Source organism: Lynx rufus, unplaced genomic scaffold, assembly GCF_022079265.1.
Source record: "Lynx rufus isolate CCGP_SWC_20201006 ecotype Redwood Valley unplaced genomic scaffold, mLynRuf1.p SCAF_2, whole genome shotgun sequence".
In the NCBI taxonomy this organism is placed as follows: Eukaryota; Metazoa; Chordata; class Mammalia; order Carnivora; family Felidae; genus Lynx; species Lynx rufus.
The window spans coordinates 221,504,988-221,572,347 of NW_025814834.1; the positions used below are offsets into that span (position 1 = coordinate 221,504,988).

At 67.3% G+C, this 67,360-nt stretch overlaps 3 protein-coding genes across 3 annotated transcripts; 2 read left to right on the forward strand and 1 right to left on the reverse strand.

Moving 5' to 3' along the window:
- The first annotated feature begins 8,548 nt into the window (after window positions 1–8,548).
- Window positions 8,549–9,346, forward strand: HES5 (hes family bHLH transcription factor 5). The gene is made up of 3 exons (XM_047083058.1): window positions 8,549–8,602; window positions 8,690–8,855; window positions 9,066–9,346. Exons 1-3 carry the CDS (start codon window positions 8,549–8,551, stop codon window positions 9,344–9,346), a joined length of 501 nt encoding a protein of 166 aa, XP_046939014.1.
- A 2,707-nt stretch (window positions 9,347–12,053) lies between these two features.
- On the forward strand, window positions 12,054–28,068 carry PANK4 (pantothenate kinase 4 (inactive)). The gene is given in 20 exon segments (XM_047084706.1): window positions 12,054–12,080; window positions 12,082–12,178; window positions 16,085–16,167; window positions 17,741–17,955; window positions 18,441–18,624; window positions 18,826–18,918; window positions 19,281–19,434; window positions 19,536–19,717; window positions 20,241–20,322; window positions 20,919–21,019; window positions 23,054–23,209; window positions 23,791–23,903; window positions 24,152–24,239; window positions 24,872–25,023; window positions 25,904–25,959; window positions 26,034–26,083; window positions 26,450–26,554; window positions 26,860–26,960; window positions 27,055–27,123; window positions 27,620–28,068. Coding segments are annotated over 20 exon segments (2,322 nt in total). The 3' UTR covers window positions 27,834–28,068.
- A 2,211-nt stretch (window positions 28,069–30,279) lies between these two features.
- PLCH2 (phospholipase C eta 2) lies at window positions 30,280–57,235 on the reverse strand. Its single transcript, XM_047084210.1, has 21 exons — window positions 57,104–57,235; window positions 54,918–55,160; window positions 54,654–54,784; window positions 50,790–50,960; window positions 48,486–48,579; window positions 48,086–48,289; window positions 47,735–47,855; window positions 45,802–45,973; window positions 45,302–45,409; window positions 43,950–44,108; window positions 39,702–39,788; window positions 39,320–39,402; window positions 38,877–38,974; window positions 38,599–38,781; window positions 38,128–38,235; window positions 37,423–37,547; window positions 37,259–37,343; window positions 36,942–37,088; window positions 35,648–35,727; window positions 33,198–33,495; window positions 30,280–31,692 (listed from the first exon to the last, which is right to left on the reverse strand). Exons 1-21 carry the CDS (start codon window positions 57,228–57,230, stop codon window positions 30,470–30,472), a joined length of 4,047 nt encoding a protein of 1,348 aa, XP_046940166.1. The 5' UTR covers window positions 57,231–57,235; the 3' UTR covers window positions 30,280–30,469.
- Between the last annotated feature and the right edge of the window lie 10,125 nt (window positions 57,236–67,360).

The window sequence follows — 67,360 nt, forward strand, 5'->3', positions numbered from 1 at the left end:
CCCCGATCTGTGACCCGTTGGGTCTCCACGATGCCTGGGAAGCAGGGGCTCCCAGCTAGGATAGCGGTGGCCAAACTGGGGTTCTTGGCCCCTTCGGCTATCACAGGATGAGGGGCATCTGAGTCGCTATGTCACTTTGTGGGGCAAAGAGAAGGGACTTCCAAATCCCAGGGCTGCCCAGGCCCCCTCTGCCCCCACCTCAGCATCGCGGGTCACTGATCCACCAGTGGGTGGCCCCCAACCCTGCCCGGGTCACTGTCCTCTCTGTTCCAACAGTCACGTGCAAATTAGTTGCCGTCCCTCCAAGCCCTGCGCCTCGGGGTTGCCGCTGTCCTGCAGCTCCCACCCACCCGGCACTCCCACCCCCTGCTTGTGTCGGGAGCCCCGGGGACTTGGCCAGGCAGCAGGGGAGTTCTTTAAAGACCAGCGAGGCCAAGCCTTCAGCAATCGGATGGGGGGCACAAGGCCGGGGACGGCCAGCCGGGTCTCCTGCAGGCCCCCCACCCCAGGAGCATGGAGCAAGGGGGCGGGTGCAGCCAGCCCCCGACCCCAGTGAGCAGGACCCCAATGAGCAAACAGGGTCAGATTGTGCGGGAAGAGAACTTAGCTAGGGAGAGGGAGCTGGGGCGCTTTTAGAGCAAAACGGGTCTTCGTCGGGCGTAGAGTGCGCTGAGAGCACGGAACCGCCGGGAGGGCGTGAGGGGAAGGTTCCCCCCAGATTCCGGAAGGCGCGCAAGTGGTCGAGGTAGGGGCTGAGTGGCCAAAGTAGAAACCGAGCCAGGAAGCCACTCTGGTCCTTTCCGTGAGGAGAAGGGGACCCCTACCGCCCTCACCCAGGGTCCAGTCCGGACTCAACTACCAACCGGCAGCTTGGCCTTGGGGTCAAACCGGTCCTCAGTTTGCCTGCCTGTGCAAATGGGCGTGATGACGCTCGGCCCTGGCAAGGTGGCCGCTCCTCAGCGGGGTCCCACACGGGCCCCCAGATGCCAAGGGCGGGTGGGGCCGCCCCCCGGGGCGGGAGCCAGGACGGAAGTTCACAGACCGAGGGTGGAGCGTCCATCCCGCGCAGGTGCAACACAGGGTGTGGGGCGGTGTGTGCCCCCCTGCTCACCTCTGCCTTGTGTCAGGGAGGCAGCTCCCCGCCCCCCCCCCCCCGCCCCGGCGCAGGAGTGTGCCTGGCCAGCTCCCAGAACATTGTGCTCATAAGCCCTCAGATTGAAGTTCCATCTCATTTTCATGCGTCACGAGATATTTTTCTCCCTTGGATGTTTTTGTCACCCTTGGGAGGGCACGGGCACGGACGAGGCTCTATCTCCCCAAACCTCAGGCCGCCCCGTCGGCACCCCCGTTCTACAGCCGAGGAGACTGAGGCTCCGGAGGGTGAAGAGCCCTACTTCCGGTCGCCCAGCGGGGAGACACCTGGGAGGGTCCTCCGGGAGCGTGGCTTCCGAGAGCCGGGGCTGGGGGCTGGGGGCCGGGGCCGGGCTCCCCCCGCCCCCGGGTCCTGGATGCGCGGGGCTATGGGTTCGCGCTGGCCCGCGGTTCCCACACTGCGGCGGCGGCCACGGAAGCGTGCCTGGGCCCCCCGCGGCATTAGTGCTGGGCTCTGCCTCTGAATGAATGGGGGCGGCCACGGGGGGCGGCGGAGGGGGGGGCAGCTCCCAAAAGGCCATCTGGCTCCGCGTTATAATAGAGCAATAAAGGCTTGTCTGCCTTTCAGAGGTTGGGAGCGAGCTGCTCTCTGACACCGCAGGGTTTTAACCAGCTTGGGACTGCGACCTGGGCCTGCCCCCGGCGGTGGGGGTGGGGGGGGCACGTGGGCCGGAGAGGCCCCTAATCCAGAGGGGGCCCCCATGAGACTCAAGGGCTCCGCACTTTCCCACACCACCCGCCCCTGCACGTCCACCCTAGCCCCTCTTTACACTGGGGAAACTGAGGCCCCGAAGGCCGGGGCCGGTCGGGCCCGGGGTCCGTGCCCTCCCTCAATGGTGACTAGAGCACATCCCGTCTGGGAACGGGGGGTCTGGTTTGGCCTGCAAAAGCTGGGGTCCCCAAATCTGACCTGGGAACTTAACGGGGCCACTGTCCACGTGTGATCCCCCTCGACGAAGGGCAGGAGCCCCTAAGAGCGTGAACCCCCCGGCCCACCCCACAGTCAGGTTGCTGGGTGGCACCTACCCTCGATCATTGGCGAGACGGGGCGGGTACAGAGGCTGCAGTCAGCACCCCTACTCTCCAGGTGGGGAACCAGCCCGCCCCAGGCCCCCTGGAGAAAGAGGTGAACCCCTGACTCGGTGACCCTGACTCAGTGTACTGGCCTCTGTTCAGGTGAGAATCACAGGCAGTCCCAAGCAGTCAGCCCCAGCAAGGGGGTCTCCTTCCGGGTCAGGGGCCAAGGGGGCCGGGTGGGGTGGGCACTACTCTCTTCTCAGCAATGCCCCACCCCCCCTTGGCCACCCTTGGTCATCTCCAGGAACCTAGAACCAGCCCTCCATCAGCTGGTCCGGCAGGGGAAGCCCATTGTACACAGGTAAACTGAGGCATAGAAAGGACCAGCATGAGTTCAACAGAACACAGACCCGCAGCCTGGACTTGCCCCTGCACCCCCCGACCCAGTGCCCGCGGTGCTCAGAGAGCAATCTCCAGGGTCTGGTTGCACCCTAGTCTGGGGGCTACTGGAATGCACAGCACGGCCATCTTTGGGGAGGACCCCAGACACCGTGGGAGCTGGGCCGGAGCCACCATGGGCATGTCACAGAGGGCAGGGCACTAACCCCCCAGACGGTGCAGGAGAGGAGCTGCTGATGCGGCCTGTCCCCCACGCTCCCCCCCCAGGCCCCGCGAGGTGGCACAGAGCAGTGCTCAGCCCAACCGGGACAATCTTCCATCTGGGGGCCTCTGACAGCCGGGCAGCGGGACAGGACCAGGAAGGGGCGACGCCCGAGCTGCGTCCACACACTGACCCGCCAGGGGAGGGGGCCAGGCCGAGGGGCTAGGGAGCCAGTGCCAGGCTCTTTATTCCCGGAGCCCAGGGCACACGCACAGGCACACAGGCACAGGTGCCCTCACATGGGGAGCACACATAGGTGAGCACACACACACAGGGGAGCACACACACGGGTGAGCACACACGGGGAGCACACACGTGGGAGCACGCACAGGCACACATGCAGGGGTACCTCCTCCGGCCAGACTTGCAGACTCTGGTCCCCACTTCAACCGCCCCCCGAGCCCGGTTCCCACCCTCCCTTGGCCTGGAGCACACCGACCATCCCTCCAAACACTCCTCAGCCATCTCCTCCTCTAGGAAGCCCTCCCTTGGCGTCCTTGTCTTCCCCTCCATCCCCCCAAGTCCACGGCTCTTCGGAAAAGCATCAGTGTCTCAGCACCCCCAAAGACGGCAAGCCTAAATGCCTATGTGGCCCTTCAGAAACAACAGCAACAGTGGATGCTCGCTCGAGGGAACCTGGAAAATACAGACATAATGAAAACTAACCAAACTTACGCCCCCAAACTGTTGGCATTTGGGGGGCTTCCCTCCACTTCTCTGCCAACGTCAAGCACGCATCCCGTTGGCCCGTCTTCGATGGAAGTCCATGGTGGGCCCGATCTACACCCCACTGAGTTACCCCCTACTGGTAAAGGTTTCCCCACTCCCCACCCACCCCCAGGTAGGGGCCAGGCCTCGGGACCCACCAGCCCAGCGTGCCCAGGTGTCTGTGCCCCCGTGAGGGTAGGCGGCCCCCAGTGGGGAGGGAGGAGCAAGAGGTCCCACCTCTGTATCCAATTCTCCGGTCTGGGGCAGGGGGTGCAGGGAGCTAGGGCAGAGGGGGCTGGGGTTCCCCCTGGCCTGGTGGTGGCCACTGCCCCCAGAGCGCCCCCCAACGGGATTGGGGCCACACGGCCGACAGTTCCTACTCTGCACCTTCACGGCAACAAAGGCAGAGCGTGCACCCCCCTGCGGTCCAGGCACGACCCAGGCACTGACCTGACGGCCCGAGTGGCACACGGGTCCCAGAGGGAGGGCCGGCGCCGGGGTCCGTCCTCTGCCCTCCAGCCCCTTTCTAAGCTGGCTTCCAGCTGGCCGTGCGGACAGACGGACGGACGGACGGGGCCAAAGGAGGAGGGCCACGTCCAGGAGGGGGTGGGCTCAGGCTGCAGCCACAGGGCGGCCTCAGGGCCCTCACTCGCAGCTGCCAGGACGCCTTTCGGACCGCCACAGAGTCCTCGCACAGTCTGGCGCCGGGCCTGGCCGATGAGGAAGGCGCGGGCTCCCGGGTCCAGCGCGGGCCTCTCCGGGTGTAGGGACACCTCCCGCCCGACCTCTGACCTCCGGGCATCGGGAGTCAGCCGGTAATCGGTGATCGGTAGACACGGAGCCGCCGCAGGGAGCGGGGCGCCACCCCAAGGCGCGTCTCCCGTGAGGGTGTGGGCGACCCCCTGGGCCCTCGCAGGGAAGGAGTCGGCCCTCTTGAAAACGATCTGTGTATCTCGTGAGATACCCCTGACCTGAAACGTACCGTCTTAACCACCAAGCGTGAAGTTCGGAGGTATCGAGTTCGGAGGTTCACACAGTTGCGCGGCCGTCCCCGCCGCCCATTTCCAGAACCTTCCACCTTCCCAAACGGACGCTCCGCCCCATGAAACACTGGCGCCCACCCCGCCACTCTCCCTGTGGATTTGACCCCCGCGTGTACTGCGCGTCCCCGGAGTCCCACGGGGTCTGTCCTGTGGGGACGGGCCGCTGTCACGGAGCACGGTGCCCCCGAGGGCATCTGTGTTCCTCCCTCTTTAGGGCCGGATGATCCTCCCCGGCATGGAGGGACCACGTCGTATTCGCGCCTCCGTCGGTGGGCACCGGGGCGGCTCCCACCCCTCGGCTCCCCGAGCGCCTGCTGCCGTGCGCGTGGGGGGGGTGGCGCCCAGCCCTCACAGGGCCTGCGCCCGGTTCTGCGGCCGTGGACCCACCACGCGGACCGTCCTCTGGCATTAAGAGCAGATGCCCCTGGAGCCCTACCCGCCCCCCCCCCCGTGGTGCCATGTGCTCTGCAGTCAGCCTGGGAGGGGCCGTGGGGGTGGGAGTCATTCAGGAGTTGGTTACCATCCCGGATCCCCGAATCCTAGCATCATCACGTCCAGCTAGGGGAGCCCCGCACATCCACAGGAAGACACCTCGCCTCACCCCAACCCGCCACCCCTCAGACTCGCGGGGGCTCTCCGGGGTGGGGGGCGCAGGACAAACTCTGAGCCTGGGCGGAGGGAGGACTCCCCTCCCCGCTGCTGGGGGCAGCCCAGGCGGGGGATCCCGCCATCCCCTGCATTCTGGGATGCCTCTGGGCAGAACCCGCCCGCCTGGAGCCCGGCCTCGGCCCTCCCCCACCCCGCCCCTCCACGGCCCCCTCCCCCAGGCCTGGCGGGCCAGCCCCCCTCCGATGGTGTGAGCCAGGAGCCCAAGGAGTTTCCCACACTTTGGCCCCATTCACAGTGTTAAACGGCCCACAAAGGCCGGGCGTGTGCCTCGGAGGCCACAGAACTGCCATCTGGCCCGCACGCAGGGAGGGAGCGAGCCTCTCATCCGGCCTGGCTGGGATTTAACACTGTTCATTTCATATTTCCCACCACTGAAAAATGGACCAAAGCCGCTCCAGGTCGGGGGGAGGAGGGAAGAAGGAGGCAGCCCCCTCGGGCCCGCCACGGCCCAGCCGCCACCCTCACCTCGGGCGGGCCACCCTGGCCCACTGCGGGTGGGCGGGCAGCTGGGGCGGGGGCGGGGTGGGGGTGGGGGGGAAGAAGCTGGACCACGTCTCCTGCACGTGTCTCATCTGGACCGAGAGCCGGCTTGGGGGAGGGGGAAGGGGGCCGGCAGGACGCAAGCCCCGGCCAACTGCCCCCCTCCGAAGCAGAGGAGGGGTGAGGCAGTGAGCAGGAGGGCTTGGCTGGAGCGCTGCCCTCACTTCTGGTCAGAGTCCTGCCCCCCCCCCCCCCCCCGCCTCCCGTTAGCAGCCAGGCAGTCAGGGCACACGTGGGCGTGAGTGGAGGCCGTGGCCAGGGCCAGGGTGGGCCTGGGGCTTGCTCCTGGCCCTGCGTCCCCTCAGCCCCAGCGAAGCGCTTCCTTGGTGCCGGGTCCCCGGCTGGTAGGACGTGGGCAAAGGGGACACAGGTGACGAAGGCATCCCGTCCCTCCCCACCCCGCCCCCCGGAGCCCATGAGCAGGCAAGGGGCACGACAGACTATGCCGGCTGTCCGGCACGAGCCCCATTCTGGCTCCAAAAATGGCCCCACTGAACATCACTGCCAGCCCACGTCAAAGCCACTGGCCACTGTCAGCATCCCGGGCCACGGAGCAGAGCGGTGAGCACAGGGCCTCGACATGCCCGTCCCCAGCTGGCCCCGGTGCCCCCTGCCCTTTTGCGGCAAACTGGAGCCCAATAACCGTGGCGGGGTTCTATCTGCCCAGACGGGAGCCCCCGCTCGGGGTCACCGCCTCCCACCGCCAGCCCAGGGGCCGTGTCCTCTTTAAGAGAGGTGCCGGGGGGCGCCTGGGTGGCTCGGTCGGTTAAGCGTCCGACTTCGGCTCAGGTCACGATCTCACGGTCCGTGAGTTCGAGCCCCGCGTCGGGCTCTGGGCTGACGGCTCAGAGCCTGGAGCCTGCTTCCGATTCTGTGTCTCCCTCTCTCTCTGCCCCTCCCCCGTTCATGCTCTGTCTCTCTCTGTCTCAAAAATAAATAAAAATGTTAAAAAAAAATTTTTTTTAAAAAGAGAGGTGCCGGTAGGAGGAAGGAGCAGGTGCCAGAGGGGTGAGTAGGGACTGCCTACCCTCGCCCTCCAAAGCCACCTGAAGGTCCCACCCTGGGAGCTCCCCCAGCCTAACCCACCCCGGCGGGTGACCAGCTGGCCCACGGGGCACTCCTCAGCTGGCCCCGAGCCAAGCCTGCCCTGGCCATCGTGACACTACCCTGCATGCCTCCCGGCTGAGCCCATTGCCGGGAGACCAAAGGCTCCTTGTATGCGACGGGGGGGAGGGGCGATTTCTGGAGCAGGCCCACCAAACGGGCCAGTCGTAGCCGTGGGTCACTGCTAAGACCCACGGGAGGGGGAAAGATCTGACCGGACCCTTGTGAAAGCCCCGCAATTCCCAGCCACACCTGGACGTGCTCCCGGATTCAAACTCGGGCCAACGTGCCCTGATGTCAGCTGCCGGCCCCCAGGGCAGAGGCCCTGCCTGCCTCTTGAACCTGGCTGGGTCCTGCCCTGCCCCAGGAGGAGGCCCCGGTGCCTCCGCCCCCCTCAGCGCCTGCAGGATTCCCGGTCCCGGTGAGCGGCGCCAAAGCAGCTGCCGGCCCTCAGCTTGGCTGGCCAGACACCAGGATCACCAGTCTTCCCATGCCGCCCTCGGGGCCGCCGTCTGAGCTTGCGCGGCGTCCACGTGGGCCCCGGGCCTGCCCTGCTCTGACCCTCATGTCTGCCACCTGGCACCCTGCCTCCCCACCCACTGGCAAGGTGCCCAAGCAAAGCAAACCCTGCGAGTGCCCGGCAGGACGGGCAGAGGGTGGCCCGCAACAGAGCTTCCCCCCGAATCTCACAGGCGCAGCGACCGCACGTCTGTGCACCTGGAACCGGGCGCCCTCCCGTGTTCCCCAGACGGCCATGGTGGTACTTCCCGCCAGATGGGGGTCGGGGGCGGCCCCGAGAAGCACCTGCCGGTGCAGAGCACCCCGGATGCTACTGCCTGGCGTGCTGCTCCCCCGAGGATGGGCGCAGCAGCTCCTGGGGGGACTGCCCAGGTGTCGGGCTCCAAGCTGGGCATTTCACGAACTCCGGTTCCCTGGAGCTACCCGAAGCTGAGCCAGGGAAGCACCGCAGCCAATTTTTTCTAGCTCTGGAGAAGTCACGAGTCCCAGGTGACAGCCAGTAGGTCTGATCCTAAGAGCTCGGGTCGCTCCTGCACTCTCCACCTGTTCCCCGGGGAAGGCCGAGGTGCCTGTTCGGGGCAAGTGTAGGCTCCTCTGTTCCACCCGCCCTGGGGGGGCAGCAGGTCCCTGTCTAGGAGGTGCCCAAACCACTGGAAGCCCGGCACTAATTCGGTCTAAAGCTTTTCCCCCACCTAGTCTCCGCCAGCCAGCGGCAGCGGGGAGCCACCGGGGAGGGGAAGGAGAGGGGAGCGAGGGGCCGGGGAGGGGCACTACTCTTTCCTGCCCCCCCCCCATCCCCGAGGCCTGGGAAAAGGCAGCATATTGAGGCGCGGGGCTTCTAGCATCAGGCCCCGGGATGCTAATGAGGGCGAGCGCGTTCCCACAGCCCGGACATTGTGCCGGCGGCCCACCTGCTCCTCGGGGAGCACCCATTGTGCCCGCGCCAATTCACAGGCAATTTAGCGTGCGCTAATGGGCCGGCGCCTTTGTGCGGCCCGCGAGGCCATTGGCCGCCGAGTGTGGGAACGGCCGCGGCGCCCGGGCCCCAGGCGCCTGCCCGCCGCCGCGCCTATATAGGGCCCGCCGGCCCGCCGCCCGCCACTCCCCGCTCGCCAGCCGCCTCTCTGCGCCAGGCATGGCCCCCAGCACCGTGGCCGTGGAGCTGCTCAGCCCCAAAGAGAAAAACCGAGTAAGTGCGCCGCCCGCCCCGCGCCCCCGCGCCCTCCGCGGCCCCCGCGCCCTGGGCCGCCGGCTGACGCCCGTGTCCCCCCCGCAGCTCCGCAAGCCAGTGGTGGAGAAGATGCGCCGCGACCGCATCAACAGCAGCATCGAGCAGCTTAAGCTGCTGCTGGAGCAGGAGTTCGCGCGGCACCAGCCCAACTCCAAGCTGGAGAAGGCCGACATCCTGGAGATGGCCGTCAGCTACCTAAAGCACAGCAAAGGTGAGCCGCTGGCCGCGCTCCCCGCCGCCCCCGCGCCCACCCGGCCCCGGCCCTGCGCCCCCTGAGCCCCCGCGCTCCCCGCGCCCACGCGCCCGCCCGGCCCCGGCCCCGCGCCCTGCCCCCCCGGCGCTCCCCGCGCCCACGCGCCCACCCGGCCCCGGCCCCGCGCCCCCGCGCCCGCCCCAATCACCGCTGCGCCTCTCCCTGCAGCTTTCGCCGCCGCCGCCGCCGGCCCCAAAAGCCTGCACCAGGACTACAGCGAGGGCTACTCCTGGTGCCTGCAGGAGGCCGTGCAGTTCCTGACGCTGCATGCGGCCAGCGACACGCAGATGAAGCTGCTCCACCATTTCCAGCGTCCCCCAGCCGCGCCCGCCGTGCCCGCTAAGGAACCCAAGGCGACCAGCAGCGCGCCCACGCCCGTGCTCACTCCCGCCAAGGCCACTGCAGTGACCGCGCGCCAGCCCACCTGCGGCCTCTGGCGGCCCTGGTGACCCGGCAGGACGTGCGGGTGGCCGCCCCGAGGACCAGAGGCCAGCCTGCACCTCTGGCCATTCGTCTGTCCCTCCTGGGGCTTGGACAGGCCCCCTTCTCCGGAAGGCTCGCTCTCCAGGCTGGCGGGCCAGCAGGAGGGTCCTTCTGGAGAGAAGGCGGTCACAGAGCCCTGGTCACTCAGGACAGTCGGGGCCGCCTTCGCACAAGTGTCTGACTCCACGGGGTTGTTCTGTGTTTGCATTTCAGCAAGTGACTTCTGGGAAGTCCCCGCTGCCCGGGGTTCTATGATATTTGTAGGCGTCAGGGGCTCGGTCAGCCGGTGCCCCCACGTGTAGAGGACTTTCTTCAGGGCCTGCTGCTGCCGGGCCGGGGGGCCCGGCGGGCGGGCCGTGCCGTGGGCACATTTGCCTTTTGTGAAGGCGGAACTCAAGGTGTATCCTCATAGGAAAGAGCGTCAGCCTGGATGGGCACTGAAGGACCATGCAGAGCTGTGGCCGAAAGGCCCCTGCGTGCACGTGGTTGTCTAGTTGGGGCTCATAGTGGGCTTTGTGGGGAGGGTGGGCGTCTCCACCATGATCCTCAAAGGATCCCTCTGTGTGGGCGAGTGCGTGTGGTCATGACTCTGTACTCAGAATTTGAACCCTCGGTCACGTGGGAGCCCACGGGACTGCTCTGCAGACTTCCAATAAAATCTGACTAAGCAGCCCTCTGGGGTCTGTCTCTCGTGCCTGACATGTGTCCTTGGCAGCCACGCGGTGGGCGGGTCTGCGCGGGGGGAAGGGGGACAGACGCTATCGTGGTACTCCAGCATGGGTGGGAGGTGTCTTTGCCGGTGACCTTCTGCACAGGGAAAGAAGGGCTGGTCCTGGCTGAAGGAAGGAGGGAGGGAGGCCAGGAGGCGGGCGAGCGGGGGAGAGGCAGGCTGGAAGGAAGACAGGCCCAGACAACACGTACCCCCGTGCGGAGCAGGAAGTAGTGCAGTGGGAGACTGGGCTCTCTGTCCCGGGGCTTCTCAGCAGCTCCCTGCAGGTGGGAGGTGGGGGGGGGGGGAAGTGACAGCTCCAGGACCTTCCGGCTCTGTTCACCTGAGGGGGGTGAGACGACTACAGCCTGCGGGGGGGGGGGGCTCTTGCTGCAGCAAAAGGGGGTTCGCGGGGCCAAAGGCACAGGAGGCATTTGCCTCCCCTGGCCGTCTTGCGTGGCCAGCGGGCCCTGCCCCTGGGTGAGCTCCTGGATGCACCCGCTTGGCTAGCCCACACTCAGGTGGCTGCCCGGCCCTCCCTGCAGGCCGCCCGCTCGCCAGGGCCGAAACAGGTGGACCACCAGGTGTTGACTGAGTCTGCAAGGACCTAGGAGGGCCCTGGCTCCCCAAAGGACAAGTCCGCCCGTGGGCAGCGGAACCAAAAGGCCTTCCCGTTTCTTCGGAGCGAGGGGGCCCGGCCGGGCCATCCTCCCTCTGGAGCTCGCCTCTCCCCTCTGCCCTCTGGAATCCCTTTCTGTCCAGCCTGATAGGAACATCTGAGGCGCCCCCTCCAGGCCGGCCCAGCGCTACATCCCACGCACTTACTGCATGTGGGGCAGGCACGTCGATGCACGGGGAGGGGGCTGTGCCTCCTGGTCAGGCCGACAGTGCCCCCCCTCCCCCGGCCCAGAGTCCTCGGCGCTCGAGGCCTGTGTGCTCTAGGAGCAGACCCCCTGCCCTCTTCCACCCAGCACACCCACCCCTTAGACGATGCTGGCAAGTCGGCCTGTTCCCGAGGCACAGGGCCCCCCTTCCGATCACCCCGGGGGCGTGGGGTTTGTGCTGCTCTACGGGCCCGTGCTCCGGAGGCCTTGCCAGGCAGCTGGTAACACGCTCAGACAGAGGCCGAGGTCCAGAGACAAGAAGTAACTGGCCCAGGGTCACCTGGGAGTCAGCTGCCCTAGGGACCGTCTGTCCACTGCCAGCACTGGGCTCTTTCCCGAAGCGTCCGGCGCCTCTGAGGTCTCATCCCTCAAGGGTCTTCTGGCCAGCAGGAGCTTCCCAGGGACTGGCCCTGCCCACCACCATTCGTGTCCATGCTCCAGCTTCAGGAATATTTTTCAGATGGTCCCCTACAAACTCCCATAGACTCCCCATTTTACCCAAAGGCAGCCTCCTCCAGGCGGGCTGCCCCGTTTTCCCCTGCACTGTCTGGAGATCTCACCATCAGGGTGAGTGTCTTCCCCACCTGCAGGTGCATCGTCCACCCCAGGCTGGGGCGCCTGGAAGGCAGGGTCCCTGACACCCCCATTTTGCATGTGGCTTTTGGAACTGTCCTTGGTCCCTAGAGACCCGGGCTGGTGGGTCACATGCGCCCTGGGAACAGCTGCACTCACTGAAAGAGGCAGTTCTCTGGGGGTCTGCAAGCCCCAGGTGCCTTCTCTGCACTAGCTCAGAGCACTGGAGGTCAGCATCTGGCCAGCTCGGTGAGGGAGGGAACAACAAAGACAACAGTCCAGACGTTTCGTGGTTGGGCCAACGGCCGCGGGGACCCCGGCGCGCGGGCAGGCCACTGGTCCTCCAGCTGCCGGGACCACAGAGGCGGGCTGGGGGGGGGGGGGGGGGGGGGGGGGGGGGCGGGCCCGGGTGCCTCATTAGCATAATATATGCGCGGGAGGCGTTTAGCAGTCAAATATATGCGCATATATCTCCATGGCTGATGAGGCTGGCCGGGCACATTCAAAATGGCGGAGTGTGGAGCGAGCGGCAGCGGGGAGCAGCGGGGACAGCTTGGACACGAGCATCACGCTGCCCCCCGACGAGATCTTCCGCAACCTGGAGAACGCCAAGCGCTTCGCCATTGACATAGGTAGCCGCGGACGGGGCGCCGGGAGCTGAGCGGCGCGCGGCGGGCGTGGGCGCGGGCGGCGGAGCCGGCGGGCCGGGGGCGGTGGCAAGGACGAAGGGCGGGGCGCGGCCGCCGGCGCGCACAGCCTGCCGGGCTTGTAGTCCGCGGGCCGTCGGCGCCTACGCTGGCCGCGGCAGCCGGACTACAGCTCCCGGCAGGCTCCGCGCGGCCGGAGCGGGGCACGCCGGCCCTCGTAGTCCCGCGCGGAGAGGGGGCGGCCCGGGCGGCCCCTCGTTAGTCCACCCGGGTAGGGTCGGCCGCCGGGCGGGGCCCTGTCCGAGCCACGAGAACGATCTGGGGCCCGCCGTCTGGGGCGGCGCCGAGGGGCGGGCGCAGCGGCCCGGCCTGGGGCCGCGGGAACCCTCGGCGGGCTGCCCGTCTGGGCCCAGCCCGAAGCCCTCCTCCCGCTGCCGCCCTCGGCTTCTGGACCGCTGACATTTGGCGGGAGTTTGGGAGGACCTGGACGTGGACCTTGGGACCCTTGCCGGCATCTTTCAGAAGCCTCCCTGCCCCGTGCAGGCCGCAGGGGTGACCCCAGGACCTCGCCCAGGCTCTACCCGACCTTCCTGCTCTAGGCCCGTTCTAGACCCTCATCCCACGCTGGCGCCGGCCGCCTCCCAGCAACCCCCTTTCGTAGATGAGGACGCTGAGGTCAGATAGGTGAACTAAGTTGTTTGAGGTCGGCTGGTAAGCGGCCAGGTGGGGCCTGGAATCTGGTCAAGCCTCGGCACTTGGCTGCTCTGGCCCCGTCGGCAGGGGATGAAGGTTTCCTGGGGGCAGCTTCACTGGGCGAGGCGCCCGGAGTAGGCATGGTGGCCTCACACGGCTCCCTTCTCAGCTGGCTCTCGGCTGGGGCCTCGGTTTTTCTTTGGGCCTGCCACTAGCCGAGTGTAGGCGGCTAAGCAGCCGGGCAGCGGGGGCAGGCCCTGCCTGACCTGTTGAAGCTGGCCAGTGATGCTAGAAGGGACAGGCGTGCTTCTGTCCCGCCCCGGCCCTTCCTCTTGGAGCCATTTGCTTGTGATGGTCTTGCCTCTGCCCTGCTGCTGAGAGTCACTGAGGTGTCTCCGGCTTGGGTGGGGGAGGGTGTCCTCCGGGGAGAGTGGGAAAGTGGGCTGGACCCTCAGTGTCCTCAGTGCTCGCCTTGCAGGCCAGTGGGGTTGTGAGGGGCGGTGCCTTGGGGTACTGACCTGGCGGCAGGTGTGAGATGCCCGGAGGCCTGGTGGGGGGTGGGGACCCCAGCGTACAGCAGGACGTATTATGAGCGGGGGACCCGATTCAACTTGGCGCCTGACTGCACGCTGGACTGGCAGTGGGAAGCTTGGAGGCCCTGCTCTGCCCGTCTTCTGAGACCTACCCGTGCCTTGATGTGACAGGGGCCCAGGCAGGTGTGTGCCCTGACGTTTCCGACTTTGTTTGGCTGCACTTAAACCTGGGTTCTGCGCCCTGGGAACAGGTTGGGCACTTAACGTTCCTGAAAGTGCAGCTGAAAAATGGCTCGCCCGGGGTTACCCGGAGATGTTCTTTGCGGCTCCCAGGGGTCAGCTCGTAGCCACAGGGTGAAGGAAGTCGAGAGAGGAGTGCCGTGGCTCCAAGGGGCCCTGCAGTGGCCTGCCCTCCAGCGCCAAACCCCGGTGGCGTGTTCCTGGGCAGAAGGACACTCAAAGGGATATCTTCAGTGTCAGTGTTCCCTTCCCCTCTTTGAAGACTCCCCCTGGGTCTGAGTCCTGTGTTTGTTCTTAAGGACAGACCACGTGTTTGTGCGGCTGGTGGGAGATCACAGCTCGGACGTGGGTCCTCACCCCGGAAACCCACAAGTGCAAGTGCTTGTCCGCAGTTGGCTTTAAAAACAGGCTTCTCCCATTTCCTCTTCCCTCACCCAAGCCTTCTGCTTCAGGAGAGCTCAGCTGCTCCGTGTTCTTGGCAAGCTGCTTCCTCTCTCGGACACTCGTGTCAGCCAAGCAGATTCCCTGCTTCGAAAGCATCAGGGACATTTTGTCTACGAACACATGCTTAAAGCTGAGGGCAGCAGACGGGTCCCTCGGGTGAAGAGCAAGGGCGAGGGGGCAGTGACCCGGTGCCCACGGTGGAAGGACTGGCCAAGAAGGCGGAGGAGAGGGTGGCCCTGCGGGTCTGGATGAACTGGGGGTGGGGGGTCCCGGCTCAGGTGCTGGTGGAGGGACACGGGCGGGCTGATGTCAGTCCGGGTACCGTTGGCCCTGGAGTGGGGTGCGGGCTGGACTGGAGCGTCTTTGATGTCCGCCACTGTGTGCCCCCACCAGCGTGGTCACTGCACTTAGCGGGTGTGACATGCCAGGACCTGTGGCCGGCAGTCACTACATCCAAGGGATCCTGCGAGCAGACGGGCTCCCCTGCCCTCCCCGGGCACCCGCCATCCTGCTCTGTGAGCTCCTCTGGTTCAGGCTGAACGCTCCGCTCCGCACGTCTCCACTCGCTGTCCCCCTGGGGGGGACGGGGGGCACGGAGACGTGGCTTGGCTGCTGGGCATTGCCCCACTGGGGTGCGTGGGGGAACAACTTGCCCCCACCGGAGCCCCAGCAGGCCCCAACACCTCGTATTTGGCTGTGATGTAAACCTCGCGTAAAGAACTCACGATCTGAAACTGGACCTTCTGTGATCCGGGGTCTCGTTCACAGTAACTTTTGACAAGTCTCAAAATATATCTTCTTCCCTTTGCGTCGCCTGTTTAAGGTTTATCGTGTTTATTCACGGAGTGAAAGCCGCTCGGGGCCAGGCGGGGATTGAGGGCAGGGAGGAGGGATAAGGAGGCTTAGACCAAGTCCTGCTTCTTAAAGCCCACGGTCTGGGAACGAGAGGAAGCCTGTGAGCGGGCGTGCTGACCGTGGCCCGACAAGGGCAGGTCACGGGGCACCCTGGGAGGCCCTGTCCACGCTGCCTGGCAGGCTCCGGGCGGCCGCTCTCAGATTGAGATCCGTTACCTGGACGAGTCGCGGCCCTCTGATACCTGCCTTTTCCAGATGTTTCCTGACTTGTCACATGCTCCCTGGGGACGGCATCACAAAGCAACTCTCAGAGATCGCCTCCAGCCTCGTCCTCACACGGGGCGTCCCGCCGGCTGCGCTGGCCACACGAACCCGTTCTGTGGCTGTGGCGACAAGCCTTTTGCTGCCCCCCCCCCCCACCACCACCATCACGGGCCTTGCGGGAATCCACCTGACGCCTCCCCAAGGCCACCTCTGACTCCCCAGAGCTTACCCTTGAAAGTGACTGCTCGGGTGTCTCTCTAACTGGCCCTGAACGTGTTTCAGGCAAATAAAGGCCTCTTCTGCTCCCTGGTGTTGGGGCTTCCTGGTGGTATTCACGAGATCCGGTCCGAGGGGAGGAGACCCCGCTGCCCCCGTGAGGCCCCCAGCCCCGAGCTTGGAGAGGGTGGGCTGCTAGAACGTTCCCGGTGAGACAGCCCCCTCCTCTGCCGGTGCACTCTGGGAAAATACCCTTGTAGTGGTTCCGCCCCGACCCGTGTTACCACGGACAGTCAAGCGTACTTGTCGGCGAAAGCCGTGCCCTTCTTAGCTTTGTCCTTTGGGTCATTTTCAAGACCAGGGTTTGAAACAACTTTTTGAAACCACTAGTGATCTCCAGGGCCTCCCGGAAACAGGACGCTCTCCTTTCTCCTCGAGGACTTGGTGCGCAGGGGAAGCGGGCAGTCTCAGGCCCGGTTTGAAAGACGGCCGAGTGCTTGGGCCCCACGGTTCCTTCCCTTCCTCCGGTCGGTGGCCCGCAGGGTTTTCGCACCAAGTGACGGCAGGCACGGGAGCTGGTGTGGCGGGGGAGGCCGCGTGGACCGACGAGCCGGCTCCTGACTGCTGCCCCGTGTCTCCCTGCAGGGGGGGTCGCTCACCAAGCTGGCCTACTACTCCACCGTGCAGCACAAGGTTGCCAGAGTGCGCTCCTTCGAGTCCTCGGGCAGGGTGAGCCTCCGGGGGGGGCCCTGGGCGGGCGCTGTCACTGTCCGGCTGCCCTCCTTCTGCTGCTCGTGCACATCGGCCTAGCTTCCAGGGGGACTCCTTGCCCGACACCCCTCCCTGCCCCCCAGCCCGGCCCCCCCTCCATCCAGGACCCCGTCAGGAGGCACCCGACACCCCTCCCTGCCCCCCAGCCCGGCCCCCCTCCGTCCAGAACCCCGTCAGGAGGCACCCGACACCCCTCCCCGCCCCCCAGCTCAGCCCCCCTCCATCCAGGACCCCATCAGGAGGCGCCCGACACCCCTCCCTACCCCCGACACCCTTCCCTGCCCCCTAGCTCGGCCCCCCTCCGTCCAGGACCCCGTCAGGAGGCACCTGACACCCCTCCCTGACCCTCAGCTCAGCCCCCCCCCTCCATCCAGGACCCCGTCAGGAGGCACCCGACACCCCTCCCTGCCTCCGACACCCCTCCCTGCCTCCGACACCCCTCCCTGCCCCCCAGCTCAGCCCCCCCCCATCCAGGACCCCGTCAGGAGGCACCCGACACCCGCCCTGCCTCCAACACCCTTCCCTGCCCCCCAGGTCAGCCCCCCCTCCATCCAGGACCCCGTCAGGAGGCACCCGACACCCCTCCCTGCCCCCCAGCTCGGCCCCCCCTCCTTCCAGGACCCCGTCAGGAGGCACCCGACACCCCTCCCTGCCTCCGACACCCCTCCCTGCCTCCGACACCCCTCCCTGCCCCCCAGGTCAGCTCCCCCCTCCATCCAGGACCCCGTCAGGAGGCACCCGACACCCCTCCCTGCCCCCAACACCCTTCCCTGCCCCCCAGGTCAGCCCCCCCCCGTCCAGGACCCCGTCAGGAGGCACCCGACACCCCTCCCTGCCTCCGACACCCCTCCCTGCCTCCAACACCCCTCCCTGCCCCCCAGGTCAGCCCCCCCCTCCGTCCAGGACCCGTCAGGAGGCACCCGACACCCCTCCCTGCCTCCGACACCCCCTCCCTGCCCCCCAGCTCGGCCCCCCTCCGTCCAGACCCCATCAGGAGGCACCTGACACCCCTCCCTGCCTCCAACACCCCTCCCTGCCTCCAACACCCCTCCCTGCCCCCCCAGCTCGGCCCCCCTCCGTCCAGGACCCCGTCAGGAGGCACCCGACACCCCTCCCTGCCTCCAACACCCCTCCCTGCCCCCCAGCTCGGCCCCCCTCCGTCCAGGACCCCGTCAGGAGGCACCCGACACCCCTCCCTGCCTCCGACACCCCTCCCTGCCCCCCAGCTCGGCCCCCCTCCGTCCAGGACCCCGTCAGGAGGCACCCGACACCCCTCCCTGCCTCCAACACCCCTCCCTGCCCCCCAGCTCGGCCCCCCCTCCTTCCAGGACCCGTCAGGAGGCACTTCCGGCTGCTCCTGTTGCCTGGGAAGCCGGCTCCTTCCCCGCCCCCGCCCTCGCGCTGCCTCGGGCCTGAACTTAGCGTTAAGGGTTGCGTTGCTCATGGTCCCGGGGCCTCATCCCCGTGTCTTCCCCCTCCCCCTCCCGCCAAGGGCAGCACGCACACACAGACCCCCAACCTGTATCCCCAGGACACAGAGCAGGACCACGAGCCGCCCTACGAGATCTCAGTCCAGGAGGAGGTCACTGCCCGGCTGCACTTCGTCAAGTTCGAGAACACCTACATAGAAGCTTGCCTGGACTTCATCAAAGACCACCTCGTCAACACTGAGACCAAGGTCATCCAGGCCACCGGGGGCGGGGCGTACAAATTCAAGGACCTCATTGAAGAAAAACTGCGGCTGAAGTAAGTGGGGGCCGCCGGCCGGTTCTCGGGGGCGGGCTCTGAAACCACCGCACCCGCCCCACCCTGTGCTGGGACTAGACTCGGGGCCGGGCCGGTGGGAGGGTTCTGGCGGCCGGACCCTGGGGGGCGGGGGGGGCTGGGGGGGGAGCCGAGGGGGCACAAGGAAGGAAGGGGGCCGGGCTGTGCGGCACAGCTCCCTGTCGTGCTGGCGCAGAGGTCCGCGCGGGCTTAGCCGCCTGCGCACGGAGCCGGCAGAGGGCCGGCCGCTCAGGCCATGACGGTGGCCGCGGTGGCTGCGGGGCGGGGGGAGGGAGGTGCCTTCGGAGCGGCCGGGCCGGTTGCGCTTCTGAGGGCCGTGTGCGTCCGAGTGGCAAGCTGAGCGCGGCCGGGCCGGGGGCGGCGCGTCCACGAGGGACCCCGCGCTGCAGCAGAGGCGCCTTCTGTGGCCCGTGCTGTTTTCAGTGGCCGGGCTCCTTCCGTTGCAGAGTGGACAAGGAGGACGTGATGACCTGCTTGATAAAGGGCTGCAACTTCGTGCTGAGGAACATCCCACACGAGGCCTTCGCGTATCAGAAAGATTCCGACCCCGAGTTCCGATTCCAGACCAATCACCCCGACATTTTCCCGTACCTTCTGGTCAACATCGGCTCTGGAGTGTCCATTGTGAAGGTGAGGTGGGCTCCCCGGACCACGCGTGACGGCCGGGCAGGGAGCACCGGTGCAGTGTCAGTGGGGGCTGCCGTGGGGAGGTGGCCCAGGCTCGGCCTGCAGGATGGCGCTCCCCCCCCCCCCCCCCGCGTCTGGGGCGTCCCCAGGACCGGTGGGCGGTGGCCGGCCCCCCTCGGCAACTCGCCTGCCCTGCCGCCACAGGTGGAGACGGAGGACAGGTTCGAGTGGGTTGGCGGCAGCTCCATCGGAGGTGGCACCTTCTGGGGACTCGGGGCTCTGCTCACCAAAACAAAGGTATCCCGACGGCCGCGGGAAGATGCTCCCGGCTCTGCGTCGAGTCCCGCTTCCCACGCCTTCTCAGGAGAGGGTCGGCGGCCAGGGGACCCAAGGCGGCCGGTGTCGCTGCGGAAGCGGCTCCTTCCGCGGCCCGGTCCTGGCCGTGTGCCTGGTCCTTGCGGGAGGCAGCCTGTGCGCCCAGAGTCTCCCCCCCCCCCGCCCGCCGCTTCCCCCCTCCCGGGTGGGTGGCCGTGGAGCCCTGCCCGCCGCACCCCCACCCCGGCCCACCGCCGGCTCCTCGGCGCGGGGCTGGTTCCTGGGCTGTGGGGACGCCGCCAGCTCCCGCACCCCACCCCCTTCCGTCCGCCCTGTCCCCCCAGAAGTTTGACGAGCTGCTGCATCTGGCCTCCAAGGGCCAGCACACGAGTGTGGACATGCTGGTGCAGGACGTGTATGGGGGTGCCCACCAGACCCTGGGGCTGAGCGGCGACCTCATCGCCAGTAGCTTCGGGAAGTCGGCCACTGCCGACAAAGGTGCGCCGCCCCCCCCCCCGCCGCCGTCCCCCTCCCCCCGCGCCTGCGGCCCCCTCGCGGGCCCGGCCTCGCCCAGCGGCGCCCTGCCTCTGCCCTCCCAGAGTTCTCCAAGGAGGACATGGCCAAGAGCCTGCTGCACATGATCAGCAACGACATCGGGCAGCTCGCCTGCCTGTACGCAAAGCTGCACTGCTTGGACAGGGTGTACTTCGGCGGCTTCTTCATCCGGGGCCACCCCGTCACCATGCGCACCATCACCTACAGCATTAACTTCTTCTCCAAGGTGCGGGGCCCCCTCCCTCCCTCCTTCCCTCCCTGTGCCGGCACCCTGGGCTCCGCTCTTCCCGGGTACTCGGCTTGGCCCCTCGGCGTCTTCAAAACCAGCCAACCCGGGGGCCGGGGGGGCCCGGGGCAGGCAGCCAAGAAGTGGGGCGCCCCCGCCAGCTTCTCCTGGGCTCCTGCCTCCCTTCCTCTGGCCAGTTCCCGCGTCCCGCGCCTGGGGCGCCACGGCCCTCCCTGGGCTGGGCGTGATGCCAGCGGCGAGCCTCTGGGGCCGTCTCCACCGTGCGCGGGCTGCAGACGAGCTTTGAGACGCGTGTCGTTCGAGTGGGGTGACCGGGGTGGGTGTTAATTTGCGGAAGGAGTTACTCGCAAATGCCTAGCGTCTAGGTTCCACAGCGAGTGCGGTTTTGTTGACAAGTGCGTCGCAGACTGTCCAGGAAACCTCCACCGTGTACAGAGACCGCCTGTGTGGGCCGCCCAGGTGTCACTTGGAGGTCAGCTCAGGAGGGGTTTTGCCACGGCAGGGGGAAGTCCAGGCGCTGTTCTTGAGACACGAAGGCTACCTGGGAGCCATCGGAGCGTTTCTCAAAGGAGCAGAGCAAGACAGTGAGTGGAGTAGCCGTGGGGGGACCCGTGCTCGCTTCAGGGCGGGGCAGGGCCTGTGCCGCGAGGGGTGGGGGTGAGAGGCCACCGGGGCCCTGGGAGTGGGTCTCTAACCTTCGGGGAGAGGCCCCGCCCACCAGCTTCACCATCCCTGGGAGTCACGAGCCTGAGGGGCCGGCCCTCCCTCTGCTGCCGCCCTTCCGAGGGGTCGGTGGGAGGCGACACCTGTGGGTTCACGTGCCACGTGATTGACCCTGGGTTTGGGGGGGGAGGGTCTCGGTGGGTGAAAAGGGCTCCGAGCAGGGGCCAGGGGCACGTGGCCCTCCTCTGCCCGCCTCTCGCCTTGCTGTCTGCCAAGCTGCGTCTCTTCGGCCGGGCCGTGCTTTTTCAAGGACGCTTGCAGGATGTGATGGGGCAGGGCGGGGCAGGCGGCTTTAAGAGGCCGCGAAGGGTACGGGTATCATCTCACGGGGTTTCAGTGCCAGTGAGAGGGACTACGGTAGCGTAGCACGAAACCCCAGGCCACCTGTGCTGTGGAGACCTCCCATGGTGGTCGGGCCATCTGGGGTCTGAGTGACACCCGGTCCCTCCCTCCCTAGACCCTAACCAGTACAGCTGGGGAGAAAACTATGCCGGCAGCTCCGGGCTGATGAGCTCATCCCCGGAGCTCTGCCCAACACAGCGGGTGAGGAGCGGCACTGTGAGTATGGGGTCCTTGGTGGGGTCCTCAGGTTCCGAGAGACCCTCTCCCGGTGCAGACCGGCCACTGAGCAGGCCGAGACTCTGGGACGAAAGACAGGCAGCGGGGCTTGCTTCCCTCCTCCTCTTAGCATTTTCCAAACATCCCTCTGGAGCCTCTGAGACTGTGCAGTCCAGCCCCCGTGTCTGCAGGCAGAATACAGAGTGTGTTTCCCCAGAATTGTGGCACCGTTCACAACCCGGAGCCACAGAACCCCCCACGGGCCCTTCTCTAGACCGCGTTCTCTGCCCGATGGTTTCGAGCGGTAGAAAAGGACAGAGTCTGCGGTCCCTGCTGGTTTCCTGCCCATCCCTCAGTCCCCACTTGGAGAGGCCTGTGTGACCAGTTGTCAGCCAGACAGAGGACGCTACCATCACGGCCCCATCCTGGGGGACATCGCAGGCTTATTGAGGACACCCCCCAGATGGCATATGTCGCTCTGGTAACTCACTGAGCAGTTACCAGAACTCGGGCGCCCTGTTGGAGAGCCAGCTGGACGAGTGCGGACAACTAGTCTGGGCACCCGAGTCGGAATGTCTCCATCAGGACCAGGCTGCTGGCCTTTTGGACGCAAAGTTGGTTTTCCGTCACGGACGCAGATTCTCATACTAGTTAGCGTAAGCCTCGTGGGGACGCGTGTGATCTAATCGTAGCCTCCCCGGAGAGAAAGCTCCCACACCCCGGGCCTGGTCGGAGCAGCGACTGGCTCGCAAGGGGTCTCTGCATCTTTGATTTGTAGAGGGGCGATGTGGATTCCCGCCTTAGGGATCGTAAAACCAAATGGATAAGCGAGCACGAAATCCCCGCGTCAGACCTGATGTGGATGCCGGTCGTCCCCACGCGGCACGTGCTTGGCGCCTCGCATGCCTGTTGTGCTGGGTCTCTGTGGCCCTGCGAGGCGGGGACAGAGACCCCCATTCGCAGAGGGAGAGGCCGAAGCGCGGAGGGGCCAGGTCATCGCTTTGGGTTTGCGGAGGCTACGCAAGGCCAGGCTGAGGCGTGAGCTCCCGGGTCCAGGTAGCGGGAGGGCCCGCGGAGCCCGGGCCGAGGCCCCGAGGTCGGTGACGGTCCACTTTCTTTCCTCGCGTGGAAAATGCCAGCTGTTTCCACGCTGAACTTATCACTCGGGACATCCTGAAAGTCCCCACGTCGCGGCCCTTCCTGTGCGGAAGCCCCGGCACAGAGCCCGCCTGCCCGTCACCCCCCAGGCTTGCCGGGCCGAAGGCAGACCAGAGCCGCGTCCCGGTGTGCGGCGATGTGGTGGGTCACTCCCTAGAGGCGGGGACAGGGCCGCTAGGCGTGTGCTGGGTTCTCGCGTGTGTGGGAGAGCACCAGCTTCGGTCTTGACAACGTAAGCCAAAACCCTGGCTGACTGAGTGACCGCTCCTCCAGAAACCGCTGGGGCACTGGCCTGCTCGTCGCTGGCGGCCACAGGTAGCATGTTGGGCATAAAGGGCCCCCTCGGCGATGCCGGCGGAACTGGCATCAGACTCGTGCTGCGGAGACAAAGGAGCCAGTGTGGGGCCTGGACCGCCTGCCCCACGGGGTCCCGGTGGCCTTGCCGTGGACCCCATACGGGGGAGTTATGGGTCCAGGGCCTGCGGGGCAGCGAGTGGGACAACGCGTGCAAGTAGCATACGGCCGGCGTGTCTGGGGGTCGTGTGTGAGGTTGGGCTCAGGCTGGTGTGGGAGCCCCCGCCGCAGGGGTCCCAGGAAACTCCACGGGGGAGGGAAGGAGGAAGGGGGCCGGGCAGACTTGGGATCTGGGGTGCGTGGCTCAGGCCACCGGCCAGATGGAGGGCGCCGTGGCTGAGCGGGGCCACGGGCGGGGTCTGGGGACGGGAAGAAGGGGCTTGTCCGCTTGCACCTGCAGCGGTCTCCTCCCCGGGCCCCTTCCGTTCTCGCCGAGGAGCTGGTTCTCAGGCTGGCGGGAGGCGCCTCGGTCTTCTAGAACTTTGCGGCTGCTGACGCGTCCGCCGCCTCTCATCCTTCCAGTTCGACCTTCTGGAGATGGACCGGCTGGAGAGGCCGCTGGCCAACCTGCCACTCCTTCTGGACCCGTCTTCCTACGTGCCCGACACGGTCGACCTCACGGACGACGCCCTGGCCCGCAAGTACTGGCTCACCTGCTTCGAGGAGGCCCTGGACGGGGTGAGGGCTCGGGGCGGGCCGGGCGCCCCTGGGGTCGAGACGGGCGGCTCGGAGTTCGTAGGCGTCGGAGGCCCCGGGCGCCCATGGAGCAAGCGACAGGTGTGGTGAAGGAGGAGGGGGCGTCTCCCGGAAGCCACCGGAGGCGTGTGTGAGCCTGAGGGGGTGAATCACGTTTCCCAGGTAAAAACGTGGCTCCTAGTGTATCGTCGGCGAGCTGGGACGTGTCCTCGGTGAGGGCGTATGAACGCGCCCCGCCTCCGTGCCAGCTACCGCGTCTCTCCAGAGCGCAAACAGTTCGCGCGGGGGTCAGGGGACAGCTGCGATCGGGCTCCGGGCTCCAAAGAGTCGTGACTTGAGCCCTTCGGGGCCCCCCAGGAGCACGTGTCCCTCCTACAGCCCCTCGGGCCCCTGGGGTCCTCAGAGGGAGGGGTCCTGCCCTGCCCCAGACCCCCTCAGCCTGCAGGGACGGCCCCCCGAGCCACCCATCCCCCTGGCACGGCGGGAGCTCGGGTGGCCCCGTTGCCACCCGGGAGACGGCTCGGCGGCAGCGCGTGCCCGTGCTGACCGCCCCGTGCTCGCAGGTGGTGAAACGCGCCGTGGCCAGCCAGCCGGGCTCCGTGGACGCAGCCGAGCGGGCGGAGAAGTTCCGGCAGAAATACTGGCGCAAGCTGCAGACGCTGCGACACCAGCCGTTGTGAGTGTCCCCTGCCCGGGGCCGCCTCGCGGTGCGTTGGGGGCCCGGCCTGGGAACGAGCGCTCGCGAGGGCCGGGGCTCCCGACGGCCGCTCCTGGGGCCACACGTGCGGCGGTGCACGCCCCCCTGCCCGCCCGCTCGGCCGCCCAGCGGGGCCAGGCCGCCTCGGTTCCCCCGTGAGGACGCTCTCGGGCAGCGTGCGTGGCCGTCAGATCCGCTCAGCCGCCCTTCCCCCGCCCCATCCCCAGTGCTTATGGGACGCTGACCGTGCGCAGCCTTCTGGACACGAGGGAGCACTGTTTGAATGAGTTCAACTTCCCGGACCCCTACTCCAAAGTGAGTTCCGCCTCCCCGCGCAGGACTGGCGCCCGCGAGGGGGACACGGCCAGCGGGGAACAGGGGCGTGGCCCGGCTGTTCCCCAGGAGCGCGGGGTGGAGGCGGGCGGCGACACCTGTCAGAGCCGAGGTTTGGAGGCCCCGCCTCTCCGGCCCCGGGAGCTCGCCGCCTCAGAGCGTTCGTGGACACCAGTCGTGCCCTCACGGGCGACAAGCCGGCCGGAGCTTGGCGGGCGGCCTAGACGGGCCACGCTGACCAGAAGGCCGCGTGCGCGGGCCCGTGCCGCACGCCGCTTCCCGCCCCCTGCCCTCGGGTGGAGCGTCTCGGGACGGGGCGCCGGGTGCCTGTGGGGGTCCACGTCTTCCACCGCGGCCCTCCCCGGCCCTGCCCTGGGCCACGCCGTGACCTTGCACGGCTCTGAATCTGCAGTTTCTAACGGCTTGGTTGGCGTGAACTCCCGTGGTGGCGCGTTGAGCGCGCGACCCCTCGGCGCCGGTTCACAGCGACGTTCCCGGTGACGCTCTCCGCGGCGTCCCCAGCCGGGCGCCCTCCCTCTGCCCGGTCCGCCGAAGGCCTGCGGGAGGCAGGGCCGCGCCGTCGCTCCCGACCAGCCGCCCGCCTGTCCCCACAGGTCAAGCAGAAGGAAAACGGGGTCGCACTGAAGTGTTTCCCGAGGGTGATCCGCTGTCTGGACGCCTTGGGCTGGGAGGAGAGGCAGCTGGCCCTGGTGAAAGGCTTGCTGGCGGGGAACGTCTTCGACTGGGGAGCGAAAGCCGTCTCTGAGTAGGTGCCGCCCTCCAGCCTCCCGTCAGCCCCACCCCTGCCTGCTCGGTCCAGCTTGGGCCCAGGACCACGGCCCGACTGCCCGTCCTGTCCCCCCCACCCCACCCCCTCACCCGGTCACGTGTGGCCCCGGGAATGACAGGCCGTTCTGTGGGCTGTGCTCCCCCGAGCACAGCCGCGGGGACCAGCTCACTGGCATCTACCAGGCGTGGGCTTGCGCCCTGAGGCAGAGGTCCAGACCCTTGGTGCGCCAGAGTCAGAGTTAACGGTTGACGTTTGAAAGTGAGAAACAGAGGTGCCTCGTGAAGGAGTCTGCAGACTCGGGTGGGGGCACGTGCCCCGGCCCCCAGAGCACCCTGGGCTCTCGGTCTGGGGTCACCGTCAAAACCCAGCCTTCCAGGGTGATTTCCTGGGGCTCCCGAAGGAGCAGGCACGCCCGTCCCCCGCCTCGCCCTGTGCCCGGCGCCCTGTCTCCCGCCCGCTGTCCCCTCTGCGTGGTTCTCGCTGGTCGCACCCACGGCGTCCTTTCCAACTTTGAGAAGAGTCACCGCCTCTTCCCTCACCCTTGTCCCCGTCCTTCCCTTTGGGTGGCACGTCGAGGCGTGTGCTGGGCGGGGCTGGGAGCCGGCGCCGACCCGGGGCCTTGCCCGAGGTCGCCCCCGACTCAGGACCTCACCCCGCCCCCCCGGCACCGCCGTTCACGTTGCCGAGCGGGTCCCCGACCCAGGGCCCGTGCGCTCTGCCGACAACCGACGGCGGAACGTCGCCGCTCCGGTCACGGCAACGCTCACGGGTTTGGGAAGGGCTTCGCTCGGGGGCTCCGTGGATGCCGAGAGCTGAGGTTTGGGTGTTTTGTGATTTCGTTCTCTTCCCCACACAGCGTCCTTGAATCTGACCCCCAGTTCGGCTTTGAGGAGGCCAAGTCGAAGCTGCAAGGTAGGCTGCCCGGGGCCGGGCGGGGGAGGGGGCCTGCCCACGAGCGCGCGGCTGACCGTGTCCCTGCCCCGCAGAGCGGCCGTGGCTCGTGGACTCCTACGGCAAGTGGCTTCAGAGACTGAAGGTACAGCTGTCCCCACCTCTGCCCTGGGAGGCGGGAGGGGCCCTGGAGACGGCGCGGGGCTGCCCCGGGGCAGTGCACTGAGGGCCCCTGCCCGCTCCCCCAGCCGCCGAGCTGCGGGTCTCAGCTAACCGCCCCCTGCTCCAGCCTGAGTCCCGCAGGCTCTACTGGTCGGGTCGGCCGGCCTCGGCTCGCAGGTCACGGGGGCCGCAGTCCTGGAAGAGGCACGGGCGCCCTGCCCCCAGCACCCCAGCGCCCGCGGGACCCAGCAGCCCTCGGCCTCGGCCTTCGGGGAGTGTGGAGTACGGAGGTGTCTGGAACGCTTGGACGCGCCTGTTCCCAACTGAACGTCCTGGTTTTGTCTTACAGGGGCCCCCTCACAAATGTGCCTTAATTTTCGCAGATAACAGTGGAATAGACGTCATTTTGGGAGTCTTCCCCTTTGTCAGGGAGCTTCTCTCTAGAGGGACGGAGGTGAGCGTCTGGGCCGAGTCGGGACCCCTGCCCTGGGCCCTCCACTCGCGGTGGGGGTTGGCGTCGGCGTGGCCTCTGTGCGGGCCAGGTAGGTTCAGGTGAGGCTTGTCACGGACCTCGGGTCTGCCCGTTCCGGGGCCGTCCGTGTCCCGACCGGGAGCCGGCCCTCCTGGAGACCACCGAGCAGCGAGGTCACCGGGGCTGCGCCTCCCGGCCGGCAGCCCCGGGTGGGCGGGCAAGCAGAGGCTGGCTCGGTGCCGGGCGGTGGCCAAGGTCCCTACGAAGCTCGGGGCGTCCCGCCGTAGGTCATCCTGGCGTGCAACTCGGGACCCGCCTTGAATGACGTGACGTACTGTGAGTCCCTCATCGTGGCTGAGCGCATCGCGGCCATGGACCCCGTCGTCCGGTAAGCAGGGCGGGCGCCCCGGGGGCCCTGCCCGGAGAAGCTGGGGCATGGTGGGAGCTTCCCAGGGCGCCAGCCGACCCCTTGTGCTCCGCAGCTCGGCGCTCAGAGAGGAGAGGCTGCTGCTGATGCAGACGGGCTCCAGCTCCCCGTGTCTGGACCTCAGGTACCCCTGAGGCACCCCCTCGCCCACCCCGGCCCCCGGCGCGCGAGCCGGGCAGCAGGGGTCACCGGCGCGGCTGGAGCCCTCGGTCTGGGCAGCCTTCTTCCCTCGGGGACCCGGGAGGGTGGGCTCGGGACCGTCCGCGGCCCGGCCGCGCCGTGGGCTGGTGGGTCGGATGCCCCGCGGCTGGGGCCGCGGGCACCCCCCGTGCCCTTAGACGCCTGGGCCTCCGCCTCGCTGCTTTCTGCCCCGGGGGAGGGACGTTGCTCGAGGATCGACCTCCTCCCTGTTCTGGGCCCGTCGTGAACCACGCAGGAAGGGGGAGTTAGAGCCTTTGGAGTGCCGCACATAGAAAAGTGTTGTCAGGCCCGGTTCTCACAAGTTTCCCGCCACAGGCCCCGGAGGGCGGGGATGCCCTTGTGGGGAGGGCACGGCGGCCGCTCTGGTGCAGGGGCAGAGGGCCCGCCGCCCCGCCTCACCGCCCCTCTCCTCCCCGAAGCCGCCTGGACAAGGGGCTGGCCGTGCTGGTCCGGGAGCGAGGCGCAGACCTGGTGGTGATCGAGGGCATGGGCCGCGCCGTGCACACCAACTACTACGCGGCCCTGCGCTGCGAGAGCCTCAAGCTGGCCGTGATCAAGAACTCCTGGCTGGCCGAGCGGCTGGGCGGCCGGCTCTTTAGCGTTATCTTCAAGTACGAGGTCCCGGCCGAGTGAGGCGCCCGCCCCGCCACCCTCCTCCGCTCGTCGGGAACGTACTTCGACCACAACAGGGAGACCGAGTTCCGATCGGAATATTTATGTCGCGCGCCTGTGACTGAGAGCCGGGTGCGCCCGGGTGGGAGCGTGGGCGCGTGTGGCGTCGGGGTCCCTACGATGCTGCCGCGTCCGTGGCGGGAGACGCAACTCTGTCCAGTGAGACATTCGTATTGGAATATATTTAACTGTTAAATAATCTTTTATATATATATATATATACATATGTACGTATAGATATAAATATATGCACATGTCTCCAACAGGTCACCAGAGGCTCGGGGTCCGCACCAAATAGAACGTGTAGAGCGGGCCCGGCCCCCTGCCTGTGCTGTGTGGCTGCAGAGAAGGGGTGCGGGCAGGGGTCCTGAGAGCCCGTCCCCGGGGCGGCCGAGAGCGGGCCCTTCCCTTCAGTTACTCCCCGAGCCCCTGGGCTGGCTGTGGCCTGTGGGCCGTGGCCCACCCCCACCCCAGCCCGGGGCCAGGAGACTCCCCCCGGTGTGTCTGTATAGACAAGGTTGCCCTCTGCGCCCCCAGCCCCACTGGGCACAAGGGGGACAGGGCGGGCGGCGCTCCCAACTCGACTGGCATCCAGGGAGGACCTTTGAGAGCCCTCGGGGGCCCGTGCACACTCCTGCTTAGAGCCGATCACGCCGCGTGGCCTTGGGCCACCCATGGCGGGTGCCTCTGGGCTGGGCCCCCGGGGGGGTGCCGGTGAGATGACCCTTCTATCGGGGTGTGCGGGGCTCCCGCCTTGGAGGGTGGCCTGCCCCGTCTCCCACCTTCCACGCTCAGGGGCCGTGACCACCCCACTGTTCCAGCCCCCCCCCCCCGGTGACCCCCACACGTGTCACCCCCAGCCCCACGTGCAAGCGGCTCCCAGCCGTCCCACTGCTAAAGCCGGGACTGTGGCCCCACAGGCTTCCAGCCTCCGGGTCCCCCCGGGCCAGTAGGTGGTCCCCATGAACCCCCATCCCCCACAAGGGTCCCCCGGCCTCGACCCCACCACAGTCCAGCCCTGCACCTCCCCGCCGGCACCCCTGCAGCAGGCTGTGGCCACCTCTGTGTGGCTTCCCCCAGCCCCTCGGCCCAACTGCCCTTCGTCCCCTGCTTCCCGGTGGAGGCACCGTGCCGGCCTGCCTGGTGCAGGGGGCCCAGCGCAGACACCTGGGAGGCCTCCAGACGTCCGGCCAGGGCCCGGCTCGGCCTGACGTCAGGACGCCCCCACGGGCCCTCCCGCCCACCCAGCCTGGCCCTCAGGAGGGGCACCGGGGGCACCTGCCCCCCTCCTGGGCTTCCCGGGGGCTAAGCCCAGCCCCCGGACGGTAGCCGTGTGCGGCGGGCAGGGCCCACGCGGGGCTGGACAAGGCTTGGCCCCCGCTTCTCGTGAGCAGACGGGACACCACGTCCGGGAACCCCAGCAGCCATCCCACCCCACCCCTGGTCCAGAACCGCCTTCGCTGCACCCCGGATTCTAGGGGCCCCGAAGGCCAGGCACACCTGAGTGCCCTGCCTTGGTGCTGCTTCTCGCTGTGGGGCGCACTTCCCACGAAAACGCACCCCGTGCCTGAGCGGGGGCAGGGTTCCCAGGGGTCTGGTGGATCTGGGGAGGTGTGTGGGGCCCTGGGGCCTACAGACACCTCGAGGGAGAGCGTGCACACCCGCCTTCCCGAGCGTTTGCTCAGGAAGATGGCAAGACTTATCCTGGCGGTGAGTCGCGAGGCCTCCAGCCAAGCCCACGGCCTGCTGCTTCAAGGGCACCGCCTGTCATAGCGATCCTTGCTGGCCCCAGCACCCCGGGTGGCTTCTTTAGGGGCCAGATGCGGGGGTGGGGGGCCAGCCCAGGCACGGATCCCCTGGGGCCTAGCCAGCATCCGGCTTCTCCAGGGAAGGGGCAGTGCCTGTATCTCCCCTTCTGGGCAGGGGGCTCCTCTGGTCTGGGGTCCCTGTCCAAGAGTGGGACCGGAGGCACGGGAGGGAACAGGGCTTACGTCTTGGAGCCTCGAGGCCCCTGCCCTAGGGTGCCAGTCCGCGAAGCCCTCCGTGGACAGAGGTGGGGGTGTTCTCGCACAGACCACGGCCCGGGAACACTTGGCTCACGGTCACGGGGGCGGTGGGCCACCCTACACCGAGCAGGCGTGGGCGTGGAGTTGTGTCTGCGAGTTTAGAGTCTAGGGTGTCCAGAGGAGGCTTTGTGCAGAGCAAGCCCGCCACCGTCGGGCAGGGAACCAGCAGCTCTGGGCACAGAAGGGGCATTCCCTGGAGCCACACCCGCGTCCCTGCACCAGGGGCCCCGCGCGTCCGCTCCCCCTGTGCCCGTGCTCACCTACACCTCCCGCGCCCCTGTGCACCACCGCCCCCCCCCCCCCCGCACTGCAGAAAACCAGGTACAAGTGGAAGAGGACTGGGCACCATTTTAATGCAGTAGAAGCTTTGTCTCTTAAATTTTAAATACCTCTGTTGTGTATCTTAACGTCAGGAAACATGCCCCCAGACCCTGAGACCAGGAGGCCGCTTCCTCCCCAGGGAGGGGGGTGGGGAGGGGTGGCAGACGGAGGGCCAAGGCGAGGGCAGCTGCGATCCGCCCTGAGCCCCCGTCAGAGTCTGAGCAGGAGGCCGGTGGCCGCGGAGCCCCTGCAGGGGGCCGGCACGTCCCCGCAGCCCCCTTGGCCCCCGGAGCAGGCACCCTCCGGGGTGCCCCGCTCCTCCCCCGGGGGTCCTCTCGGGCCCTGCAGCCGCTGCTGCCGTTCGTGGGCCTGCCGGGCCCGGCTGGCGATGGCGCGCACGCGGCTCTGGCTGCGGGAGGACGAGCGCCGCAGGAAGCCGGGGGGACCGGGCACCCCTTCCCCAGAGCCACTCAGGCTGGTGGGCGAGGTGATGTCACCGGCCTGCTGGAAGCCCGTGAGCCAGCGCAGCTGCTCGGTCAGGGCGTCCCGTCGCGCCCCCCGCACCGCCCGCCCCTCCCTCGCCAGGCCCAGGCTTCGGCCCAGGATCTCCACTTGAGGGGCAAAGTCGTCAGCAGTCAGGTCCCCCAGGCTCTTGGACTTGGCGGCTGCAGGGCAGTCCCGGAGGCCTACCAGGGCGAGGCGGCCCCAGGGTGGCCTAGGGGCCAGCGGACGGGGCTGAAGCTCTTCCGGCGCCGTGGGCAGCTGGCTGGCAGCCCGCAGGTTAGGGCTGGATTTGCTCTTGGTCACAGCAGGCAGGTCCAGGCGGACGGCCGTGGCCGAGCAGGGTCGCAGGGGCAGGCGTCCTGCTGGAGCCCCGGAGACGCTCTCACGGCCCAGGCCCAGGCCCGGCAGGGAGAGGTCGATGACCGTGTCGCTGGAGGACACGCTGGAGGATGAAGACACGCTGTCTCGGTGGCCGCCCGGTTCCAGCCGCCGCCATAGCCGGTCTCCAGCCGTGGCGTCCGAGTACACGGTGGGGCAGGGCCCGGCCAGGGGCCGCCATCCGCCCGGGATCTCCGGGGGCACCTTCCCGTCACCGTCAGCCCTTCTGACCGTCTGGCTGCCGGGGGCCCCCTCGCAGGCTCCCCCTGGGCCCCCACCGTTGTACACCCGCCGATGGCTTTCTGGGGCTTGCTCCGTGTCCCCTCTGCTCCGGGTCCTGAGTTGGAAGGGCGTGGGAGCTCCCAGAGCCACCACAGGGGGGCTGGCCACTTCGGCGGCAGGTCCCGACGGGCACGGCAGCCCTCCCGGGGAGGGGCTGGGGGGGGCAGCCACCAGAGGTGGGGGGCCGGGGCCCGGGGCTGGCTCCTCGGCAATGGTTTCCAGGCCACGGAGGGAGGAGCCCGGCCTCTGCGCGGAGAAAGGGCGGGTGTCTGTGGACGAGAGGAGAGGAGCGTGTCGGGCTCATCCCCCAGGGACGGTGCCCGCAGGACCCCCAACAGCCAGGCCCCTCGGTGGGCACGCAGCTGCCCCCCACCCTGCCCTCCGGCTCTGCCGCTGCTGGGGCTGGGGGGGGTGGGGTAGTGGGCAGATGGGCCTGTGTCCACGGGCAGGGTCCACGGGGCCCGGCCGACAAGCCGGGCCGGGGACGGCACAGGGTGCACGGGGGACCGGGGGACCGGGCCCCATTACCTGGCACTCGGCTGCTCTCAGTCCCTAACTACAGAGGCAGCGTGGGGACAGAAAGGAGAACAGGGTGGTCAGCATAGGGGTGGGGCTGCCCGGTGGACAAACATCGAGGCTGGGCGGGTGCAGGGATGGCGGGGAGGGGACAGCTCAGCTTTCAGCCCCTCCGCAGGCCGGGGTCCAGTCACAGCCGGTGCTCAGCGCGGCTCAGGCCATAAATGAATCCCCAGGGCCGAGCAGGTGCCGTCTACTCCACTCGACACCCTGGGCACCGTCCGGGGGTCTCGGGGGCGTCGGGGGCCGCTCTGCAGGGCACCACCGACCCACGCCGGACTCGCCGGAGGCCTTCGGTGCAGAGTCAGGGGCCGGACACCCGCGGCCCGGCCCCGGAGGGAGACGAGGGGGGCTGGAAGCTCCCCCGGGTCTTAGGAAGGGCATCCAGGGCAGCCGGGTCATGGGGGCACTGGGGGGGGGAGGGGGGCAACCTCAGCCCCCGAGGCAGCTGTGGTCAGACCTGCTCTCGCTTCCCTGGCCGCTTAGGGGCTGGGGGGGAGGGGGGTGGGGGTGGGGATCTGCGCGGGCAGGTCGCAGTCAGCTGGGGAAGGGGTGCTGGGGGCTACGGGGGCCCCCGGGCAAGCAGGGAGCAGCGGGAAGTAAAGCCACGACGAGCACACGGAGGCGGCGGTTTGGGCGCGGCGGCGCAGCAGACTCGGGCCCGGCCATGCCGAGGGGCGGAGTGGGGGCAGCACAGAGGACGCCGCGGAGGAGCGTCGGGTCTTACCGGCGGAGAGCGTGGAGGATTTACTCCTAATCTCCTCCAGCTTTTGAACGAACAAGGCATTCATCTCCCGCTGCAGGGCCCCTGCCTGCCTGCGGGCGCCCTCGGGCCAGCGGGGGGCCACCTCGGGGCCGCCCAGGCTGCCGGAGTCGGAGGACACAGAGCCGCCGCCGCCGCCGCCGCCCGGACCCTGCCACCGGGCCCCTCTGCCTCTCCCCGCGGCGGTGGGGGGCGCCCCCAGCGAGTCCGCACGGGCCCGGGGCTGCTGGCTGACGGGCTCGCGCCCGGCCCCGGGCCCCGGGCCGGGCAGCCGTCCCGGCCGCGGGCCCTCGGCGTCCTCACCGGCGCAGGAGCCGACCACACACTTCATGCAGGCGGCGGCCATCCCGGCGGGCCCGGGGCCCTCGGGCGCACCGGGGGGCCGCCCCCGGGCCAGACTCCCGCGCGCCGGGCTCCTCCCCGCCGGCGCCTTACCTCGGGGGCTGCGGTTGCCCTGCTCCTCCGGGGCCGAGGCCTCCAGAGCGGGGCCGGGGCCGGGGGCCGCCACGTCACGGGCCTCCCCCTCGGAGCCGGGGTCCTGCGTGGCCAGGACCAGCTCCGGGAAGGCCTCGCGACTCGACTTCTGGCTCTTGGTCGGGGCGCTGGCCGTGCGCCGCAGCAGCCGCCGGCTAACGGAAGGCCGAGGCGGGGGCCGACCAGCAGCATGGCTGTCCAGAGAGCCGGGCTTTGGGCCTCTGAGGAACAGGCCTTTTAGGCCCAGAGCCTGCTTGACCTGCAAGAGAAGGAGCCCACGTAGCCAGCGGCCGGGCACCGGGGACCGGGGACCGCCGGCCCGGCCCCCGGCACGCTCCGGCAGGCGGTGACGGGCCCGAGCCTGCCGCGGCCCAAGAGCCAGCCCGACGAGGGCACCGGTGAGCGTGTCGGGCTCGTGCCGCTCAGGGCTGTGGGTGCGGGAGAGGGTGTCCAGGGCGCCCCTTCCGGGGACGGCAGCTGCCACGGCCTTGGCGCAGACCGGGAGGCGCCGCCGGAGGGCGGACGGGTCCCAGGGCAGGCGGGCCCGGCGACGGCCAGACGGAGAGGCCCCCCCCAGGGTTCTCCCCGGACCCTGGGTCCCGCGCCCACACCGTGTGCCCCTCACGGAGCCCCCGGCTGTGGCGGAGCAGGCCGGCCCAGGGCCCGCGGGGTGGGCCTGACACGGGGAGAAAACCCCACGGGAGCAGACACCGCCAGGCTCACGTCCGCCCCCACCTTCGGGCGCCACAGGCTGAGGAAGCAAGCAAAGCCGGGTGCGGGCCGGCGGTCTGCTCTCCCGGGGCCCTGCCCGGCCCACTCCTCGGACCTGCTGCCTCCTCCGGGAAGCCTTCCTGCCCCGCTGCCAGCCTCACCCTGCTCTCGGTTCACACAGCCCTAAGGGCAGGCCCCGTGCCGGCTCGGCGTTCCCTGAACTGCCGCCGGCTTCGGGCCTTCCCGGACAGCCGGGCCCGGGAAGTCCCCGCGAGGCCTCTCCCGACAGCCTCCCCGCCCGAGGAGGGCAGCTGGGGGCCCCCGGGACCAGCCGGCAAGTACCCGGGTCAACGCCGGAGAGGCCGGCGGCTGCGTGTCGAGAGTGCAGAGGCCAGAGGGGTCCTCGCATGCAGAGGCCCCGACAACAGCCACCACTCCCCAGTGACACAGGGGCACGTCTGGGCGGAGGTGTTAAAGTGGCCAGCACTTGAATCAGCTTCCCGATTCAAGATCCCAAATCTACTGCAATTTGGGCGAAGTTGCCCGCAAAGCCATTTAGAAGGAGGTCCAGGATTCAAGCTCCGAGCTCCTGGTCCCTGGGGCCTCCCCACCCCACCCCACCCCAGACGTGATGGGCGCACGGAGTCAGGGAGCACGTGGGGGGTGGGGGCGGAGAGGAAAGGCGAGGACAGGGAGGGTGACGGGGGCAGGGGGGCAGGGCGCTCAAAGCCAGAGGACCAGACACGGAGGTAGGCGGGGGACACGGGGTGGCGGACAGAGGACGGAGGAGGGAACGGGAGGCCGGGAGGGGTCCACGCACAGGAGGCCTCGCTGAAGTCCTGGACCTGCCTCGTAAATGCTGCTCTGTGGCTGAACATGGCCCAAGGGACCCCAGAGCCGCGGCACGATCCATGTCGCATGAGCTGACAGTCTCCAAAATGCTATCGGGAATCACGGATGCTAATGGGGGCGGCCTGAGCATGCAGTGGGGGGGCGGGCGGGCTCCGCCGCCCCGGCGCTGGGGTACCTTCGAGCTCCTAACGGGACTGTCCTTCTAAAAGTAGACTTTAGACATAGGCAAGCTCACTGCAAGACCAAAGAGACAGAGTGAAGGCTGTGAGACGCCGACAGCCGGGCGCGGGGCCCGCGGAGACAGGCAGACACGCCACAGACGGACGGGGGTGACGACGACGGGCGAGAGCCAGGCGGCCCGTGGTGCCGCGGGGCCGCGCAGGTGGCAGCAGAGAGACAGCGCCGGGACCACGCAGGCCCCCCACGCACACCGGACGGACCGCCACACACACACGCCCTGCCTGGGCCCGGAGCACAGAACGGGGCCGCCCTGGGTTCCGCGACCTGGGGCGATGGAGCGAGAGCCCCGTCCGGGGATGCGGGGTGGGGGGCAGGGCCAGGCAGACACCCTCCAGAGAGGGACGGAGAATCGGGGACCCTGAGACGTAGGAGTGAGGAGGTTTAGGAGAGACGGGGGGTGGGGGGCAGGGGTGCCCAGGAAGGGCCAGGGTGTCCGGTTCCTGGTGCCTGCAGCGGCCCCGGGACACCGGGGTCGGGTGTCCCTACTGCCCATTTTGCAGGCGGAGACACAGACCCAGAGGAGTAAGCACCAGGCCCGACAGCCTGGCAACGGGGCCGGGGTGGGAGCAGGGGTGGGCCGGGCAGATGGCCCTGCGGGTGGCACTCACCTTACCGCTGACGTCACTGATGGCCACATGGACAAAGATCGAGGCCTCTTCCATCCCCTCCAGGTGCACGTGCCGGTAGCCTGAAACAGCCAGGCCACGGTCACCCCGCCCCGCGCTCTACCCAAAGGTCCCGGGCCCCGAGTACAACCCCTGAGCCCAGTTCTGGGGGCTCCTTCTCCAGGAAGCCCTCCGGTATCACTCAGTCCTGCGACGACCTCTTCCTCTTCCTGGGGCCTGGGGGACCCCACAGACTGGGCTCCCCTCCCCCATCCCGCCCACAAAGCGCCCCTGGCCTTATACCTTCCTCCTCAGCTCCCTGTTGTGTCTCCAGGCCCGCCCATGGCAGGGACCGACTCACAGAAAGAAACTCAGTCCTGGCTTCAGCTGACCTACAGGGGACGCTGGCCTGTGGGGGACACTGGCCTGTGGGGGGGACCGGTCTCTATGGGGGACGCTGGCCTGTGGGGGGACCGGTCTCTATGGGGGACGCTGGCCTGTGGGCACGACCGGTCTCTATGGGGGACGCTGGCCTGTGGGGGGGACCGGTCTCTATGGGGGACGCTGGCCTGTGGGCACGACCGGTCTCTATGGGGGACGCTGGCCTGTGGGGGGGACCGGTCTCTATGGGGGACGCTGGCCTGTGGGGGGGACCGGTCTCTCTGGGGGACGCTGGCCTGTGGGGGGGGACCGGTCTCTATGGGGGACGCTGGCCTGTGGGGGGACCGGTCTCTATGGGGGACGCTGGCCTGTGGGCACGACCGGTCTCTATGGGGGACGCTGGCCTGTGGGGGGGACCGGTCTCTATGGGGGACGCTGGCCTGTGGGCACGACCGGTCTCTATGGGGGACGCTGGCCTGTGGGGGGGACCGGTCTCTATGGGGGACGCTGGCCTGTGGGGGGGACCGGTCTCTATGGGGGACGCTGGCCTGTGGGGGGGACCGGTCTCTATGGGGGACGCTGGCCTGTGGGGGGGACCGGTCTCTATGGGGGACGCTGGACTGTGGGGGGGACCGGTCTCTATGGGGGACGCTGGACTGTGGGGGGACACTGGCCTGTGGGCAGGACCAGTCTCTATGGGGGACGCTGGCCTGTTGGGGGGACCAGTCTTTAGGGGGAGCGCTGGACTGTGGGGGGGACCGGTCTCTATGGAGGGTGGTGGCCTGTGGGGGGACACTGGCCTGAGGGGATGCTTGTCTTTATGGGGGACACTGGGCTCTGCAGGAGATGCTGGTCTCTATACCAGGGGACCCTGGCCCCGGCTCTGCCCTCCCTGCCCTGCCGGCCCCCTGCGCACCTGGCATCATGCTGCTGAAGGCCAGTGTCCTCTGGCCAATGAAGTCACGCCCGATGGGGTCATGGTCCCAGACGAGGAAGCGCACCAGCGCGATCTCAGGCATGTGCACCGTGAACACCAGGGTCTCCTCCCACATGGGGTTGAATCCTAGAGGCCACCGGGTGGAGGTGTCACCTCCCACCCCAGGTCCAGCCCGGAGGCCACCTGGGCCCTCGCCTCCTTCGGGGACTGGTGGCCCGGCCCGGGAGAACCTGGGGACTGGGCTCTGACCAGGGGCGCTCCCGCCCGGCCGTCCCCTGTGGCCCCCGGGGCCTCACCGTTGTCGTCCACCACACGCGTCTGCTCCTTGTTGCAGTCCACGGGGAGCCCGATGACCTCCACCTCCACGAAGGGGTCGATGATCTGGGCGCGGAGGGCAGGGCTGGCACCTGGCCTGGCGTGGTGCCCCAGCCCCGCCCACCCGGGCCCGGGCCCCTCCTACCTCGCCCCGGTCCCCCAGCATCGAGTCCCTCGGCTTGGGGAGCTGCTGCCCGCTGATGATGCGAAGCACCAGCTGCTTCTTGAGCTGCCCGGGCAGAGGGTCCTCGGAGTTGGGGTTGAAGACGCCTGGGGGGTGCGGGGGTGCCAGGCTGAGGGGGAGCGGGGCCGGCCTCCACCCTCTCGCCGGGCTGTCTGGGCACCCCACCGCACCCTCCTGCTGGACGGGAGCGCCAGGCCCGGGGGGCGGGAGGCGGCGTTCCGGCGCGGGGGTCCCAGGGGTCCGCGTGCTGGCCGCCCCCGTGACCACCCTGTGACCGGGCACGGCTCGTCTCCCCTCTCGGCACACGGCCTCCGGGTGCGGGGCCGGGTGCGGGGTTCCCTGGGTGGGGCTCTGCGGGCACGTCACCCGAGGAGGTGGCAGTTGCAAGCTGGGGAGCAGGAAGACTTTAAAATGGGGAGAAAGCCACACGTGGTTGGGGGTGTCTGGGCCTGAGTCCTTGGGGAGTCCCCTCAGGCTTGTCACGCCGGGGAACCTCATGGGGGGCCAAGCGTGGGGAGGGGCTCCCTAGCGCACCCCGCGCGGATTCCTGGCAGGGTGGGGGTCCTCCCCCGCACACCCCCTTCTGGCATCCCGGGGGCCGTGTCCCTGGCTGACCCACCAGGTGGCCCCGCTGAAGCTCCGCGTCCCTGGGCCCCCGGGCCTCACCCTGGCACATGCACTGGGGCTTGAGCACGTAGCCACAGTTGCCATTGAGGCTGAACTTGGCCCGGTTCAGCTGCAGCATCCGGCCCTCCGACTGGTAGTTCAGGGCGACTACGGCCAGGGAGGCGACGTGGCCCGGTCAGCGCCCGGCCGCCCGCCGCCCCGCCTCCCCCCCCGACGGCTGCCCGAGTTCAGGGCTCACCTATGTGAGCGGGGACCCTGGGCTCACAGCCCTGTGCGTGAGCGGGGCGTGTGTGCGCGTCCTGGCAGAACGTCCCCGGGGCCCTGCCCCGCCAGCCCCCGTCCACCCCCGGGGACACGGGCGGACGTGCCTCCGTCTCTCCCTCCTCGTCCTGGGGTCCCGGGCCCCCCCCCGCCCCCCGCAGGGCCGGCCGGGCGACACCGGCAGGGGGTGATAGAGGTTCCCCAAAGCCAGCGGCCAGGGAGCAAGGCCGGCCGCCCCGTGACGCGCACCCATCTGGCAGCCGGCGTTCCAGAAGGGCTGAGGGTTGTAGTTGCTGGAGTCCACGCGGTACGAGGAGGGGTAGATGCGGGACAGCTGGTGCTGGTTGAAGCGCAGGTACTGGGCCGGCTTCTGCTGCAGGATCTGCTGGGCCCTGGTCTCGCTGAAGGACGACACCTGCCAGCTGGACGCCACTGCGGAGCAGGGGGGCGGCATCAGGGGCGCAGGCAGGCCAGCGCCCCGCCTCCCCCTCCCCGCCCCCCCCCCCGGGGGGCCCCGGTCCCCTCACCTTCCGCCTCCACGTCGTGGATGCCCACAGACTTGGTGTACTTGACCAGGTCCGAGAGGGCGCGAGACAGCTTCACGGTCTTCTTCTGCCGGCTCGCCCTGCGGGCACGGCGGGGGACAGGGGGTCAGGGCCTCCCGACTCAGGCCAGCCTGCGCACCCCAGTTTGGGAGGCAGGCCCCAGGCCTCTGCCGGCTCCACCCAGGAGCGACGTGGGGGAGGGGCGGGTGCCGGCGCGGACCCCACCGAAGGATGCCTCCCCAGCCGCATCAGGCGCTGGAGGCGAGCGCAGGGGGCGACGCTGGCCAGTCCGGCCCCCTCGAGGTCCGCGCCCAGGGGCCCCCACTCCCCCAGCCCACCGCGCGGTCCCCCCGCCACCCAGGGCCCGCGCATCCAACTCCCGCGGCGCCTCCCGCTGCCGCGGTCCGTTCGGGCGGGGCACTGACCCTCGGCCCTGGCTGCCTTGGGACTCCAGGTCCTCGCCCCCCTCCTCCATGCTGGCCGCTTTCTTTAGTTTGCTGCTCTTTTTCTGTGTGGAAGGACAGCGGAGTGAGGCCCCGTGGGGCCCCCCAGTGACCCAGGGGCGTCGGCCGGTGTGCCCGGTTGGGGAGGTTGGCCATCGAGGCACCTGCTGCGTCCAGCCCCAGCCAGGTGCTGAGGCCGGCTCCGAACCCCAGCCCCAGTGGGACGGTGGAGCTAGGGGGGATTCTGGAAGCCAGGTCAGGGGTCCCGGGAGCTGAAGGGGGCTCCCCGGCTGGCCGGCCCAGGGACCCCCGGGGGGCACAGGAACGGGGAGCCGGCCGCCCCTGCCCGGGAGCCCCGCCAGACCTTGCGCTTGGAGAAGCTGCTCATGAGGGTCCGGTTGTTCCGTCTGCTGCCACCGGTGTCCTCCCCGGACTCCACGCCGTCCTCAGCCTAGGGGACGGAGAGACAGCGGTGAAGGGGGCGCCCAGGCTCAGGGCCCCAGGCTCCGAGGCTCCGGGCACCCTTCCCCAGCCCGCCCCGGGGGCGCAGAGGCAGGGGTCTGAGAGGGAGTGTGGAGGCCCCACGGGCTCCTCCAGAAGTGTTTTGAACTCATTAAGGCCCCAGTTCTGAATTCTTTTCCCGTGGAGGGCGAGTGTACGGTAAGTGCTGTTTGTGTGTCTGGAACGTTCCTCGGCCGAGCATGCTTATGTAAGGCTTTTATGAAGACCCCTGCAGCTCTGACGTCTTGTCCTGCTTCTTACAGAGACCAAAGTATTACCTAATTAGACAGATGCGGTCTGTGCCCCCGAAGCGGCCGTTTCACATCACCCTCGGGGCTTCTGGGAGCTTCTGGGAGCTTCTGCACCGTTGTCTATGGAGCACCTTCCCTGCTCCCCCCCAGTCCCCCCCAGACCCGGTCCCGTACGTGCGTCTGCACACACGCAACTCCCCGCCAACCGTGCCCGGGCCTGAGCCGCCGGCCTCTCGGCCAAGAGGTGAGCAAGGCTCCTGGTCAGGAGCTCAAGCTGGGCCCCACTGGGCCCGAGGGGGGAGGACACGAGGGTCAGCTCCACCCCAGGGGCACAGGGGACGGGACCTCACGCCGCAGAGAGCCCACTGTGGCGCCCGCGCCCTCGGCCCCCCACCTGAGCGCCGTGCACCGTGGCTCACACGTCGGGAAAGGAGCGTGCGGCCCAAGACGCTGCCCGCAGCCGCCCCCGAGCTCCAGCCCCCGCCCTGCCCCTGCCCACTCCTGCTCTGCGGAGAAGCCCGGGCCCGTGGGGAGTCAGGACAGGCGCCTCTCCGGCTCCCGGCTCCCACCCGCGTCTGCCCTCCTCGTGCCCCATGCCGGGGTCAGGGGGCGGCACGGGAGGCGCTGGTGCCGACCCCGGGGCACAGACCGCCGCAGCAGAGGCGCTGGGCGTCAGCCCCGCCCCAGACTGCGCTTACAAGTGTCTCTCCCTCCCCTGGCCTGGCAACACCAGCCCCTGTCCCTCCTGACTAGTTGATGGCTCCGCGGCCCGCGGGCAGAGGCGCCGGCAGCCAGACGCCGGGCGTTTGCAGCCGCTTGAGGCCGACGTGCTTCACGGCTCTGTAAACACGGCCTGAAACGCCGCGCACACGCGCCTCTGAATCTGCGCACAACCGGGGAGGGGCGCCTGTTGGCCCCGCATCCGGAGAAGCGGCCGCTGCCTCGGCCAGAACCTGCTGTCGCCACCCCACCCCCGTACGCGGCACCCCCGCACCCGCGCCCCTGTACCTCTGCGCACCGCACCCCTGCACCCGCACACCCTGCGCCCCTACGCACCGCACCCCTGCACACCCACACCCCGCACCCCCGCACCCGCACACCCTGTACCTCTGCGCACCGTACCCCTGCACACCCACACCCCCACGCCCCTGTACCCACACACCCTGTACCACTGCGCACCGCACCCCTGCACACCCACACACCCTGCAGTCCCGCATGCCTGCACACCCTGCACCCCAGCATGCCCGCACCCCACATACCCTACCCACTTGCAGCCCACACCCCTGCATACCTTACATACTGCACACCCAAATACCAGCAACCCTGCGCTCCCCCACACCCTGCACACCTGAACACCCACACCCCTGCATACCCACACATCCATACCCTGCACACTCACACCCCCACACTCCCCGAACACCCACACTCACCCCCTCACCCCCGCACGCCCACATGCTCATACCCCAACATCCCTGGACCCTGCATGTTTACACACCTGCACCCCCCCACACCCGCACCCCCTCAGCTCCCACACACCTACATGACCACACCCCCCACACCGCACCCTCCCACACCTTGCACACCCATGCACCTACAACCCCCGTACACCCAGCACCCCTGTACCCCCACACACCTGCACACCCACACCCTCTGCACACACACCCCGCACCCCTGCGCACTCTAACGCCCGCAACACTGCACGCCCGCGCCCCCGCACCCCCAATCTTGGCAGAGGTTACAGCACCGGCCTGAGCACCACCCTCAGGGAGGCCGTGGGAAGCGGAGGGCCCGCAGTGGGGCCACTCCTGCCCCTCGACACGGCCTGACACGAGAGCTCGGCCTCGTGGGCGGGGCCACTGGGAAGGCAGGTGGAGGAGTGCGGGCTGCAGGGCCCTTCCGAGCAGGAACCTCCGGTCCTGGCCACTCGGGATGTCGGGGGGACCGGCTCCCTCACAGAAGATCAGGCCTGCCCTCGGCCAGCACCCGTGCCCATTAGACTTGCACCGGCACTGAAGACGGGGGTCCCCTCCTTGCCCCCTGCTTCTTCCCCACCAGTCTGCCCATCCTACATCTGCCTACTGCCTCCCAGGGAACGGGGGCCACAGCCTCTGGCCACTCGGCAAAGGGGACAGAGAGGCATGTGGGAGCAGGTGCATGACCACACTGCCCAGCCCCCCCCCACACACAGAGTTCTGTGCCCTGCATCCCCACTGCTCCCCTGCGCGTGCCCCAGCCGGGGAGGGCCTGATGCTGCTGGGGGCGGGGGGTCCTCCCTGACGCCCCCTCCAAGCTCCACGCCTGGCAGCTCAGCCTAAGCTGCCACGACTTCTCCTCCTCCAGGAAGCCTTCCCTGAGTACCTGCTCCCCCTCATGCAAAAAGTCACATGGACATTAGTTCCCCAGGTCCAAGCTGCCATCCTGCACGTCCCCAAGCCCCCACCTAGAAATCTGGGCACTGGAAATAAGCAATGCCCTGTCCGCATGGGACCTGTGGGGGCCACCTGCACAGAGAGGGACCCCCAGTGTCCGGGGGCACCGGCTGTACCACGTGCCCTGTGGGTGCGACAGACACTTGTATCTAAACACACTGCCCGGGAAGCCCAGCCCCCCACCTGCCTTCCCACCTTCCCCGGGGCCCAGACAGTGGTGAGCTCTGCAGGGGGCAGGGGGCAGGGGGCAGGGGGCAGGGGGCAGGGGGCAGGGCAGGGCTCTCTCCAAACGGGTAGACACCACCTCTACCCGCCTGCCCTGCAGCCCTGCTCACTGTGAAACAGGGTCTGTAGGGCTGACCCACACCCCGCCCAGCCCCAAACCAGCCGCGCTGCCCACCACAGCCCCTGGGGGATCAGCTGCACTTGAGCCTCTCAGCTGATGCACCTGACCTTCGAGGTTCGCGGCCCCTCTCCAGCCGGGCCCCAGACTGTTCAGCCTCGCCGGCCCGGCCTAGCGCCTCCCAACACATGCTTCACGCCCGCCATTCTCCCCATGAGATACCTCCAAGAGCCCAGCCCTGCTTCCCCGTGAGGCTGTCGGGGACTCCAGGCCTGGACCAGCTAGATAGCTCCCCAAGACTGTCTGGGCTCTGAGACGCTGTGTGCCCCTCTCTGTCACTCACAAGACCCTTCAGCAGGAGGTGCCTGGCCTCCAGCCCCCAGGCAATGCTCAAGTCCCCTTCCACAAAGAGCTGCAAATCCCCGGGGTGGGGGGTGGGGGGTGGGGGGCAGCTCCCTTGGGGACCTCAAGGAAACAGCCGTCAACCACACCAGAGCAACCACGCAAATGGGGCCACCCCTTCACCCTGGCCAGCCACCCTGTGACACAAGGAAGGCTGCAAGTCCCTTATGATCAGAATCAAAACAGCTTGAGGTGAGCTCCTAGAGAAGCCGGGGTCGAGAGGCAGGCCGGCAGGCAGCAGGGCCAGTGGGCAGTGGTATGAGTGCACACGCAGGCTTGTGTGTGCAGGTGTGTGCACAGGTGTGCATAACTAGGTGTGTAGGTGTGTGCACGGGCGTGCGTGCGTGCACAACTAGGTATGTAGGTGTGTGCGCGCACAAGTAGGTCTGTGCAGGTGTGTGCACAGAGGTGCGTGTGTGCATGAGTAGGTGTGTGCAGGTGTGTGCACGGCCGTGCATGTGCACAACTAGGTAACTAGGTGTATGCACGGGTGTGCGTGTGCACAAGTAGGTGTGTGCAGGTGTGTGTGCAGAGGTGCGTGTGTGCACGCGTAGGTGTGTGTGGGTGTGTGCACGGGTTCGGGGGCATGTGTGTATGCACACACACGTGCACCGGTGTGCACAGACCTCGTGCTCCAGGCCCTTGACCCGGCTGCAGGCTGACGTCACCGGCCGTCGGGCTCTCACCTTTTTGCCCTCTGCCTTGTGCCCAAGCTTCCCGGACGGGGGCAGCGTGGACACGGTGAAGTCGTTTGCGTCCTCACAGTCCCGAATCTTCGACTCCTTCATGAGGGAATCCAGTTTCCTCTTGGCGATGTTTTCCACACGCTTCCGGTTGGTGGCGGCCTGCCAGAGCCACACGGTCGCCCCTTGCCATCAGCCGCCAGCCCCACGGCAGCAGCGGTGACAGCCCCCAGGGTCTCGGGCAGGGCCGCGGGGGCCTGCTGGAGCCGGGGAGCCCGAACCCCGTCTCGGCTTCTCACACCCCTGGCCGCACACTCACCCCCGCACTGCGTTGCCTACCCCCACACCACCCAGCTCCTGGGGCGCACCTCAGGCCTACGATCTGCCCCAGGGCCACAGCCAGTGACCTCCAGGCTCTGAACCAGGCCTCTCAGATTTTAACACCTGCACCCCTTTAGCTGCACGACCCTGCCCCAGGGATTCCGGTGTCTGGCCAGTGGGGGAGGCAGTCGGTGTGCCCGGTGGCCACGCTGGGCTCCCAGAGCCCGAAGCAGCTCGGGATCTGGGATCCCACCAGTGGCTACGATGTCCCTCAGGAGATGGGCAGGGGGCAGGGATGGGCGGCCCGGCCGCCAGCACCCGGGGCATAGCCTCTAGGTGCCCTCTCTGTCCGAAGCAGCCCCCATCATAGCCCTAACAAACTCGGGCCCCTCCAGGGCAGCGCCTGGGCCGTGGGCATCTGGGTGCCCCAGAGCCCAGGCTGGAGGGGTGCACCCGAGGCGTCAGAGAACTCGGGTGTCCTGTCACCCGGAGCCAGAGAAATATGCGGAGAATATTCTAGAGAATATGCGGAGAATATGCGGAGAGCACATCCAAGCGGAGAATTCCGCTGCCTCAGGGCTTTCTCAAATAATTAGCCAGCATGGCTGGGAATGCTCCTGAACAATTATTTTCCCATCCGATGGCCCCTCAGGGAGAAATAATGCCTTCCCGCCTCGGAGCAGCGGCTTAGAACAGTGCCCAGAGGACAAAAGATGCTAATTACAGAGTCCCCCCAGCCCCCCTCTGCCAAGCCCTTTTTCACTCCTCCTTCCCGTGTAGCCAGCCCCCAGCCCCAGCACCTCTGCCAGCTGGGAGTGCAGGGCCACGTCTTGGGTGAAGGGGCAGGCAGGGAAGGCCCCCCACCCCGGCTGAGCGTGTGCCCAGTTGTCTAACTGCCGTGCAAAGCACCCTCACATCTGCCCGATGTCCCTCTCTCAGCCACTGCCTTCTCACAGCAAGGCCGTGAGCCTGCTCTTCGGGACTGCGGCTCCCCCGCCCCCCACGAAGGGAAGGGCCTCCCAGCCCCTACTCACATCCCCATTGAGGAGTTTGCAATCCTCATCGATCTCGTCTGCACTGTCTTCATCAGACACCTCGCCCTCCTCAGCATCCTCACTGATGTTGGCAGGGAGCTTCTTGCCCTGGGGGGAGGTGGCGGACCATGGGAGGGGTTCTGCAGGAAGTACTGGGAGGCCAGTAGCCACAGGAGCAGCAGCAAAGGGAAGGAGCCTTTCTCAAGCTTGCTTGTGGACCTCAGGCCACAGGGCAGAAGCCAGTCTGGCATTTCCTTGCAGCAGCAGTGCGGGAGGGAGACGCCTGGGTGTGCACACAGAGGTCCCTAGATTGAATGGCCACCATGGAGGGAGACTGAGGCCAGGTTGGCACAGGGCCTACCCTGACTCCTCAAATGTGCCACAGGTGGTGTGGAGCCCTGGACTGTCCAGAGCAGGGCAACTGCCCCTCACCTGGCCACAGATCAGAGGCCAGAGGCCCAGCAGGATGCTGGCCCTAGAAGGGGCAGGGAGGGGCTTACCTTCACCAGGATCTTGCCCTTGAGCATCTGCGGAGAAGGAAGCATGGTGGCATCCTCACCGCTCACTGATGACAAGTCCAGCTTATCCCCAAGAATATCCGTCAGATACTGAGCCATCTTCTTTTGTTGGATAACACTGCAGTGGTTCTCAATGGACAGGATCACTGGGTACCTGTGGCCCCAAGGTGGAAGGAGCAGAGTAAGCCAGGGGAGGGCTAGGCCCCCAAATGTGTGAGACCTCAAGTCACCTGCACCAGTGAATGAAAAGAGACCTTCACCGGCAGCCAGGATAGATGGAACTGACAGCCACTCTGAGAAGGGGCCCATCGATGGCTTTGAAAAGCAACTGCGTGGGTGGGAAAGGATCTGGGAGATGTTAGGGACAGGTAAAGAAGGCATGCAATTCATAGCCCAATAAGAAAAAACAAAGGCAATTAGAAACTCCAGGAAAACAAAAGGAAACATGCAAGCAAGTCAGCCAGTCATGGTTTAAAAATAATGTGAACTAAACAGGTGCAATGTGGAACAATGACTAGACTGAGAAAAATAATCTTGTTGGCCTAGATACTGGAGACACTGTCCTGTGAATGGCTCTGGGGTCCCAACATCGGCCCCATAAGAAAAGGAGACATAAGCCTGGCACATTCCATCTGGTAGAACATTGTTATTACCTTCATAGTGTAGAATGGGGAGTGTAGCATGGACACTTTCATTACACATTCCTCAGTTGTTTGATTTATTTATTAAATTTTTTTAACGTTTATTTATTTTTGAGAGAGGAGAGAGAACGTGAGTAGGGGAGGGGCAGAGAGAGAGGGAGACAGAGGATCCAAAGTGGGCTCTGTGCGCAGAAAGCCCGACATGGGGCTTGAACCCACGAACCGTGAGATCATGACCCGAGCCAAAGTTGGACTTAACCGACTGGCCACCCAGGCACCCTTGTTTGATTTATTTTTTTAACCGTGTGCACATTTTACTTGGATTTTTGTCGAAAGGCAACATGATCCTTTTAGAAAATGTAGGTGACCCAGACCTAGATGGCATGAATCAGAGCAAGAGATGGGCGAGTCCTGTGGTGCAGAGAGTGCAAACAGGACTTGGTGGGAAGGTATTCTCCCTACTTCTCAGGCAAGGGACTGAAGCCTGTGGCACAAGGGCTTAGGGAAGAACCCTATGTCTGCAAAGATTATGCTGGCACATGAGAGGCAAGCCCCGTCCTGGGACCCTAGCACGTCCCTGGGTCCTCGGCAGCTACAGGACATCTGTCTGCCTCAGCCCCCCTACCTTGAGATGCCTCTCTCACCTGCAAGTCTAGGCACCAGGCCACCACTCCTCACTCCCACTCCCTCCTGACAGCCCGAGACAGAGCTCGGGCAAGCTCTTTCAGGAGGGGCCCCTCTATTTCTATGTCCTCAATCAATCTGGCTTCTCTTCCCCTCCCTCATTAAATTAGCTCTTTCCTTACCTCTGAGCCTTGTTTAACCAGGACTTGAAGGTGACTGGGGTGAGGGGGGGCAGGGGAGCAGTCTTCTATTTCCAGAAACTAAACAGGATTCTGTTCAACGGTGTCTGTAGCTACAGCTGAGTGACAGCAAATTGAGTTTGGACGCAGAGTAGCTTCTCGGGGGTAATTAGTGCCAGAGCCACCACCGCTGAGGGCGGCTGACAGCAGGGGTCGCCAAGTGTGTGCGGACGGGGGCTGCTCGCACACGCACCCTGCTCAGCCAATCCGCCGTCCCTTCCTGCGCCCACTGCCCTCCCTCTCCCCGGAGCTGCAGCTCCACTCCCTTCCCTGACCCTCAGCCTCAACGAGGGACCCCCAGATCAGCCCCTTGGCCTCTGCAAACCCTGCCCCCAAGAAAGGATGTGGGGGAGTAGCAGGAAGGGCCGCACGAGCCCCTCCCCCACCCCCGCCCCCGTCCCAGCCACTCACTCATTCTTGACGAAAGCATATTTGTTGATGGTCTCGATGACATCTTTGAAGAGAATCTTGGAGGTCAGAGTGTAGCCATGGTGCACAATGGGCTCCCCGTCGGGCCCGTCCCAGCAGTCCACTGCGGGAAGGCAGACGTCAGTCAGCTCCAGGAGCTTAGCCGCCGATGCCCAGAGACCCGCGGCTCGCGGACTGACTGGGGTCAGTCCTCTCGCTCAGCAATTAACACCAGGAGAGGCCTATCACAGCCCCTGCCCGGGAAGGAGGGCAGACACCCTGCTCAGAGACCCCCGGAGCCCAAGGCCCCCGGGCCCGAGGGGGTTTCGGACTCCCACGGCCCCCGCCGCTCACCCTCCACACAACGGCAGCCGGCCTGCAGGACCCAGGCGTACATGTCCACCCGGGACTGGGACATGAGCTGGTCACCCACGAGGTAGGTGTTGTGGGACGAGGTGATGAAATAGTGGCTCAGTGGCCGCGTCATGTCCTGGTGCACACCGTGGTGCTCTGGGTTGAAGATGTCGCCGGCGGGGCTCCGAGTGTAGTTGGTGAAGCCTGCGTGGGGAGCGTGGGAGGGTGCTTAGGGCCTGCGTGCCAGCCCCCCCCCCCCGCCACCACGGGACTCATCTCAGGATCGCCCCCCACCCCCGCCACGTGGAACCGTAAACTCTCTGCCCAGGCCACTTGTCCAGGCCCCCAGGTTGCCCATCAGCCCGCCGGGACAGCCGGACCGCAGCGATGCCCCGCTCACCGTCAATGCCCAGCACCGCCTTGCTCTTGTTTTCTGGGCAGGGCTCAAACTGCTCGATGATGTCCCGGCAGCTCTCAAGGGTCACCCCCGTCATCTAGGTCAGAGTAGGGGCTTCAGCCCAGGCTAGCCCGTCATTGGCCCCGGGCTAGCCTCAGGCAGCTCCCCCCGCTCCTCCTCCTGCACCACCGCCGCCTCCCAGGCTGCCCCTGATTGTCGCATCAAGACTGCCCACGTGGGCGTCAGGGGGAGGCTCGGGCGCCTGCAGGGTGCTTCCCTGACTGGGCGGCACACCGGCTACCCTCAGCGTCGTGGGACTTGGGACTCAGTGGCCGGAGGACTACTGGTGGATCACATGGCTCTGGAAGAGCCGTGTCGGACAGGATCCTTGACACAGGGGAGGGGTCTTTGGTCCCATCAGCTGGCCCACCCCTCATTCCCACCGTGTCGGGGTCTCAAGAGCTGCAGACCAGGGCAGGCCTGGCAGGGAGCCCTATGTGTGAGAAGGTGCAGAAGAACCAGTCCCACCTTGGAGGAGCCCCAGGGGCACGGGGAGCCTCCCCTACCTGGCTCCCCCTGCTGCCTAACCCACATCCATCTCGGGAAAGCTGCACACGGAAGCCGAGCCCAAGCGGCCCTGGGCATCGATGCCGCCCCCCCACCCCCGCCACCCTGCCCTGGTCAGAGGCTGAGTGGTCTCCCAGGGCCCTGCCATGCAGCCCAGGCCGGGAGCCCTCAGTTCCCGGAAGCAAGTTCACCAGCAGGGCTTCTAGGAAGTCCCGTGTAGGCGGGGGTGGGGGAGGGATATCAGGTGATAGCGGGGAAGCGGGGCAAATGGGGTCAGAGCCCAGAGTAGTTGTGGACCTTGGGAGGCCCAGAGTCTGGGGGCTGGGTCCGGGCTCAAACCACCCACCTGGTGGACAGCTTTGGCCCCAGATATAGGGAAAAGCTTCTGGAAAGCTTAGGGCAAAGGGTAGGGAATAATGAGTCAGTACTGCCCTTCCCAGACAGGGCCACTTTCCCACCCTCCACCCCCACGTACACCGGCAACAGGGACAGAGAACCCACGGCCTCATCCCAGTGCTGCCCACAGTGGCTGGGCTGGGAGTGAGTCGCCTGGGGTATCAGCATCTAGCCAGGCTGGTGCCAGCCTCTCCTGCCTGGGTCAGACCCCAGGGCTTCCCCTAGGAGGACAGGAGAGGAGGCAGGCACACTTCCACGAGGATGGAACCCCAGCAAACTGTGTGAGTAGCAGGGAGGGGTCCTGGGAGCACAGCCCCGAGGACGGCCGCGTGGGGTAAGGTGGGGCAGACACCAACCCAGGACAGCCGCAGGGGGCAGGGGCGGGGGAGATCCTGGGTAGATACGTGTAGACCCAGCCTGGGTGCTACAGCTGCTCCAGCCACCCAGCCCCCGGCCCTGCCCAGCAGCCTCTGCCCGTGGCCTCTAACCTAAGGCTGACTGCCCCTCCCACTCTCTGCCCCAAACTGGGTCCCTGAGGATCCCAGGAAGTTATAAGTGTGGACGCTGGTCCTCACGGCCGCCTCCCACCAGCCCTTAGGGTGGGAGATATACACTGCCTGGGCCCCACCACGGGGACGCTCTTTCCTCAGGGGACACTGGCCTTCCCCTCTCCCACTATGGATTTCCAGCCTCCTGCCCACCACAGCAGGTGACACCCAGCCCCTGCCTGGGCCAAGGTTGAGGGGCCCACATCCCTGAGCCTCCGGACACTGGGCCCCCAGTCAGCAGGGCAGTGCCCAGGAAGCAGTAGGCCTCTGGGTATAGACAAGAAGGCCTAGAGTCAAGAGAAATGGGTGGGTAGCCCCCTGGCACTTGGAGGCATCTGGGCATCTGCTGGACAAATGGGTCAAAGGTGGCGGTAATGGGCCTGGGGCTCAGGGGGTACAAGCTAGTCAGACCTGTGGCTGGAACAGGTGGGAAGGTTGGGTCATGGAACCCCAGTTCTATGAGGTGCTCCATGCTAAAGGTGCTGTGGTCAAGTGCAGGGTCCCTTGAGGAGGCTCAGGGTATCTGTGGTCATGGCTGAGCCGCTCAGAGGCCCACCGAGGAGCCACCCACTCAGGGCCTCCATGGGACACACCCTGAAATATGCTGGGATGGCTCATGATGGGAATCAAAGCAGGTTCACTAAGTGGAGGCAGGTTTGAGGACCCTGAGTGTCGGGCTGTGGCCCATCCTTCCAGACTGAAGGATTCTCGGTCACAGTGAACTGGTTCAAGTGCCCTGGGAGCCAAAGGTGAGGCCATGTATGCCAGGACCCTGCTCCTGCTGTCGTCCCCTCACCTTTTGCTCCACCTCCAGGAAGCGCTGGAGGTCAGTGGCGTCCAGGTAGTCCTTGTGGTCGCTGTAGGTCAGCATGAGCAGATAGAGGTCCCGGCGGGTGGACATCATCTTGTAGAAGGCACAGAACTCCTCAAAGCTCAGTGTACCCTGGTGGTCATCTGTGTCTGCCTCCTGCAAGCCAAAGCCTCTGGGTCCCCCAGTGTCTCACCCCGATAGCTCCCTGGGATCCTTGCAGCAGTGAACTTACTGGGATCTCGCTCCAACTCTCCCACCAAGAAGCCACTGAGCAACCCTTTCACACAGATCTGACCCTGCCCTCCCAGTCCCAGTCTTTCATGGTCAACTTGCACCTACACCTGGCACAGTCACCCCACATTGAGAGCCAACATCCAACATTGGAGTCAAAACCCCACTATGGGAGTTAATGCCCCTCCTGGGAAACAACACTCTAAACTGGGAGCCAACACCCTACCCTGCAGTCAACACCTCACATTGGAGTCAACACCCCACTCTGGGAGCCTACACCCTACCCTGGAGCCAACACCCCATCGTGGAGCCAACACCCTACCCTGGAGTCAGCACCCCACATTGGAGTCAACACCCCACTCTGGGAGCCTACACCCTACATTGGAGCTAACACCTTACCCTAGAGTCAACACCCCACCCTGGAGCCAACATCTCACCTGGGAGTCAACACTCTACCCTGAGATCCAACACCCTGTTCAGGAAGCCAACATCCCATCCTGGGGGTCAACACCTCACTTTGGAATCAACACGGCACTCTGGGAGCTAACACCCCACCCTGGAGTTAATGCCCACCCTGGGCTGCGAGCCTGTAATTACAATTGCTGCCCATTGATTAGAAAAGCACAAGGCCCCAGGGTGCACAGGAGTGTCCAGGCTTCAGTCTCCACAGCAGAGATGAGAGGACCTGGCCACTGTCTTTCTCTTGCGGACAGGGCAGCTCGCACGACTCCTGCAGGACCCGCCGGGGGCAAACCCACCGAGACCCCAGTGAGACCATGAACTTCTTCATGAACCCACTTACTCAGGGAGCATCTACCGAAGTGTCAGACCCTGGGAACACCAAACGCCAAGGCCAGGGACAGACACAGAGGACAAGGGCACCCAGCGACTGGAGGCCAGGCTGCCCAGAGGAGCCTGAGGTGCCCTGGGGCCACGGTGATCCCTGGGAATGGACAAGAAAGGTCCCGTAGAAGGTGCTGATCCAGAGCCCCAGTTCTTAGGGCTGGTGGGGTGGGGGTGGGGTGTGAGAAGGACCTGTCTGGAGGTTGGCTGCACAGCAGGCATTGACATTGGGTCAGCACCATGGACAGCAGCGCTTCCGGCTCTGAGCGCCATCTGGAGTCTTTCCTTATGTGGTGACACAATCTGGGGTGGCTGGGGGGTGGGTGCCACGTCCCTGAGGCCCTCTCTGAACCAGAAGCATCACCAGAGAATCAAGTGGCCACAGCCACCCCCATGTTCCTGTCCCCAGGGAGAGTACTGCTCTTGGGAAGGCCAGTCCTGGCTCGGCACTGACGTGGGCACCCAGCAAGGTCCCAGCATCCCACCCCAGGACCCCAGCGTCTGTGCCAAGGCTGGGACAGGACCAGAGCCCAGAGCCACATGCGCAGGGGCCCAGGAGACACCAGACAAAGACCTCATTGTGCCTGGAGCTCGGTTTGAGGACAGCCCTGGGTCTGAGAGCCGGCAGGCTCAGCCAGGCTCTGGTTGCAGGCTCTGGCTCACACTGCAGACCACAGGACCCCCCTGGGACAGAGCCGGGCCAGCAGCCCTCCCCAGGGTGTGGCTGGAGCCGGGCAGAGATTCCCAGTGTGTCGAGTGTCCAGCCCGCAGGGCGATTTGGCCTCCCCTCATCCCCAAGTTCTGTGCTGGGCGGTCCAGCCGGGAGCCCAGCGCGGGGTGGCTGCCTGTTGTTCTCTGTCCCGCTGCCAGCCCGCGGGGTGAATGAGAATATTTTATGAGGATGAAGCCCTCGGGGAACCCTTAAGGACAGACCCGGCCCCTGAGCCCCAGAATTGCCTCCCGATGTAATTCCTCGGCCCCTCTTTCCACAGACCGTGACTGCAGCAGGTGAAGGCACGCTCGGCTGGAGCTGCCCTGCGGCCCGAGGCCCACACTGGGCCTGCACTCCACTGTTATCTCAGAGTTAATGAAACTGTGTTCAAGGCGCTCTTTACCCACCACACAGATCTCTCCTTTGATTAGGCACTTCCAGGTGGTGGAAACAATACAGAGACTCCTCGACCACCGGACTGATGCTAATTATCAGAGCTGCTCTGCCTGGCTGGAGGCCAGCCCTCCTTCTCTGGGGTCCAGAGCCCCGCAAGGTCGGCCGCAAAGATGGCCAGGGAGGCCCAGGCACTCAGGGACTACCGTGGACAAGGCTGCTGGGGTCCGAGCTATCCAGGGCCTGGGGTCCCCAGCTCTAGGCCAACATCAGTCTCCCGCCCCTGTTGCTCACTCCCCCTCCAGAGCCAGCCCGGAGTCCGCCCCACCTGCAGGCCCCACAGATAGGCCGCAGGGTCTGTCCCCACTGCTCTGGGATTCCTCAAGGGGATCTGGTTGGAGCCCAGACACAGCCAGGCCGAGGGCTGGTCAGAGGGCTCTGTGGGGAGCCCCTGTGCCCAGAGAGCACGTGAGAGGCCCAGTGTCCCTAGAAGGGGGGGCAGGTGGGCATGGGCTCCCCAGAGCTCCCAGCGTGGTGCATCTTCAAGCCAGGACTTTGCACTGGACCTTTCTGTGCACGCTCACCCCATTCTGTGAGGGTACACTCCTCTCCTCCCACCTCACCGGCCAAGCTGGACCCCAAGTTCTAAGCCAGCCTATTGCCTGGCCCCTGACAGCCTCACCATTCTGGAAGGGCCTCTCAGCCCAGAGCTGTCCCTGGAGGTAAGGTAGGCAGGGTACAGGTAGGGGGCTGATCTTCAGGCCTGAGCCATCTGACAGCTCCTCACTGCCCGGGCAGGGGCCCTGTGAGCCCCCCTAGTCCCTGACCAGCAGCCCGAGAGCATCCCACTCGCCCCTTCATTCATGCACAGACCCTTGTGCTCTGAGCTGCGGGGTCCCCACCCCCGCTCTGGCCAAGAACCACCAGCTGTCTATGGCGAGAGCACAAGTGAAGCCACCAGGGGCCGTGCCTGGTGGAGCAGCTGGCTCTGTGCGTGTGCGTGTGCGTGTGCGTGTGCGTGTGTGTGTGTGTGTGCCCGCGTGAGAGAGACAGAGAGAGACAGAGAGAGAGCGCGCCCTCCTCCTGGGTCTGCTTGCCCATCAACTCCACAAACCGGGACCCAATGATGCCACCTTTCCTCCCCGCTGCTCCAGCAGGAGTTCCGGAAAGAGAGAAACTAATTACAGACAATAAAGGCCGCCTCCCAGCTGACAGATGCGTTTTCATAACTTCTAACACCGGGGTGGTTGCAACCGGGAGGCTGCAGGGGGCAGGGAGCTAGAGCTGAGGCTGCAACACGGGCCAGTGTGCACCCTGGACCCCGCCAGGCCAGCGTGCCTCGTCAACGCTGGGGAGTCGGCGGGGGGGAGTGGAGGAAAGGGGGTGCAGCCTCCTTTGGGTGGTTTCCCTCAGGGACCCACACCTGCCCCAAATACCTAGGCTGCCAGGGAGGGCCCCGCACAGCTGCAGAGAGAGAGGCGGCCACTTGGGGCATCTCAGCAGACGCAGGGCGCAGGGCAAGGGGCAAGCCGCTTCCTGGCCTCCCACTGACTGCGGGCCCAGAGACCCCGCCCAGGACTTCCCGCCGCTCGGGCAGGGCCCCTCCTCTCCGGACGCAGCCTCAGCCCCACAGAGCCTGTGCCTGGGGTGTCAGAGGCAGGGGACCCCACCTGGAACATCTGCTTCACCCTCTGCCGGGGCAAGTTCACGTTCAGCTTGTGCAGCAGCTGCAGAACCTCGCCGATGCTCAGGCTGCCGTCCCCGTTCTTGTCCGCCTCGTCGAATGTCTGCTTCAGCCACTTTAGGGCCGAGTCAGGGACCAACACGGGTCCAGCAGGCCCAGCGCGCCCCCCCCTCCCCTCCCCCAAATGTGTGACCCGGCCAGGGGCGGGAGAGCCCCACCCAGGGACCCGCCCCCCGAGACCAAGGATATTGGTCCCTAGTGCGCTGGCGCCGGGCCAGGCTGTCCTCGTCGCTGATGCCGGCCATGAGGTAGCGCAGGCCCGTGACCCAGGTGCGCGCCTCGTCCCCGCTGGGCGAGACCAGGTCCAGCGACTCACGGTGGCTGCCGTGATAGATGCTGAAGCAGCAGTTGGGGTCGAAGCTGCCGTCTGGGTAGCGCTGGAAGATCTCGGACTGCCGCCCTTCACTCACCTCCTGGATGGAGTCGATGGAGACTGCGGGCAGGCAGGGACGGCCGCCGGTCACAGCCCGTCCCCAGGGGCTGGCGCCCCCGCCCGCCGCAGCAGCTTGCCCCGCTCGGCCCGCGAGAGACAAGGCCGGTACCTTTGTGGGTCCCCTTCCCATCTGAGGCTGGCGGAGCTGGGGAAGGGGACCGTCAGGGTGGGGCAAAGAAAAAGTACACATGTGCTGAGGCTGGGGAGCCCACCCCTCCCCGCTCTGCTCTGACCCTGAGGGCTGCTCCCCACTCCCCCGGGGTGTGAGAAAGGCTCGTGCTCTCGGGGGCAGCCCCCTCCCCCTAGTTAGCAACCCCAGGCGCGTGGCTTCTGCACTAGCCGAGGCTGCAGGGTGAGGGAGCCCAGACAGGCCAATTCTGTCCGTCAGGCTCCAGCCAGCTCGTGTCTCCACTCCGACAGGGCGCCTGGCCCGATCCCGCGCCGCCTCCCTAGGAGGCTCTGGCTCCAGCAGGCCGCGGGGCCAGGGGTGCGGCGGGGTCCTGCCCGGCGGGCACCAGCTCCGGGTCCACCAAGGATTTCATTACTGGCCATAGCACCCGGGGCTCCACGGGGCCTCCGTTCCAAAGCTGAATTACCACGAGGAGACGAGTTCTCAGGTCTGTTCCTGCACAGGCGGCAGGGCCCCTCCCAGCCGTGCAGGGCACAGGCATCCCCTCTGGGAGCCCGGCCCCCTGGGCTGGGCCCCGACCACCGCACCCTCCTGCCAGCTCTCACCACCTCCCAACACCACCCGCCCATCTCCTGCAGCCCTGCCCGGCGGGCTCCGTGCCCTTCTGGGAGCTATCCTGGGCAGGGCAGTGATGGTGGGGAGACTCGTGCCCTTCTGGGAGTTATCCTGGGCAGAGCTGTGATGGAGGGGGGACTTCGTCCGTGCAGTGAGGGGGGGTGTCCCTCCTGTCCTCTGCTCCCACCCCCTGAGCTCCCGGGAGTACAGAGCCCGCCTACAGGGCAGGGGGCCTGCCCACCTCTCTTCTCCAGTTCCCTGCATGCGTGCGTGTGCATGGCAGGGGCGGGGGTCCCGGGCCCTAGACTAGGGGGTGCTGGCAGGGGACAGCTGCCCCCCATTCCTCCCTCCTTGGTATCCTCCAAGGCTAGTCAGGTCTGAGTACTGCACACGGCCTCCCCCAGTCCCGGCCTGCCCACCCCTGCCTTATCACCCACTCCCACACGATGCCCAGTACGGGGAGCAGTGCCGGGCCCAGAGGAGGGGCCCCATCTGAGCATCATGGGCCCAGAGGGCAGCCCCACGCACCACCCCCCGCCCCACCACCACCAGGATGCCTCCCAGGGGCTCCCAGGCCCCTGGCGGCCAAAGCTCCCAGGCCCCATGGCGGCAGCCGTGCCCTTGGCAACTGCGGGGCTGAGGCCCTGCCCTGGTGCAGCTGGGTCTCTCCGGGCCTGGGAGGACCCTGACGTATCCCTTCCTGCCTCCAGCCTGGTCCCTGACAGGCCCTGCTCCGACGTCCACCTCGCCCTTCCACCCCTGCAAGAACCCTCCAGCCCAGGCCCCCTCCTGCCCCGGGCGGCCCTGCAGCCCCCACGCCCCGTGCCAGTCCTCATGCCCCAGGTCGCCTGAGCTAACATGTGGCACTGAAGCCCTGCCCTCCATGTGCCCCACAAGGGTCTCTCTCCCTCTGTTCATGGCAGGTCTAGACCCGGCTACCCTGAAGGAAGCGCCTTTTTTTTTGCTCCTCAGCCCACCCCGGATGGGCTCTCGGTCCCCACAGTCCTGCAGGCCCTGAAGGCCATGGGGCCCTGATCCCTCTGTGCCTGACGCCAGAGATCACCTCGAAACGGCAAGGCCGACCAGATGCCTGTGTCGGGCCCGGAGGCCCCTGGAGACTTCCCCAGCTGCCTCGTGGCCGCCCGCTCCCCCCCAGGGCAGCCCCCAGCTCCCCCCGCCCCCAAGGCCGCCTGCTCACTCTTGGCCTTCTCGTTCTTGCGCGAGGGCCGCCAGCGGATGCAGGAGCGATGCTCGTCCAGGAAGTAGAAGCGGACCAGGCCCTTGGAGCTGCCACGGAGCTTCACCATCTGGGTCCCCGCCTGCATGGCGCTCATGCATCTCTCCACTGGGCGTCACGCACACGGCGGGCGGAAGACAACCGACACAAAGACAGACGGGGCGCCGTGAGAGCCGGGCCAGCCCTACCGCCCACCACCCCGTGCACAAGGGGTGCAGAGACCGTCCGCCCGCCCGCCGGCCCTCCGCGGGGGCGGGCTCATACCCCCGGGCGCTGGCCCGGGCCACGGGCCCAAGCTCAGGAACAGACCGAGCCACCCAGCCCCGGCCACGGCCACCCTCCCCGACTGCCCCGGGCCAGGCGGGGCCCCAGGCAGGACCCTGTTCCTCTGCAGCCTGGTTTCGCTTCACTCCAGCCACCGTGTCCATCCCAGCCCCAGTGACTGCCGTGACCCGCCCCAGTGCCTATGACACACGAGGGGCTGTGGTGGCTGAGGCCACGCTCAGCAGCTGCCGTGCACAAGGGCCTCTGTGGGTGGCCAGGCCGTGGTCTAACCTGGGAGCCTGCACCTGCTTCCCGTGCCACTGGGGAAAGCCGGCCTCCTCCTCCTCCCTGCAGGAAGGGTGAGGGTCTGTCCCTGGAGGCCACAGAGCGGGGCCCCGGGAGGTCAAGGCAGCACCAGGCTTCAGCTCCAGAACACAAACCCTCCTCCCAGCACCCCTCCCCGCCCTCCCTTCCCCTCTTCTGTCCACTTGGCCTCCTGTCTGCAGCTCTCACGTCTCCCAGGTCCTGAGGGGAGGGGGTCCCAGCCAGGCCAGCAGCCCCCCAGGGCTGGAGAGGCTGCAGGTTCTGGGGCTCCAGACCGGGGATGGGTCAGCCCCAGCCCCCCGGGCCCTTCACACCTCCTTACAGAAAGCCCAGGACTGCTGCAGCATCGATAATTCCACCCCACGTGACCCACCCACTAAGGGACCCCCGGAGGCAATGCCACCCGAGGAGACCAGCCAGTGGGACTCCTCACACTCCGGGGTGGTGGTGGGAGGGCCCACAGGGAGGCTGAGCTCCACAGAGACACCGAGCGATGAGGACACAGGTTAGGCTGCTGGTGCACAGGTAGCAAGAGGGGAGGGATAAGGCAGGACAGGGGGAGAGGGGCGGGCGCAGAGGCCAGAACAGGTTCCAGAAGGGGCACCCAGACCAGGCCCGGGGGGCGCGGGACACAGTCCCAAGTGGGGCCTTCCGTGGGCCGGCCCAGCCAGAACGGACACAACCTTCCCATCACCGGCCGGGCAGGCCTCCACCCCACCCCTGTCTCACACCAGTGAGGGGCATTCTGCCCCCCTCTAGGCGCGGTCTCGTCCCTCACCAGCACGCTAGCCCCAGCGCATCCCGGCTGAAGACGCCACCCCCACCCCTGCAAAGTGCCAGGGACCCCTCAGCAAAAGTTTTATAGCCACCTGAGTGCCCAGCCAGCATACCCACCACAGCCCTGCCCCTGATCCCCGAACCCCCACCCTCCCCGCTGCCTGCCTGGCGCCCTGGGGTCAGACAGGTGGGCCGGGGGTGCAGCGGGAGCCCCATGACCCCCAGAGGGAGACCCGAGGGGCAGGAGGTCATAGGTTTGCTTTGGAGGAGGGGGGCCTTTTGCACGCCCAGAAGCAGCCCCCACCCACCTGGCCCCCGTGGCTCTGAGGCGGGGCTCCCGCCCAGGAGGGCCAGGCCTGCCCCCTTACCTAGCGGGCCGAGCTGCCACGGCGGGGACACGGCCACGCTCGCTCCGACCCAGAGGAGGGCCTCTGCCAGGCAGGCCACTGTTCCCCCGGTCCGGCTGGGGGTAGACGGCCAGGGGACAGACATGCTAGGACGGTGGCCAGGGGTGGCTCACGGAGGCCAAAGGACGCCCGCGTCCCCCACCCCGCCTCGGCAGCAGGTCAGGCAATGGCGGGTGGCACAGGGGCTCCACGGGCCCTCCTTCTCTCTTCCTCCTCTTCCTCCTCCTGCTTAGAGCCTTGCGAGGCCCCCGCGGGGCTGCTCCCAGGTCCCTCTGGCATTGGCCCAACCGTCACCTGCCGTCCTAGATGGCCCCCGGGTCAGCCTGCCCATCCGCCAGGGCCACGAAGGGATCCCCAAAGAAGCAGCGTCCCAGAGTCTGAGGGCAGGGCAGCCGCAGGGCCTCTGCAAGCCCCGCCCACCCCCTGCCCAATCCCCTGTGCTAATCCAAGCCCGGGTCCAGCCCAGCTGGCCAGAGGATTTAGGCCAAGGGAACTCCCAGCTGGAGACCAGGAGGGCAGCGGGCAGCCCCCACGTCCCGGCTGAGCGACAACAGGCAAGACAGAGAGGCCACCCCAGGACCCAAAGAACACCGCTGTAAGGCCTGGGGTGACGGTCCTCATGGGACCGTCCACTGTCCCCCCACCGCCCTCCCTGCTGCCCCTTCTCCGTCCCAGCCTGAGCCCCAGAATCGCCAGCTCCCAAGCCCACGTCCCTGGTACTTGCCAGGGGCTCTGAGGGGCTCCTGTGGTCCCCGGGGTGGGGGTGAGGGGTGACGGGAGCAGCAGAACCCCACCCTCAGTGTCCAGCCCTCCGTGGGCCGCAACCAGGAGCCGAGCTGGGCGGGCTGCCTGCCCAGGCCTGTCCGGCCCGGGGAGGGCCTGGGACATGGGGGGCCCCTTTCTGCTTCGACTCCTAGCCTTGGAGGAACAGTTGCCGGTCCCCGAGCCTGGGTCCCGTGCTCCCAGACGCCTCATCCTGCTCCGGGCCCCCGGTTGTGCCGTCTCAGCTCCCAAGGACCAGACCCTGGGGCAGAGCGCTCCGGGAGGCGGCCCACTGCCCTGGGCGCATTCGTCGCCGAGCTCTGCCCCCAGAGGCTGCCCTCCCTTGGCGGGCCCGGCCTGGAGGGGGAGAGCCGGGCCCAGGGAGGACCTGCTTGCACATCTGCTGACCGGACACGAGGCCCACTCACGGCGACACCAGCGAAGGCCCAGACGAGGACAGCCCTTTGGGGCGGGCAGCTCTGGGCACAAGGAGGAGAGCTGGGCAAAGACAGACAGACGGGGTGGCACGCCCCCCTCTCCCAGGGCGCGAGGCCCGAGGGGCAGAACCCCACCTCACGGTCACATCGACCAGCGGCCGCGAGGACTGGCGCCCGGTCCCGAGGACCTCGGAGCCCGTCTGCCGCTGAGCCCCCGAGCCCCTGGTCCCCCGCGTGCCCCCTACCCAGGCATCACTGGGCTGTCACCCTTCCGTCCCCAGCACAGAGGCGAGTGGCTGGGGCCTGGGCCACAGAGCTGGGCACAGCCCGGTCCGAGGTCAGAGCGGGGGGGCGGGGTTGGGGAGGCGGCAGGCCATGAGGAGCTAGCGATGGGCGTCCCGGGCTGACCACAGGGAACAGGGCCCCACCTCATCAGAGCCAACGCAGTCGACTCAAAGCCAAATGCCAGAACCCAATTAGGAGCCTTTGCCAGAGCGGCTCTGAGTCTGTCCCTTCAGGAGGCGGCGCTACGTGGAATCGGGTCAGGAAGCCACCGGCCTCTAGAAAGAGAAAGGGTCCTGGGTCTCCTCCAGGAGACGCGGCTGCGGAGCCCTGACAGCCTCTGCGTGTTCGGGGGGCAGCTGGAGCCGGGCAGAGGGACCAGAGCAGGAGGCCGGGAGGCGGGTCCGAGGCTGGCTCCCCAGGCCGCACCTGCCGGTCCTGTGTCACGGCCCCATCCCGTCGGCGGGCCCTCCTGCCTCAAAGCCTGCAGCTCTTCAAACCCGGGTCACACCTGGTCACACCTGCGCCTCTTTCCTCCCCCACGCCTGGCCCCTTTCTGGGGTCTTCTCACCTCCCCCCGGACAAAAGCTCCCTGAGCCGGCCACACCCTGCCATCCTCGGGTCAGGCCCCCGGGCTCTCAGCCCAGATCAACGGTCTCCTGCCGTCAGCCAGGGGGGCTCTGGTGCCCTAATCTCCCTGGGTAGGGGGCCCACAGTGAGTGGCCCTTCACCCCTGAGTCCCCCTCAGCCAGCCCAGGGTGGTCCTCACTGGCCCGGCGGAGGACGGTCCAATCAGTCCAGCCTGATGCAGGGCTCTGCCACCAAAGCCCCTCTGTTGCCCGCAAGACCCTGGTGACCCCCACCTGAGCTCTGACACTCTGACCAGGGTCTGAGGACACCGTGGGGGGGGGTGCTCCTGACTCTGGGGACACCATGTTGCCCCCACAGTGCCGCTGAGCATGCTGGGTACCTGCAAAGGCCACGCCCCAGGCGATTGCCAAGCTGGGCTTGAACCCAGGACAGGCCCCGAACCCCGATGGCTCAGCCCCCCAAAGCGGGGGCAAGGTTCCTCCCTTCCCACCCTCCCCCACAGGGGCTGAGCCCCAGGCCTCTAAGGGAAGGGCAGCAGAGCCCAGAAGAACCAAGCACAGAGCAGGGGCACCTACCATTGACCAGGTCCCCAAACGTGCGAGCCGGGCCCCCGTGTCCACAGGTGGTCACCGGAGCCAGCCCCCCCCCCCTCCTTCAGGGTCACAGAAGGGAACAGGTCCCAGGACCGGAGAAAACCCCCACCCCAGGTGCTGCGTGGGAGCAGACCCAGGCCAACACCGGGAGGGATAGGAGCCCAGCCCACCCCACCCATGGGCTCACTCCCTCCGCACCCAGGACACTCGCCACCACCCCACCTGGCCTGCGAGCACCAGCCGCCCAGAGCGTCCGGGGGAGACTGACATCCCAGCACCCTGACCCCAGCCAGAGTCCACTCCCTGGTCGGTCCCCACCTCCAGCCCCAACAGTGCCATAGATGTGGCCACCAGAGCAGCCACGTGTCACCAGCCCTGCGGGGGCTCAGTCTCCACACTTGGCCTCCAGAGCCTGGAACCAGTCTACACTTGACCTACCCGGGTCAGCCAGGAGCCTCGCCAGGAAGGGGCAGGAGGGCTCCAGGGGGCACAAGGGGTCCCCCCAGCCCCTTCCTCCTCACGCCTGCCCCACACACCTCTCCTGGCTCTCAGTCCTGTGACCTGAGTTGCTCCTCTGAGCATCCTCCCGCCTGCCCTGTGGCTTCCGGACGAGACCGCACACATTCATCTGCACACCGCCTGATCCCCCGGGGCACCGCCGGGCAGGGACCACCCTGTCCTGTCCTGCTCTGTCCCTGTGCCATTCGGGACTGGCCCACAGCAGAAGCACAGGCTGGGCCCCTGGTGCCAAGGCCGCCAAGCCAGCCCCACGAGGTGACACGAGCCAGCGCCCAGCATGGCCGTCACTGGTCAGCTAGTGGCCGTCCAGCCTCCAGGGCTTGGCCACCGCCAGCCAGTGCCGGCACCTCCGGCTGCCGTCCCCGAGGAGGCTGGTGCCTGGACGCGCCCGGCACAGATGAACGGGTGGCACCCCCTCCCGGGGGGGGCGAGGGCACAGGGAGGGCTCCCCCCACACTGACACCCCAGAGGAAAGGTCCCCATGACCTTCCTCAGCTCGGCCCTGCACCGTGGCTGAACCGCTGACTCGGACGGCCTGCCTGTCTCCATGCCTCAGTTTCCCTGTCTGTCAGAGGATGCCCCACAGGCCCTCCCTCCTCGATTCCTCCAGTGGCCGCGGGACACGGTGGCAGCTTCCCCAAGGGGGAAACGTCCTCGCCATCAGAAGCTGGCCAGCAGTGGCTTTTTCCTTTTTACACTGGAGGCTGAGCCTGCCCTCACACGGGAGGGGGCAAGAGGCCAGGGGCGGTCAGCACCCCCGCTTCTTCCCTGGGAGGGCTGGAAAGTGCAACAAAGCCCACAAACGATGCCCAAAGGCTCCCCTGTGCGAGCACGCGCACTCACCGGCACTCTTGAGGTGTCACGGGCCCCCGTCCACGATGGGTGTGCGCACGGGTCAGGCCCTCCCTTGCCCCTTCACTGAGCAAACGAGCGCAGGGGTCGGGGTGTGGGGCGCGTTCCTCGCCCCTCCCTGAGGGCACCGGCCCTGGGTCCCAGGCTGGGCAGCCCCCCCCCCCCCCGCCAGCCCCTCTCCCCTCCGACATTTCTCTGCCTTTTTGAAGGACCTTCAAGGGAGCCCTTCCGTGTCCACTCGACTCAGAACAGACAGCAACGGCCGGACACACGGAGCCCGAGGCTCCCGACTGGCGCGGACGCTGGCCTGTCCCTGCCACAGCCCTCACGGGTCCTCAGCCCCCGCCTGTCGCCCCGAGCCGCATCTCTGCTCTCCACCGGGGCCAGTTCCGCACGCAGCGGGCACTCAGGCTGTGCTCGGGTGGAGAAGAAGAGGAAGAGGTCAGCAGGCCCCAGCTGCCGCACCGGGCTCCCGCGCGCACCCACGGGGGATCGGCCCGGCCCCTGGCCAGCGCCTCACAGGAGGGAGGGACGGGCCCACACACATATGGCGGAGATTATTTAAACGTCTGAGAAGCAGCTCGCGCCCCCCTCCCCCTGCCCGTCTGGGCGCCTCCTCCCAACTATTTTTATTTTATCAGGGAGTGCGAGTCGGCTCCCTCAAGCCCCCCCTCCCCGCCCCAGGCAGGACTCCAGGGTGACTGTGCCCAGCGCCCAGGGGGCACAGGAGCCAGGCCTGGCCCGAGGGTCTGCACGAGGGCAGCAGACCCTGGGGTGGGGGGGTGGGGTTGGCCAGGCCAGCGAGGCCCAGGGCTGGCCCCGGACAAGACTGGGGGAGGGCCGGGGACGGGGCTTCATGCTGGACACTCCACCTGCCAGGACGTGCCTTTCTCCTCCCGCAGCTTCCTCGCCGTGGGGCCAGAGGCTCAGCCTTCTAGCAAGAGCCAGGAGAGAGTTTTGTGCGCAGGGGGGCCTAGCCCCGCGGCATCACCTGGCTCATGAGCAAGGGGGCCCGAGGGCATCGTGGGGGTGGACCAGCCATACTTCGCTCCGCCCCTCTGGGCTGCCTCAGGCCACCCCACCCTTTCCTGAGAGCGCCATGGGGTGGAGACGGGCTCTGGCAGCCAGCGATGTCCCGCCCCCCCTGCCGACTGACCGGCCCCGGGCCCGGGCCCGCACCTGCCACCCACGGAGGCCCTGGGTGCCTGCGCTTCTGGGCAGGGGACGGCAGCAGCCTGGCCCATTCCTAGCCGGTGACACGGGATCCTGCCAGGACCAGCCCCGAGGGAAGGCCAGCGGGAACTTTCTGTCTGTCACCCGGTAGGGTGTGAGGGGCCAGGAGTCCACAGCTGTCCAGGCTCCTGAAGCAGTGCGTATCCGGTGCCCAGTGCCCTCCCGCTGCAGAAACCCCTTCCCATGCAATGGGCCACCACACTGTCACCGAGGCTGCTGGGCACCACGGGGACACGGGTCTTCAACACAGGGGGGGTCCCAATATCCTGCTTTCCTCTGCCTGCCCAGCAGAGCCCAGGGCCTGCTCACACCGGTGAGGGTCTTTCCCGCAGTGGCTCTCCCTTTGCCCCCTCCTGTCTTGGTGGCCCCCAGCTCAGCCACAGCAGTGGCATTAATCACACTGGACAGTCGTGTGGGGAGAGGACTCTATTTATAGCCTGCCCTCACAGGTGCCCTGGTTCATGGGCTCTGGGGGCTCCTGTCCCAGACCCCGGCCCTCATCTCCCAGGCACTGGCTGAGCAGAGGCCGGGAGGGGTCAGGACGGCCATCACACAGCCACATCGGCCTGGCCTCCCTGGAGGCAGGCGCCCAGCTTTGTCGGCTTTGTCTGATGGGCCTACCCCCGGGAGCCCCCGGGAGCGGCTGGAGAAGCAGAGAGAGACTTCCAGCGGCTCTGGGGGTGGGGGCATGTTCCTGAAAAGTCACCAGATGGACTGGGCCTGCCTGCTGGGAGGAGAGGAAACTCCCGCAGGTTGGGGGGGTTGGGGGTCCTCCCTTCACTGGCAGAACCGGCCGTCCCCACCCCACACCCACCTGGGCCTGCGCAGGAGGCAGGCGGCAGCTGGCGGGGCTGGACGGCCGCCGGCAGAGCGGGCACGGAGCCACGGAGGCAATAGGAAACAGAAGAAGGCTGAGCCCGTGGACTGATCCCTGGGCCCCGCCGCTCCTGCCGGCCAGGGCAGCTTCCTCGAGAGCCCTGGGGCCTCAGGCACCTTGAGGACTCTCCGGAAGCAGCTGGGCTCTCCCAACTTGACTCCCTAAAGTCCCCTCTATCTTGTCCCCGTGTGGCTGGGGATGGGACCTCCCTGAGCGTCACCCTGACTTCCCTCGATTCCGTCCCCCCACATGCCCACCGTGGACCTGGGAGAGGGTGCAGGAGGGGCCGCTCACACCCGGCCCATGGTCAGTGCCACCACAGGGGCCTGAACAACAGGCAGTTTCCAAAGGTCAGCAGCTCAGCTGACCGGGGCCAGGGCCCGATCACTGTGAACCCAGGACCAACACGAGTCACTGGGACTGAGAACAGCTTCCTCCTCTCTTCACCCGATCGTCCGGCACCCGAGGCCCCAGCCTGGAGTCTTCAAGGGCCAGCTGTCCCTGGCTGGCACACCGACCCGTTCGGGATGGGCAGCGTCCTCTCCCTCCAGCTCTCAAGAGCCGGACAAAACATCCCGTCCTGGAAAGGGTGTCCGTCACCCTGCCCGAGGGGCCTTTTCCACACAGGAAGTCTGTCCAGCCGGCAGAAGCCCACGTAAGCCGTGCTGCGAGCAAAGTCCCAGAAGAAACAGGCACTTCTAATTACTCCTCCCTCCTCGATGCCTCTGCCCCCGACAGCCTGCAAGGAGCATGGAGCTGGCCTCTGCGCCCCTCGCTCGCACCCTGTCCTGGCCTCTGCGCCCCTCGCTCACGCCCTGCCTGTCCCCCGGCTTTCCAGGAGAAAGGTGCCAGGAGCTTGGAAGCTAAGCCATCAGCTCATTAGCTGTGCAGATGGGGGGCCGGACCCAAGACTCCAGCCCATCTGCTCTGTCCTCAGCTGCACATTTGAGACTGTTCTCTCCCGGGGTGTGGGGGGAGGGGCGCAGCACACTCCTCCCAGCAGACAAGGGCCAGGCCACATGTCTCCCCCTCGAGGCCAGCTGAGACCCTGACCCAGGCAATGGGGGCACGAGGGGCCTCAGGCCCTGCTGCTGCCCTCCTCCTCCCCTCCAGGACCAGGGCTCTTCCCTTCCTGGCTGCAGAGCCTGGGTGTGTCAGGCCTCCCTGGACCCTGGGGGCAGCCGGTCGCCCCCTTGGTTCGCAGGCAGGCATCCCGCACCCCGGAACCCTTGGTTCTGACCAAGGCTGACCAAGGCTGGCTGCTGATTCCATGGATCTCTCTGCAGGCCAGATAGGCAGGCATGTGCTGGGCCAGGCTCTCCCCAAGGACCAGCCACTATGGGACCCCTGCCCCACACTGGCATGGGGGCTGTGGTCATCCGGGGGGGGGGGGGTGTCCCGACGAGCGGCCCAAGCACACAGCCAAGCCAGGAGTGTCTGCACCACCAGCCCTCCACTGCCATGCTGTCCTCCACTCATAAAGGGCATCTCAGCAAGAGAAGGGGGTGGTGAGGGGACAGCATCCTGGAGCACCACACACACAGGGCGCACTCCGCTCACGGACACTCTACCACGGCAACTCCACGCCATCGCTGTCTTCCACAAGAGACTCAGAGAGGGTTGTTGTCTGCCTGTGGTCACACAGCCCATCAAAGGCACCGCCAGGGTCTCGCCCTCAGACGACCTGGCAGTAATGTCCCCACTCCCCCGCCTGCTCTCCGAGGCTCCACAGTCCCTCCCGTGTGTCCACACCAATCAGAGGGAAGAACTAATCAAGTCCAGAACAACCGGGGTCCAGACAAATGGCCAGAAGGCAAGCTCAACTCTCCTTGGGGGGTCTCAGCCCTTAGTCAGGAAGTTCTGCTGACTCCCGTCCCTCCAGCTACAGCTGTGGTGGCTCTGGCCCCTCTCCCCTCTCTGCTTCTCCCCATTCCTGGCCGGGAGCAAATGCTGCCTGAGAAGTGCTGCCCCATCTGGTCCCTGCGGGGACGGGCCCTGACACCCTGCACCTAAGCTCCTTGGTGCTGGGCAGCTCCCGGCAGCCTTGGAGGGCGCCTGCCACCCCTGTTGATCTATGCTGTCTGCCCAGGGCCGTGCCCGGGGCCGCAGGTCAGGACTGAGTGACAGATCTGAGCAAGAAATCTCCCACGGGGGGGAGGGGGGGCAGCCTGGCGGAACCCTGAGGGCTCAGCAAACCACCGCAGGCGCCTCAGGGAGAAGCAGCTGCTGCCCTGTCCATGGTGCTGACGAGGCTCGGGGCGCCCGCACTGCCCTGGGTGAAGGGGGTGGGAGGGGGTTGG

What these genes read in the sequence shown, in the direction of transcription:
- PLCH2 (XM_047084210.1), bottom strand. Translation starts at nt 57,230, where the DNA reads ATGCAGGCGGGGACCCAGATGGTGAAGCTCCGTGGCAGCTCCAAGGGC. An exon ending in GGCGGTGCTGGGCATTGACG is followed by an intron (nt 48,290 to 48,485) that starts GTGAGCGGGGCA and finishes CTCCCCACGCAG; the next exon opens with GCTTCACCAACTACACTCGG. An exon ending in ACAAGGCAGAGGGCAAAAAG is followed by an intron (nt 39,789 to 43,949) that starts GTGAGAGCCCGA and finishes TCCGTCCCCTAG; the next exon opens with GCTGAGGACGGCGTGGAGTC.
- HES5 (XM_047083058.1), top strand. Translation starts at nt 8,549, where the DNA reads ATGGCCCCCAGCACCGTGGCCGTGGAGCTGCTCAGCCCCAAAGAGAAA. An exon ending in GCCCCAAAGAGAAAAACCGA is followed by an intron (nt 8,603 to 8,689) that starts GTAAGTGCGCCG and finishes TCCCCCCCGCAG; the next exon opens with CTCCGCAAGCCAGTGGTGGA. An exon ending in CTACCTAAAGCACAGCAAAG is followed by an intron (nt 8,856 to 9,065) that starts GTGAGCCGCTGG and finishes CTCTCCCTGCAG; the next exon opens with CTTTCGCCGCCGCCGCCGCC.